This window comes from Ornithodoros turicata, chromosome 6 (genome assembly GCF_037126465.1).
Source record: "Ornithodoros turicata isolate Travis chromosome 6, ASM3712646v1, whole genome shotgun sequence".
Taxonomy (NCBI): Eukaryota; Metazoa; Arthropoda; class Arachnida; order Ixodida; family Argasidae; genus Ornithodoros; species Ornithodoros turicata.
The window spans coordinates 25,050,131-25,122,219 of NC_088206.1; the positions used below are offsets into that span (position 1 = coordinate 25,050,131).

General features: G+C 47.5%; 2 protein-coding genes across 2 annotated transcripts; one reads left to right on the top strand and one right to left on the bottom strand.

The window, feature by feature from the left end:
• Positions 1 to 33,148: 33,148 nt before the first annotated feature.
• On the top strand, positions 33,149 to 46,842 carry LOC135396457 (uncharacterized). The gene is made up of 9 exons (XM_064627434.1): positions 33,149 to 33,339; positions 33,810 to 34,011; positions 35,353 to 35,456; positions 35,545 to 35,741; positions 37,557 to 37,725; positions 41,136 to 41,408; positions 41,487 to 41,631; positions 46,235 to 46,495; positions 46,583 to 46,842. Exons 1-9 carry the CDS (start codon positions 33,217 to 33,219, stop codon positions 46,705 to 46,707), a joined length of 1,599 nt encoding a protein of 532 aa, XP_064483504.1. The 5' UTR covers positions 33,149 to 33,216; the 3' UTR covers positions 46,708 to 46,842.
• Positions 46,843 to 68,471: 21,629 nt separating this feature from the next.
• On the bottom strand, positions 68,472 to 69,530 carry LOC135398376 (uncharacterized). The gene is made up of 2 exons (XM_064629788.1): positions 69,255 to 69,530; positions 68,472 to 69,023 (listed from the first exon to the last, which is right to left on the bottom strand). Exons 1-2 carry the CDS (start codon positions 69,477 to 69,479, stop codon positions 68,472 to 68,474), a joined length of 777 nt encoding a protein of 258 aa, XP_064485858.1. The 5' UTR covers positions 69,480 to 69,530.
• Positions 69,531 to 72,089: the final 2,559 nt, after the last annotated feature.

The following is a 72,089-nucleotide window of genomic DNA, read 5'->3' on the forward strand; positions in this document are numbered from 1 at the left end:
CACAGCTGACTGATTACCTCTCTACATGTAACTGCAAATTATGTCACCTGGTTAAGTTCATATTCACGGGTTAGCACTTAACCTAGGACTTTATGGCTTTAGAGCATTTGTCAAGAATGCTCGCTGAAGTTTTGCCAAAAAGCAAGACACAGATACTAAACAGTGAAATGCAAAGTGATACAAATTAAATTCACAACGTACTTGATGAATACTTCAAGTACTTTGCCTAGTACTTTGTACTTTACTTGAAGTACATTTGGAATTGGGTACTTTGTACTATACTTGAACTACTAATGATGCCAAGTACATGGTAAGTACATGGCCAAGTATCCATCACTGCTAGTGATGCAGATTGGAATTGAAATGAGGTGCATAAGGGATGCTCTGAAAGAAAAGTGTTTGGTTTTAGTCCTCTTAATGTTTCCGAAAACGAAAACAAACTTCACAGTGAAACGAGCCATTCCAGATGTAACGATGTAATGCGATTCCAGTAATTCCAGAATGAAAGCAAAAAAATATATCTCGCTATATCATTGTACCCAACTGAGACCTGGCACTTGAATTGAATAATGTCAGTTGAAGAAGAAGAAGATGATGATGATTCAATTTAATGGCGCATAAGCAACTCAGGCTATAGAACGCCAAACCCATGGTAAAACTGACTAGTTAAAAATCAGACTATTATACTAAATATTATACTTGGTTGGTTGGTAAATTGAGGTATGAACAAAAACATGATACGATAAAAATAAGCAGTTGAAGAAAAGGAAGGCAGAAACAACTGTTGGCATTGTGCGACTGATGTCGAGTTTGCCACACCAGGTGTTGTATAATAACGTACGCCAATATGCTGTAGCATATAATGTACAAAGATACACACACTCAATATGTGGTGGATTTGTGAAACCAATATACACATAGTTACATTTCAAACTCTCTTGAAAAAGGCAGTCTAAGCCTGTCGGATTTGTCAGACTCGATACAAAGCCAAGTAAGCACAGTGTGGAATCTTCCGAAAGCAGAGGTGCAGCCACCACGACGCTTCGTCATCCCAATGCTTCAGAGCGACATAGCCTAGTAATAATCCATCAGAAGGATCACACAAAGATAACTGGGTTGAAAAAGCAGAGTGTTCTGTGGGATGCGTAAGAAAGCATACGCGTTACACAACAGCTAGGAGAATGATCGGCTGCACTTGCATGGTTTTCAGTGCGTAGACTTCGAACTGAAAAATAAATGTGCTAACCTTGTTGAAACTACTTTTCTGTCAGGACCACACGAGAGCACACTTGGTTTCTATAGATAAAGGTTTAGGTGACGGTATCATGAGGTCCCGATGCTCCTTTGAGACAGAATTTCGCTGAGGCGAGTAACTGCCGCTGCGGTTCGTTGCTTCGCAGCAGATCAAGAACAGTACACCGCAATGATAGGTGAAACATTCAGAATATGGCGAACAACTCCAACACCAACCCAATGACCCGAAAAAAGCAGGATGAGCCGGGAGTCACACAAGTTCGCAGTTCGCAAGCTCGTCGTCATACAGCATCCATACAGCTGACCGGATACGGAAGCATATGGAACGCAGAGAGTAGTAAAGAGGGGTTGAGAAACTACAGGGATAGAAACTACAGGATCCCTGCCCCTGAGCCCTGCACGTATTTTTCCCGCGCGGCGCGTGTGCGGAGGGTTATCCGCGCGATTATCGGCGGGGGGAGGGCTGCGTGCGCGTTTACCCTCTCACATTTTTCAACCTGGGCCGACTTCTTTCGACATTTTTGAGCCTTGGCCGACTTTTTTCGCAAGTTTTTCGTGTGCGCGACAGGCGGCGCTCGCGTGGAGGCGCTTACCGGTGGGCGGTGCGTGGCCGGAGGGCTGCGTGCGCGCTTAAGGGCTAAACGCATGGAGCGTTTTCCCGACGTTTTCAGGACGCGCGTGCGCTCGGCGTGTGTGTGACCTCGTAAAAACTAGTTTTTCAACGCGCGCGGAGGGCGTACGCCGGAATCTCTCGACTACAGATATTCGCGCGCGTCTAGGCGCGTTTTCCGAGAAGTAGACAGAACCATGGCCGTCGTGCGGCAGACAAGGTGGCGTATGGCGCATAAATTTTTGGAACATTATCCGTCACACTAAATTTACGTGAACATTTTGAATGGTATCTGGAATGAAGGAACGCATGAACAACAGGAAAGAAGAGCATCTGCACGTTCTAACAGATATTTGTGGTCGACGAATATAGCAACAGCGGCGGGCGTCACTCGCTCCGTCCCATGCGTTTCGGGTGGTCGCCTCGCTGGCGTTTCTTCGCCGTGTGTGCAAGGCAATGGCGTACGCGCGACGTTTTGACGCTGAGAAAACGTCCAATGCGTTTCGCCCTTTACGCTTCAACCTGGGCCGACTTCTTTCGTCATTTTTCAATCTGTAACGAATTCAATCTTAATTTTTTTCCAGCTACAACAGGTGTGCAGTAGGCTGTTTACATGCAAAGGATAGCCATACACAAAAGTACAAGTGGAAATATACTTATTGAAGTCATTAGTGTCAGAAAATTATGTTATGGCTAGTGCCGTGCAGAAGCATGTTATGAGTTCCTTCTGCTGCATTCTAATCAGAACCTATGATTCGAAAATACTCGCAAATGAAAAATATTTAGGCCCCGATGCCGCTTCCAGGTGCGTCGACTGCCTGTTACGTTTTCATAACAAGGTGGTCGATATCAGTCGTTGCCCTGCTCCCATTAAACTCACAGACGAAGAGACTCGTAAAGATGTCGCTGCAACGTACTGTGAGTATTGTGGTGTGCTGTTTAGTGTTCATTTAGTGTTCATAGCGATCGTGTGCGTCATCACGATCACAGTTGTGAAAGCAGTGTTAGCAACTTTTTGGCTACCATTTGTAACGAATGTAACATCAGTTGCAGCCATCACGGCACAATTCCAGTGCTCATCCACAACCTTCAATATGACATCAGTTCTCTACTGCATTGCTTCCATGCTTTGAAGTGGAAATGCCCGCCCAAACTCATCGCGACGAGTTCTGAGAAGATTCGGAAATTTGAATATGGCAATCTCATATTCAGGGACACCACTCAATTTCTAAATAGTTCCCTTTCTTGATTGGTAGATAGTTTGAAAGTGTCTGAAGGAATTGAAGCATTTAAGTGCCTACAGCAGGTGTATGGTAATGACTTTGCACGTTTAACCAGGAAAGGTGTGTACCCTTATTCACGGATCAAAAGCTTTGAAGTCTACAATGAAGAATGCCTGCCAGCCAAGGATGGTTTTTATGGTGATTTGAATGGTACACACATCAGCGATGATAACTATGCTTTGCTCGGGAAACATATGATCATTTTGAATGCAAATCGCTGAAAGATTACACTTTGATCTAGAATGAGTTTGATTTAGAATGTGATGTCTTGCTCCTGTTAGATGTTATGCAGCATTTTAGACAGCTTTCTATGAAGACATATGGCTTGGAAGTGCTGCACTTTGTCAGTCTACCTGGATTCAGTTGGCAGGCTGCTCTCAAGTATACAAAGGCCGAGATCGAGCTGCTTACAGATGAAGAGATGTATCGAACCATCGAGTCTTCTATTAGAGGTGGTATTTGCCAACAAGGATTGAGGTATGCTGCTGCCAATAACAAATATTGTGCAAACTTTGACCCGGAGAAACCACCTAGTTATATCTCCTATTGGGATGCAAACAGTCTGTATGCCAGTTGCCAAACATTGCCATTGCCTATTGGAAGATTCGAGTGGGTGCCTGAATCTGAATTTTGAAGTTTGGATATCATTAACCATCCTCAGGATGCAGAGTATGGCTACATTTACGTGTGCGACCTCGTCTACCCACCGGAGCTACATCAGAAGACCAGGTATTTCCCACTAGCTCCCATGAAGCAAGAGGTTGACGAGAGTTGGTTGTCAGAGTACCAGTTGGCTCTAAAAGATCAGTTGAATTACAAACCTGCAGCACAGGGTAAGTTACTTCTCACTTGTAATGATAAAACAGAGTATGTTGTACATTATCGTTTGTTGAGTCTATATTGCAAGTTAGGTATGCGGGTGAGCAAAATTTATAGCGTTGAAATTTCGTCAAAGTACGGTCTTTGGTCCGTACATTGAAATGAACATTAAGCGACGCATTGCAGCGCAAACGGACTTTGAGAGGCAGATACTGAAGTCAAGCTGTAATGCCCTTTACGGTAGGACACTCCTTTCCCCCAGGCGATTTAGATCAATTAAGATAGCATTCAGCAAAGAAGAGGCCCAAAGATATAGCTCCTCAAATGATTGCATTCGATTTGAAATTTTGTCGGAGAATTGTGTGTTGGTATGAGATGAAGAAAAGGAAGGTAAAATGTAGCTTTCCATTACAGATTGGTTTTTGTATTTTAGATTATAGTAAGTTGGTAATGTATAAATTTGTCTATTGCACTCTCTTGGAAAAGTTGAATTGTCCCATTACCATCATGTATTCGGATACCGATTTTACCATTGGTGTGTTTCATACGTCAGAGTATGAAGAGGAAATCAAAAAGATTGCAGATGATCACCTCGATCTTTCATCCTATCCCCTTGATCATCCACTCTATAGCAATAAAAATAAAGGTGCATTGTTCCACTTCAAGGATGAGTCTGGGGGTAGGATAATTGAAGAGGTGGTTGCTCTGAAAGCAAAAATGTATTCTATCCGATTGAGTGACGATAGTCAAATTGCTAGAGGAAAAGGTGTTAAGAAAAGTATTGCTCATAAGGAATTGCATCACGATGTATATAAAGATGTTTTGTTTAATAGCGTGAAGGTAAGTCATCCACAAAGGACCATATGTAGTAAGCGCCAATGCATGTATACAGTAGAAACAACTAAGCTTGCACTTATGCCCTATGATGATAAAAGATATCTCTTTAATGCTATTGAGTCATACCCATATGGAAGCTGTGAAATTGGTAAGGAGTAAGTATATTCTTTATTATGTGTCTCGTGTTTCTTCTATTACAGGTGGTGAAGGTTTTTCGGCTGGGTTTTTCTCCTTCACCTGATTGGCATCACAATTGGCACAATTCCCAGCACTATTGGCTTTACAATTGGCAACTTGGTTGGCATTACAATTGGCATTAATAAATATATTTTCACTCGTACGTATTGTGTATGACCCTTCTTTGCATGTCTCTGCATGTTATAATCGCGCGGACAACCCTCCACACACGCGCCGCGCAGGGACGCGCCGCGCAGGGAAAAATACGCGCAGGGCTCAGGGCAGGGATCCTGTAGTTTCTCATCCCTGTAGTTTCTCAACCCCTCTTTACTACTGCAGAGATTGAAAAGAAAATCGTAGGACCTATTGCAGGTGATAAATGTAGGGCATATTTTTCTTTTTGAGGCTCTATAACAAAAACATTAACATATAAATGCGATTTCACGAAGGAAATTGACAGGTATTGCGTGACCACGTGACGCGTTTAAGCCAATTATGGGAGTTGGCAGTGGCCCTCGTGTTGACGTCATCTTGATGGTGGGCTGGGGTGGATATTCTATATAAACGCATGTTTTCTCAGTTTGACGCTAGGCGTGCTGCACTCGGATGAAGTCGAATGTTTAAAATTCGTGTTTAAAGGAACCGTGGGGTTTTAATGCATGAATTTTCGCATGGAGAGTCCTTGTTGGGTGCTTTATGGATTGCAAATACGAAAGAGCTCCCACAGTTTCTGGTCAGAGTCCCTTTAAATTATGGTGAGCTAGAAAGACTGGTGTGAATATAGTCCAGAGGCCAGGAGTAGACATACGAGGGTGGTTCCATAAGTTTCCGTAGAAAATGTGCGCGAATTTGAAAATGCGATTAAGGACGCGTGGCGCCATCTGTTGGAGGGCCGGAGCACCACCCTCAACCCTCTCCATGCTTTTGTCAGTTGGAGAGCGCCACTTGAATCAGCCAGGGTGCACTCTTCAGTTAAAATGGGAAAAATCGAGTACCCCGATGTGATAAAATTCTTGACAAAAAGAGGGACTTTCGCTCAAGGAAATGAAAGCTCGACTGGCCGACGTGTACAGGGAAGCCTCCCCGTCGTACACAAAAGTAAAAGACTGGGCTAAGGAGTTTCGATTGTGGCGAGAGTCGATTGAAGATGATCCACGCGATGGTCGTCCAGTGGAAGTGGTGACACAAGAAAATTTGTCTCTTGTCGAGGAGGAAGTGCTGAGCGACAGGCGTCTGAAGGTGAAGGAAATCTCAGAAAGGCTGGGGCTTTCCAAAACAAAGGTTTTTCGCATCGTCAGCGAGGGCCTTCACATGAAAAAGGCCAGTGCGAGATAGGTGCCACGACTTCTCTCGCCAGTTCAAAAGCAACAGCGCGTCGTCTGTGCCAAAGAGTTTTTGGAGCTCTGTCAAGAGAACGAAGAAGAAATATTGAAGTCAATTGTCGCAGGGGATGAGTCTATGGTGCTCTACTATGATCCCTTTTCGAAAAAGGAGTCGATGGAATGGCGCAAACCAGGAGAAGCACCCCCAAGAAAAGCCAAGGTCACACAAGCCACAAAGAAGATCATGGCAACAATATTTTGGGATTGTCACAGGATCCTCCTTATCGACTTCAAAGAGAAGAACACCACAGTGAATGCGACTTATTATGCTTCACTCCTGCACCGACGAGACGCCATCAAGGAAAAGAGGCGCGGCAGGTTGAGTCGAGGTGTCCGGTTGCTCCAGGACAATGCCCCTGTCCACACGGCTTCTGTTGCCAAGGCTGCACTGAAGGAGTGCGGCTTCGAAGAAATCCACCACCCACCCTACAGTCCAGACTTGGCACCGAGTGACTACTTCCTGTTCTCAAACTTGAAGAGGGATCTCAGAGGACGGAGATTTCAAAACGATAGTGAGGTGCAAGAGGCAGTTTTCCAGCATTTTGCGGACAAAACTTCGGACTATTTATTCTAGGGTATAAACATGCTGTTTGAAAGGTGTCAAAAGTGGAATCGAAGTTAAGGGTGACTATGTCGAAAAGTGATACACTTGTTTCGTCTCTATGACTATTAAAAGTTGGTCGGGCCGGAAACTTATGGAACCACCCTCGTATGTTTAATAAATTCCGCGCACCGGCAAGCAACACAGTAAACAACATAAGACTTGACGTTTCGGGTCCCATACGGGTCCTATCATCAGAAGTAAACCGTCCCGTCCGCTACTGCTTATTTATGTACTAATGGAGTGTAAAAGTCTTCACTTCTGATGATGGGATCCGTATGGGACCCGAAACGTCAAGTCTTTTGTTGTTCACTGTGTTGCTTGCCGGTGCGCTGAATTTACGCTGGTGTGTTTACCGGCCTATTCAATGTATGGGGAGCGCGTGGTCACGGTTGTGGCACCCGACGACGTGCGTTTGTTTACATGGATGCGCTTCAGCGCCGTGTATGCCAAAGGGACCTGCCTATACATGAGGCTCCACCCACTTTTTGAGGTATCTAGCCAATCACAGGTCGAAATACAGTTGTCTGTTAAGAGCAGCATTCCGGGACACCCCCCTCTGAAACCCGGCTTGACCTGATAGCAGAGGACTACACAAGGAAGCTAAGTTTACAGGGTGGTGTGTGAGTACCTGAGGAGGAACAGATTTGGGCAGGGAGAGGAGGACATACCTGAGGCGAACAATTCCGTTTTCGCGCCCTGACTTGATAACAACACCGATAACACGCCCGGGAGCTTTCGCGTAAGATAAAGAATAAGACGTGATGTACAACTGTGGGAACGAGCATGAGACTTTCCAGATATCGGGAGATTGCAGGATGAAATTGGCAGGTTGAAGCCTGTGATAGCTTTCTGGACGACAAATTGACTAAATGCGAGTTCCATAAGGGTGCAGCAAGGACAACAGCTACGGTCCGCAGACGATACACAGACTACGTAATTTTATGATGATACCGTCAGTATCAAGTTGGTATCAAGAGTTATTACGAGCTAAAATAGAGGAAACTGATAATTTGGCGCCAGTGAGTGCCACTTGGGTTACGATTTGGCGAAATGTCTGAAGTATATAGATTGGGCTGCTTGGTTTAAATCCACAAGCGACCAAAGAACAAACACGAAACAACAACAGAACGACGTTTGTGTGATTTTGTCCCCTGTTTGTTCTTTGGTCGCTTGAAAATGAACGATTTGACCAAACGCTACTTCGCAGGCTGTAGCAAGGGAAACAGGTATGGGCCGCGGAGTCATAGCTATTAAGCATGGATATACAGACTACGCAATTAAATGATGACATCTTCGATATCACGTTTGTATCCAGAGTTATTACTAAATGAAATTGAAGACATGGAAAATTTGGCGTCTGCGAGTGCTGTGGCGATGCGAGTGCTGTGGCGTCTGCGAGTGGCAATGATTTGATCAAACGCCACTTCGTTGGACCAGATATTTTGGTGCAGAACTAAATACATTCAGAATCGAAGGCGTGTATATTTCCAAATTCCAGCAGTGGGTAGGAATACAGAAGGTCACCGACACACGAGGCGGCGAAGAAGTAGATAACACCCAATAAACCATAAAAAGCCCATGGACGTCCTCATCTGGTCCAGACGTCCTCGTCCAATTTAAACATCATTAGGACATCCATAGGTAGTGTCACAAGGGCTGTCAATTGCATGACATCCTGAGGATTGTATTTTGACATTCTGCTCTGGACGTAATGTGGTTCTAAGGTGGGGGTGAGTGTCACTTCAGAGGAGTTAGATATGCATGATACCAGGCACGTGCCCGATACAAGATTATTCAGTTTAAATGGACAAAAATTATTGTGTACAGCTTGCTATTTTTGCGTCTTGGGCCGCGATGGCTGCATTGGCTGCATGCCAACACGAACTCCGCGTCCTTGCCTGTTCACCATGCCACCAGCCAGCGCTGCTTGTCGCGCATGCGCAGTTTTGTGTTTTGTTCGGTTCGCTTTGGTTCTTTGGTTGTAACGGACATTTCTCATCGCCGTGAGTGGTACGCATGATCTCGAGCGTATTATTGTTCCGCGAAGTCTGCAGCTATTAGAGGGTTTGTACTATCGTTCCCAGTTTATACTGTCGTTCTAGCAACCCGTCTGAGAAAGAGCCCGTAAGGGGAAATGTTTCCGCCAACCCCCAGCAGACCAGTCAGGCTCGTTTGAAATGTCAAGTGAAGACGCGGCCCTGGATCTGAAGCCAAAATCCCTCTTCGCCATCTGGATTTTCGCCGTGTCAGGTGTGTAATCAATATAACTGTGAAATAATATGTTCGGCTGTGCCATGCATTGTCATTGTAGATTTCACTCCATTTGCAGGCAATCTGAACAACGACAGGGAGATGGAACGCAGGATGAAACCGTGAGCGACTTTGTGCAGATGGTGTGTATATGTCTTGACACCTACTGCACATATGGCTATGCTGTCATCGTGTTTTCTGAAAAGATATTTCTTGCAGATTAGGCGTGTATGGCGCAACGTGCACCCGGAAGAAAGACGCAAGCGTTGTGTTCAGTGTGGCGGAGACTCATGCACGTCATTACAAAATTTGCAAATGCTTTGAGAAATATAAGTTGGACCGGAAGTGAGAATCTATGTGCTTTTTTTTTTTTCATTGTTGTTCATCGTCCGATCATTGCGAATTTTATGCCCGTGTGAGACGAGCGATCAGGTGTGTTGATGATGAATGGGGATGCTTTCAGAGGTACGTACTCGCGTGAGTGGTGAATAAAGTGATTTCTTGCTGCTATGCACTGTTTCGCGTGGGTTTTTGCGGGTTCTCATCTCCCCCAGACATCAGCGGCCAACTTCGCAGAACCTTTCAGAAAGCATGTAGACAGCGATGGGGAGGGGCAGTGAATAGCTTGCCGTTGCTGGCCACACAGCAGCATTTTCTAGATTTCCATAACCAGCATCAATGCAACTATTGTGCCACATCAGCATCAAGGCAGCCCTCATGTTAGCATAAGCATCAGAGCGGCTCTACACTCTTAAAAATGAACTTCACCGCATAGCACACTCCTAGCCAACCATTATCTCGAATGATATCGTTATCTGCCCTGATTTGTTGAAAACGGGGGGCGTACGCCATTTCTGTGACACTTATGCTGTTCATAATTGTCACAGAAAAGGCGTACGCCCACTGTTTTCAACAAATCAGGGCAGATAACGATATCATTCGAGATAATGGTTGGCTAGGAGCGTGCTATGCGGTGAAGTTCATTTTTAAGAGTGTAGTGTTAACATCAGCCTGAACAGCTCTGTTAACATTAGTATGAGAGCAGCTCCAGAGCATCAAGACAGTGTCTCCAATCACATCAAACCTGATATCACTCGTCAATAGGGAACACACCCATAAACGTGTGTTACCAAGGCAGTGCCTCTCTGCTACTCTGGTTACATGCTATGTAGTACAATGTGGCTTAACCTTGTTCTCTACACAACCTGTATATTTTTGTCTTCATTCTGCTAAAAATGCTTATAAACCCAGCATATGTATAAGCTCCTAGCTGCTGTGGTACTATTGTAGTTTCTTATCTTATTTTGATTCATTCTAGTCGAGAGTATTTTTATGAAAAGCTGTTTTACTGTACTTAGTCAGTACACCAATAAACGTTGAAGATGAACCACATATTTGCATCGTAATATTGCTCAAAGTATATGCACCTAGCAAAACATAAAAAACGTCCCAGCAAGGTACCAGATCATGTCTCTAAAAGACATCCCAGTGACATGATATGGATGCTTGTTTTAACATCCATAGGATGTCCACCCTGACATCATCGGGAGGATTGTGGACGTCCACAGGTAGTCCACATATCCTGGTAAGGATGTCTTGCAGTCATCCCAGGGACATTTATGGTTTACTGGGCACTGAGCGAATTTTATTTTAGTGTATTTACAATACTGTTTACCCATACTTATAGGTATAGTCGCAGGTGGATTGGTCACACGGCAATTTACAACAGCACAAGAACAGACAATTACAACAGATGTTGCAGTTTCTAACTTAAAGTCCCATGTCGGATTTTGCCTTCCACAGGTAGGAAAATTTGATTGGCTGAAGTGTGGGAAAGGAAAATCAGTGACGAAACCAAAATAACATGAAAATGAGCTTTTTTCTGGGGGTTCATTTTGAAACGCGTTCGGTGGTGTGTTATCGCATCTCTGAATGACAATGCACGTCTTGCCAAGTTACGGGGGCACAAAAGTGAACTTGCACGGCAAGTCGTCGGCAGTCCGAAGATTTACACGGCAACAGACACCTACGAGCACTAGTGCTAAAGTCTGAGGAAAATGCATCATAGATGACAGTACATATCCGTTACGAAACCGTTTGAATTTCGCTGTTCATGGTAATCAACCAATTTTTCTCGAAGTGCAGCACGCATAGATAAGTCCATGATTCGCTTACACGTCTGCCTTCAAGAAATGACCCTCAGTCTCCTTCTGAAACATTGCATCACTCGCCAACTTCTTTGAGAAAATTAAAAAGTAACATTTCTGCAACCACAATGATATCCAAGGAATACGCCACCAAGAGTCACTGGTGTATTCTGCATAGCGAAGCCATTATCAGCGACTTATACTAGGCCCTTGTACAGGGATTTTAACAGTGGTGACCGCAAAATTTGGAAAAGGCTCCGGCAGAGCCCTTTAAAACGAGCGAAACCCTTTGTATCTGTTGAATGTTATGTCAACATTCTACTGTCAACAAAGAAGATGATGAGTCATTGTCTGTGATACTCGCGTGACAGACATCGCGTTCATTCTAGTTCCTTTTAACGGAATAAACACATCGTCATCCCTCTCTGTCCTGTCTCATCTTCAACAAATGGTGCCGTGACCAGGATCGTCGAAGTGATCGGATTGGAACGGAAGATTATAGTAGAGAGAGCTACGGGCGACCGTAGCTGTACATCGAGAAGCCACAACTTCTGAAGAAACGTAAAGTCATGCGTGCACAGGTAACTGCCTTACTCAACGATATCGAACGGCGCATGACAAGGGAGGAACGCGATGCGACTGATTTCAAGGAACGGATGGAACGTCTTAACAGCCTCAATGCGATACTTATGGATGTTGACAGTCAAATCGAACCTCTTCTTACTGAAGATGAATTTGAAGATGAATATACGAGGCAAATCGGATATCAAAATCGTATTGGTACTACCACATTCAAGGCAAAAGAGTTCCTGTTGGCAAAGGGAAGTGTTTCGTTGCCAGTCATAAGAACGAATAACGACAATGTACCACCTGTCGTAGCTGTCACGAATACCGATAACGACGATGTCACGCTTCCGCCACAGGCTCCAGAGAGAGCGCGGCACAATGCAGTTCGGCTTCCTAAATTAGACTTGATGAAATTTGACGGAAGAAGGCAGCAATGGCAATTGTTTTGGAGTCAGTTCGAGTCTGCCATACACGACAACGCAAATTTGTCGTCGAGCGATAAGATGAGCTACCTGATGGCAGCCCTGCAAGGGGAAGCAGCGAATGCAGTAAGACGTCTTGAGTTGACTTCTGGCACATACGACAATGCAATTGCTATTATGCGTGACCCTTTTGGAAACGAAAATCTTATTCAAGAACATCTGAAAAGTCTCGCCGACATACAACCTGTACGATCAAGCCGACATGTATATCTGCTACGAAAATTATACGACTCTGTACAAGCCCACATCAGAGGACTAGAGTGCTTACATGTCACTATGGATTCATATTGTTCCATGTTGTATCCTATTTTACTCAGAGCTCTTCCTCCAGACATGCATTGCAGTTTAATCGCACAATTGGAGACAACTCGCAACTCGCCACTCCGGAGTCACGTACGCCAACTGGCACGGCTTTCCATCGAGACGCTTTACAGCTAGTGTTAAAGTTCATTGGCAACGAAGTTAAATATAGGGAGGAAATGGATGTACGCTTTCTTGAGACTGGTTTCAGGAAAGTAAAAACGACGAGTCATCCGTTCACAAGACAACCTAATGGTCCACCAGTCACAACGCTACAAAGTACAACACAATCGGGGAAACGAGATAACTGCATATTTTGCGGTGATACAAGACATGCCACTTCAGAGTCTAAAAGCTCGAAGTCTCTCGAGGAAAAGAAGAAGCTACTCGCGGTTCAGCGCCGATGCTTCCGATGCACAAAACCAAATCACTCGGCAAAACAATGTAGGAGCCATCCAAGGTGCAGTACGTGTTCCGGCCGACACGCATCAACTATGTGCGATCCCACATACAAACCGCAAATCAAAGACAAAGTCTCCGAAACTTCAAGTCCCGTTACTCTCAAAGCAACTGTAGCCAACCCAGATCATCCGAGCACCATACTACTTCAGACTGCGACTGCTTGGTCTGGGGGCGCCAGGACCGAGCGCTACACCCGCATCATTTTCGCCGGTGGTAGTCAGAGCACCTTTATTACAAAAGCCCTGTCTGACGCAGTTGGCTGCAAACGCATTCGCACGGAGGACGTCTCCATCGGAGCTTTCGGAAATGATCCACGACGACCGCAGGTGCTTGATCTTGTTGAACTACATATCAGACAACAACATACATGCGGCTGCCAAACCGTTCGGGCTCTGGTGGTGGAGAAAATATGCACCCAAATTCTGGAAATTCCCACACAGGACATAAAGGATCACATGCGCGAGTGCGGTCTACTTCTCGCTGACTCATCCGACTCTGCTGGCAGTCCACCACTAGAAATTCTGGTTGGAGCAGATTATTATTGGGATTTCGTGACTGGAAGGTCCCAAAAATTACGCCAAGGAGTACAGGCCATTGAAACAACACTCGGATGGACGCTGCAAGGATCTTGTTACGCCATGAATATTGTGAGAACGGCTAACTGCAACAGCGTGTTACGGTGTTACAAGTGAGTCAATTTCCGAAGAGGGAGCTAAATGAAATGATGGAATGCATATGGGATCTGGACAGTATCGGCATTCGCGCGAACGAGGCAGAAAACCGAGAATGTAACCCGGTAGTGGAAGAGTTCGAAAAATCCATTGTATTTGAACATGGGAGGTACGTGGTTGCGCTGCCATGGAAGACAGAAGTGTCAATTGGTGACAACAAGCGAATCGCCGAGAAGCGTCTCTCGCAAGTCACTAAACGACTTATGAAATCACCAGAATTGATGAAGAAATGTGACGATGCGATACGAGAGTACCTCATATCGGGTGGCGCAGAGAAGGTAACGAGGACGTGACTGAAGGTATGGTACATGGACATGTCTATTCCGCACCACGCCGTGATAAGAGAAGACCGAATGACGACCAAGATAAGAATAGTGTTTGACGCTTCTTCTCATGAAGCTCATACGCATTCGCTGAATGAGAACTTGCACCCTGGCCCAGACTTAAACCCGTCCATCGTGGCTGCTGTTCTTAATTTCCGGCTACAGCCTGTGGCTCTAATAGCCGACGTTCAGAAGGCGTTTCTACAGATGGTCGTACGGGAAGAAGATAGAGGCGCATTGAGATATTTATGGTACGAAACAACCCCACAGCAAGGGCAACCGCTACCGAAACTTGAGACGTGGAGAATGTCTAGGGTAACATTTGGGACCACGCCTAGCACCTTTCTTCTGGCAGCGATCGAGCGCTAACCCATATCCGGAGACTGTGGGCCTCATAGAGAACTCTATTTACGTGGATGATGTGGTATTGGGGGCCAGGAATGTTGAAGAGGCAGCGCAGAGATACGCTGAAACACAAGACATTTTTCGTACCGCCTCCATGAAACTACAGAAATGGGGTTCAAACAGCAAGGTAATGCGCGACAGATTTCGAAAGGAAAAGGACGCAGTCTTGCTGCCCACAACTACGAAAGTTCTTGGAGTGCCATGGGACCAGGCCAACGATACCCTATCGTTACCCATACATGGCACAGGAGAAGGTGACATGTAAACTCCGGATGTTACAAAGCGACAGGCCTTGCGTAAAATTGCGCAGATATATGATCCACTGGGGTTCATTCTACCGTATACTGTCACCGGAAAACTGATACTGCAATCCATCTGGAAAAGACAGCTGGGTTGGGACACGCCACTACCAAGTGACCTCAATGAAAGGTGGCGCGACTGGTACAGCCAACTCACCCTCCTCACAGATGTACAAATTCCACGGTATAATGGCATGACAGACTCGGAGCAGGCCGTGGCAGAGTTGCATTTCTTCTCGGATTCAAGTCCTGCTGCCTACGGGACCGTGGTCTATTTACGCCTCAAGGATTACTCGACAGGATACCGTACAGAACTGCTAATGGCAATATCTAGGATTGCTCCCATCAAAGAGATGACGTTCGCTCGACCAGAGCTCCTAGGAGCACTGATGGCGTCACGCCTTTCAACGTACTTGAGGGAAAACTTTAAACTGAAGACTCTGAATTACTTCTGGACTGATTCGATGATCACGCTACATTGGATAAAGGGCGATCCAGTACGTTGGACGAAATTTGTCTGCAATAGGGTAATTGAAATTCAGCAAAGCGTTGGGAAGGAACATTAGCAATATGTGGCGAGCAATACGAACCCAGCCGACCTCTTAACCAGAGGCATAGCGCCGAGACAATTACTGAACTCTGACCTGTGGTGGAAAGGACCGTCATGGTTACAAGTTTCACGTCATACGTGGCCCTCACCGGACAGTTCATCTATAGCCGAGAGCTTAGAAGTGCACCATGTAGTGTTGCAATCGAATCAAGAGACAGCAAATCCCATAGTGGATGTGGGAAGATTCAGCAACTTCCTTCCTTCACCGCAATTTCCTTCACCGGATGACAGCATGGGTGCTACGCTTCATAGCTAACTCAAGGAGAACGAATGTGCATGTAGGGCCGCTGTCGGCGGAAGAAGTCGAGAAAGCACAAAATTATTGGATCAGGATAGTGCAGAGTTCGGCATTCACAGGCGAGATCAGCTGTTTAAAAGGGGGGAGGCCCATTCCCGAGTCATCCAAGCACCGGGATCTCAGGCCATTCGTGGACGACAGCGACATTTTGAGAGTCGGCGGACGTCTGCGCTCAAGCCAGCAGTCATTTGCAAGGCGTCACCCCATTCTCATCCCAGCACACTCCTACTACGGCGACCTCTTGATATTGGCATCGCACCGTCAGGTACGGCATTCTGGAGTACGAGATACACTCGTCCAGGTCAGGGAAAGATTTTTGATGATGAAGGCACGGCAACAAATCAAGCGAGTCATAAGGAATTGTACAACATGTAAGAAGAACGATTCTAGGCACTTGACACAAGTGGATGCTCAACTACCGGCTGAACGCATAACAATGTGTCACCCTTTTGAAGTCGTCGGCGTCGACTTCGCCGGACCTCTAACGCTGAAACGCAGAACTAAATCGTACCAAAAGGGATACATTGTCCTGTTCATGTGTGCCGTCACCAGAGCCGTACATATCGAACTCTATGAGGACATGTCAGCGAACAAGTTTCTACCGGCGTTTCGCAGATTCACAGCTCGTAGAGGAAATTGCCATACAGTTTATAGCGATAACGCAAAGGCTTTCAAGAGAGCAGCTAAAGAGCTTGGCGCGCTATGGAGTGTAATGAGAGCTCCCATCATTCAAGACTATACGGCCATCAGAGCAATCAGGTAGCGTTTTATACCAGAGCGGGCTCCGTGGTGGGGTGGATTCTATGAGCGGTTAATGCGCTCGGTAAAATCCGCAATTCGAAAGACTCTATCAAGGACAATTGTAGACTTCGCCGAGATGGAAACACTACTCACCGAAGTGGAGGCCATGATTAACTCCAGGCCGATCACGTACGTCTATAACAAACACACAGAGCCCACGCCATCCACAACGGCAGACATGATTACTGGAAAACGACTACTAGCGCAGGCTACAACGACCTCTCCCCTCCCGACAACGACAACCCCTCCCGAAGATGCATTGCAGGATGCCCTCCAGTCAACAGAGTTAATGAGGAGCACATAGAGGATGCGCCAACAACGCCTTGCATTGGTATGGGAAAGATGGCAGAGAATATCTCAGCGAGCTTCGTTCTGCACGTCACTCAAAGGGCTTAAAAGGGACCGATGTGAGTGTCGGTGACGACGTTCTCATCGAAGAACCGAACCGAACCAGGCTACAATGGAGAATGGGGGTCGTGGAGAAGGTTTTCCCGAGCTCCGATGGAAGGATCAGGGTATGTCTGTTGAGGACATCCTCTCGGACCACACTCAGAAGACCAGTGCAACATCTCTATAAGATTGAGTCTTCACAGCTACAACGGCCAAACGATTCTGCTTCTTCGCGGGCGGCAAGCTGCTGAATGTTATGTCAACATTCTACTGTCAACAAAGAAGATGATGAGTCATTGTCTGTGACACTCGCGTGACAGACATCGCGTTCATTCTAGTTCCTTTTAAGGCGGTGCATCACCACCGACGCTCTATGGGAATCCCCATACATTTTTCAACTCCCGTAGCGCCGCGAAAATTTGGTTGATCTCCGTGCAACTGTTTTTAAATGAAAGACGATGCTTAGATCTAGTGCGTGATCGAAGCAGATTTTGCGTTTTAGACTCAGAAATGTTTATATCGTCGTCGAAAGGTTTGGGAAAAGCTATATTTCGAGATTCCGCTCTCTTACAAAATAGAGCCGCCCAAAATTGAAAATCTGGCTCAATCACGCACTAGAAAAACATATCAAGAACCAATACCAACAAAGATTTCATCTATGTTAAGCCGTTGGCTCGGCACACGAGTTTTTGTCAGGTATGGTCATCCGTGGAGTACGCCGCTTCAGAATGGGCAGCGCAGTGCTGCCATCTCCCATCGAGTGTGTCGTCACAAGCAACAATTTGACCGCTGGAAATGCAATACCGCTGCACGTGGCCGGAAGACGACGAGGCCGACGTTGACCATGACGAGGGAGCACGAGCACGGGCAGCGTAGCCCAGCCCCAAATTTTGTTTGTTCAACGATGCTCATTTTCTCGGGGGATAGTAGATGAAACTTATTTGTCTTGGAATTCCCAGTCGCAGCCACGGAAATGTGGAAGGATCATGCTTGTAAAAAAAATAGTGGCGCTGGATAGGTTATACAGTGAAATCTTTTCTTTTACACTGGATGCCGGAAACCTGACAGCGCTTTTAGCACTCATCCAGTAGGATGTCAACGGGAAGGGGGGACGACTTTACAATAGTTATTTAAACCGCACTGGGAATCCCCTCGTCCCATGACGTGGTTAGGAGCGCGGATCAAGTGCGGTCCCCTAGACTCCAAGCATTTGGAATTTCGGGCGGTGGATAGAGCTGGTTGGAGCAGATTTCAGACACGTCCATACCGTTTAGTGGACAATAAGGTACAGCGGATAATTTGATGGGCAAGTGTGCAGATGTGCTTCGGCTGAGAAAAGTTATTCAGGATCGAAGTTGAATCTGAATGGAAGTTGAAATGGAATCGGAGCACTTGGGACCCAGGTTGAAGTACGGTAAATAAATGGATATAAATGTTGGATCCCTCAGATTGGGAAATGAATCTCAGCGTTACGACGTCATGAGTGAGCACTGGGATGGCGGAAGCGCCAAAAACCGGCGGCACGGCAAACCCACCGTGCCGTCTTTCTCACACCGTTACACAATGAGGGCGTCAGGGTGGACACTGATGAACGTGAGCATATGATGCCAGTAATACCTTAGTGGTACCTCAGAAAGTTATACATGTGTAGTTGCTCGCACGATGAAGCAAATATTACAACACCTGGATGACTCCGCCTCGTGTGCGCGAGACACAAACCTTGCGATTTCGTCCTAAGCAAAGCGTACAAAAGTTTTCGGCGTTTGTCTAAGCTATTCGGCAAGTCTACGACGAACACGGTCTCAGTCGCTGTTCGTGCGCCGGCCTCTGCTACATCGCTTCAGCAAAATGGGTTCTACAAGAGTTTAGGGAAGCGAAAGCGTGACAGGCGACAGCTGTTGAGGATGCACAAGGTACGGCGTTTGCACGGTGCATCCGTCACGCTGGAAGGAGGCCACTCCTCTACCTTTGCGTCGAACGACGCCGGAGCTGTCGACATTGAGGAAGGGTCATCAAGCCCGCCAGAAGACGGATCCGGTGCCACAGAAGGGAGACGGATTGTGGACCTAATGCATCTGTTCAGGAGCTTCAAGGCGCTCGGAATTCATCACCCTTTCAGTTGTACACTTGCGGACATGGAAGTGGTTTCTGAACGCAGGAAAGGACTGCTCAGTGAACTAACATTGCAGTGCAAAATGTGTGGACTGAAGGATGTGATTGACACTGACCGCCCACCAAGCGTCGACCAAGATAACATGGATGTGAACACCGCTGCAGTTCTGGAAGTCATCTCTAGTGGAACAGGATATTCAGCCCTTGCTGAGTTCTGTGCCGCTCTAAACATGCCATGTATGGCGACTGGAACATTCGCTAAATACCAAGACCAACTGGCGGACGGAATCGAACAGGTAGCATGGACGTCAATGAAGGAGGCTGCAGAGGAAGAGGCTGAGATCGCGCGAAGACAAGGCGACATTGATGAGGACGGATGTCCGCTTATCCCTGTCGTCGCCGACGGAGCTTGGGCCAAGCGATCCTACAAAACTAAATATGACTCGCTTTCTGGCGTAGTAAGTAGTGTATGCATATTACTGTCATTGTTACCACGTATGTAACGCATTGTGCTTCTTTATCTGCAATGCAATCCGTATACTGTCATCGAAATATGAACCGCAAATTGAACAAGTGTATTAGAAGCACTTCCTTATACGTCTTGTTGCACGTCCCTAGGGAGTCATCGTCGGCTTTCGCACAAAGAAGGTCCTGTACCTCAGTGTGAAGAACAAGTTCTGGATCTGCGCTCGGGCGGAAAACCTCCGCGCGTCCCCAGGGAAGCATGCTTGCTACAGAAACTGGTCTGAGAGCTCTTGCAGCATGGAAAGAGCTGCCATTGTGGAGGGCTTCCAGCGCAGTGTGCAGATGTACGGCATAAAATACAACTGCGTCATTGCCGACGGAGACTCCAGCATGCACAGTGCCTTGCTCTCTGCGTCGCCATACCCTGGGCTGTACATCGAGAAGATTGAGTGCCGCAATCATATCCTACGGAATTATATAACGAACCTCAGAAAGCTGCTTGTGAGCAAAAGCATGCAGTCCGTGCCCGTGGCGATGCGGAACATTCTCAATTGCAACCTGAGACGGTTAAGGTACGCCGTTACAGCAGCTGTGCAATACAGGTCACAGCAAACAGACCTGCCGTTTGCACAACGCGTGAAACTTCTAGAAAAGGGAACTCCAGTTCCATTTGATCTCTCGGTCTCCAACTGGTCATCCCAATTCGCAGACATTCTCAATTGCAACCTGAGACGGTTAAGGTACGCCGTTACAGCAGCTGTGCAGTACAGGTCACAGCAAACAGACCTGCCGTTTGCACAACGAACTTCTAGAAAAGGGAACTCCAGTTCCATTTGATCTCTCGGTCTCCAACTGGTCATCCCAATTCGCAGACATTCTCAATTGCAACCTGAGACGGTTAAGGTACGCCGTTACAGCAGCTGTGCAGTACAGGTCACAGCAAACAGACCTGCCGTTTGCACAACGAACTTCTAGAAAAGGGAACTCCAGTTCCATTTGATCTCTCGGTCTCCAACTGGTCATCCCAATTCGCAGACATTCTCAATTGCAACCTGAGACGGTTAAGGTACGCCGTTACAGCAGCTGTGCAGTACAGGTCACAGCAAACAGACCTGCCGTTTGCACAACGAACTTCTAGAAAAGGGAACTCCAGTTCCATTTGATCTCTCGGTCTCCAACTGGTCATCCCAATTCGCTGACAATTAGCTACTGTTGGCCCAATTGACAACTGATTCCAATGCCGAGTTGTAAAGTAAGGGATGTGTGGCTCAGTATTTTCAATACAATTAGTCAGTGCATGTGCACCTAAACTGTTAATGCGTCAATAAGCAACAGTAATTTAATTACTTTCGTCAGTATTTTATACTTTAAGATTAGTTCGTCCTCCGAAGAGCGAGATTTTTCGGTATAACTAGCTGAGAACGCGTAAATTAGCTTTCATAGCCACAGCTGGATAGCATATAAAATGATAGTGACAAAGAAAGTTCGTGGTTCTACATAGCACGAGCAAAGCTTTCGCTGTCCTCACTTCAGTTTGAAACCGAAACTTGATGCTCTCACCGTCATGTCTGACGCAGCGCATCGGCATCACGTCAGAATCTGTTTCAAGTTGAAACAACTTTCAACGGTTCAAACTTTCAACGGTTTCAACACGTTTCCGTTGGCGTGTTGGCGTCAATCGCGTCGATCGTGTAGCGCCATGAATTAAGCGTTTCGTCTGGTTTTTCAAACCGTGTAAGAACGTGGATATAATTGTACCTGTGTCGTGAGCTGCTGTGTTATGCGTAGAACTTCTCTTCGCACCCGTGCGCCACAGTTATGCATACGGGGTGAGAGCGGCCGCGTGTCGTGGCATTCCGATGGTAGGGGTCAGAGTGGCGCTCCAGTCGCACTTTAGCGCAACAGCCCTATTGTGGGGCACGTAGATGCTCTTCTGTCTCTAGTCACGTGCATGGTAATGTGGCCGTCAAATGCACGGGCCTGCTCGGTGATGGCAAAGAAAACTGCCTTCGTGAATGGCGCGACATCGTCACGGGTCACCAGCTCTCGCGCGGCGGGGCGTGGTCGCCTTTGATTCACTGTATGCTGTTCGTTTCATTAATTTCATGTTATCTGGAAAACGGCAGTCGAAATAAAAGCTCGTTTTTTTAATCATGCAGGACTAAATGTGATGTGTTGGGGTTGAAGAAGCCTGAACTTGGGCCCATAGAAGGAGATATGTACACAAAACACGGGGAGCTCAAACCAGCAATGTTTAATAACACACACAACAATAGACATATAACAACGAAGTGAGCGGAAACTGAGGGCAAAAGGGCATAGATTGAGAAGTTACCCGTCAAAAAGAACTCGTTACAAGTTAAGTTACCGTGTGCAAAATGTAACTAAGTTAATAACGAAGTTCTTCAGCCTGAAATGTAACTCGCAGTTACTGAGTTACTTAAAAAAAGAACGAGTTATTTCCAAGTTACTTCGGACACAAAATAGCATTACGCAGGTGCAGCGTGCGTGAGCAGTTGAGTTAGACCTTGCCTGCGGAGTAGCGCAACACGCTTAGATCGTTTGTCCAACAGTAGACCCCTCCCTGTTTGTAAACAAATTACGTCATAGTGTTCCATAGCGCCAAAATTTGGTAGACTTGAACTACGCTCGAAGCGAGAGGTGAACGAGGTCGCGCGCGAAAGCCACGGTCTTGAGGGGATACGATATGGTCCCTTAAAGGGATGGTCTCGTACCCCTGCCCCTCTCATAAAGTGTACCATTTGATTGTCCCTTGTTTAATATGGAGTACTGCGAATTTACGCGACAAAGCACGTCACAGTTATTAAATAACCGAATTAAATTGACAAAGGTTGCAGAGCATGCCACGGTCTGTGTTAGCAACAATAAGAACGGCTACGTCGCTCTGCGGGAAAGTCCGTGATTGAATGCAGAAATCGTCTGTTTTCGCGCGCGCTAGTGCCCCGGCGGGAGAAGACGACCTACAGAAATGACTGGGGACCGCGGCAACTCTCGTACATTTTCTTTCAGTTCTCATGCGAAAAACGCACATTCCAAGAAGTGGCCCTCAGGCTGGTTTAAAACAACTGTGTTAATCCTCAGAAAGAAGTTAAAAATCGCAGGACAACCCCACCCACAGTCACAAATCTGAAATCGCCCGTCATCGGGCGCTCCCGGTCGCATTACAGCTCCGACCAGAAATATATTACGCGCGCTTCCATTACACTCCCCGTTGCACACTGATCATGTTTCGAAATGAAGTGTCGCTGACGACGTACATGGGGAAGGGGTGCGTGTTTCATCAAAAACCGCATTAAATACTCGCAGAAAGAAAACACGTGACTTAGCTTCCACGTATCCGATTATATGCGCCACATTCTCGGAGACCCCACAGTCAATGCACGGGCTACATTCTCCGCTCGCGGAGATATACGTGTGAGCGTCCCCATTTCGGGAGCAAAGGGGAGCTTATGGGGATGACTCAATCCGAGTTCCTTCTGTTCTGCAGTTTAAAACTGCCATGACAACGGCGGCTTACCCGGAGGCCGACGTCATGCGTGACGTTGCATGAGAGTGTAGAGCAGATTTGGTCGTCTGCTATTACGACACATTGGTTGTTCTGAATGAAACCTTGACGGTTGTATGTGTACAGTACTCGTGAAGATGGTCTTGGCTAAGTTTCGGAATCGCCCAGGCTGTACGAGACCATCCCTTTAAAAGGACGCGACCCTCGGTCCTACTTTTCTTTCAAAAATCGCAGGACAACCCCACACCCGAGAGTGTTCGTGGAACACAGCCCTCTCCTTCTGATTTGTTTCGGTTTCAGTCTGTCTTCCAGTGTCATTATGACGTTTCTCTGGTAGAGGCCTATTCGAACGCTTTGCATCTTGCTCCTTGTGGGCGCGCAATGGTTCAGCTTCGTTTCAATGGCAGCGGTTCTTACTTCCTGAATAAAATACTGTCATTGATTGAATATAACGTTTTATGGCAAAAAAATGCCATGTAGGAACCGGAGAGAAAGCACGAAAATGTGCGGACGTGAGTGAAAAGAGAGTTAAAAGTAACTTGGAATTTTACTTAAGTTACTTTGGCGAAGTTACCTGAAAAAGGAACGAGTTCCCCTGAAAGTTACCACGGCGCAAAGGTACCGAGTTAAGTTATTAAAATAGGAACTTAGTTACAGTAACGAGTTACCTCGAACTCTGCAAAAAGGGGCTGAAAAAATTTGGAAATCAGTGACCAGTGTTATCACCAACAAATTCACCGAAAGAACACGAAGCTGCTAAAAGAAATGACATACTACTTACTGTGGCGCATTTCCCTGGCACATCCATCCACCACATTTTGCTCTACATTCCCACGCATTTTGTATAATGTCTGTCGTCGTGTTCGTCGTTGTGTCTTATGTTGTATCGTTCAGTTGTGTCGGCTAGTTCAGGTCGATCCTTGACAAAATCTCCACATGTTCAATACGTCTTTAGTGTTTTAAAGGGGCCGTAAACAGGCCACCAAACATTTCTGAAATAATGATAGCCCATGAAAGGACGCAGATCATAATACCCAAATAGTATATATTTTGTTCGGCTCGTGCCAGCTCATTGACCCATATAACTGCTTTCAAAGATGAGTAACCAGCGAGCCTCTCTCCACCACGCATACGTCACATGGCTACGTAGCGTTTTGCCGTCCAATCGGGGGGCCGAGCTGCGCACATGACGTTTCAAATTACCAGCCAATAAACATACTTCGTTATCAGTTGTGAGTCGGAGCGCTCAGTTTGTTTGTGTGAAACGACGTTTTCCGTTCCGTGGTTCCGAAATTCAACGTCATGACATCTTCAACATCTCCAGCTGGCGCAAGCGTCAACAGTTGAGCTGCTATCACATGACACGATCCGAATCCGGGTTCCTCCCAGTCACGACGTGACATGGCCAGCACGCTATCCACTGTACCACGCGAGCTGGTGACGCGATGCCGCGTGGCTCAAACCAAAGTACGGCAGCCCAGTTATCGGAACCATTCGAAGATGACGAAGATGTTCCATCGCGCACCTATATACCTAATGGCGAATTCGGGTGGTCATTTCGGAGCAACTTTTTTTGCCAGATCTCGAGCAGTCATGTTCGCTTGGTCAAAATGAAGCAAATCCCGCATGTTCGCGTGGCGCTTTCCGAGCGCTCGGAATTTGCTAGCTAGCACTTTTTTTGCCCGGTCTCAAAACGATCGAGCAGCAGATTGCTCAACTGTATCCAGTGTCGTCACATCCGCACTGCAACGATGGCGAGTGCCCTCATTGGCCCGCATGTTGAAATCACGTGGTTTAGCAGACGACAGAACTCGAAGACTTGCGACCACGACGCCCCTAGCGTGATCCAAGTACCTAAAACCGCTAGATTTCTAGCAATCATGTTCGGGTGGCAACGGTCACGTGATCCAGCTCGGTCGCCGACCTAGCAATTTCCGAGCGCTCGGCCGTTTTGCTACGAAATGACCACCCGAATTCGCTATTAGATTCCGGAACTGTAGTCCCGGATATTCATTCGCGCTCGTGGTGTGCTGCGTGCTACTGCCCACAGAAAACGTAGTGCGCGTATGATACCTAAATTAAACGCATTTTAACGCAGTTTGGGAGTTTGGGGCTGTAACTGTTTAGATTTTGAATAGAAAAGGATTCACGTTCATCTAATCCAATTCCACATTTGAAATAAAATCATACGTGGAACACTCGATCGTGAGGAATCGTGAGGATCGGTGAGGAAAGCGCTGCGTCAAAATTGATAGCAGAGCCTCCGGAGCCAAGACGGAAACGAGGAACGACTGCCCGTGTTGAACGATTAGCACGAAGTGCCTCGTGAACGTTACTTCACGAGTCCTTTATTTTCATCACAACAGCAAAGCAAAAGAGAACAAAGTGATGATGGGTGAAACTGTGAATTGATGTAATGAGTGCTTACAACATTCTCCCCCTCACGCTCATTCGTCAATTCACGGTGAAATGGAAAGTCCACAATGTACGGCGCAAAAGTTGTTCTTGACTCCTGATACCGGTTTCGTCAGGTAGTCGGCTACCATTTCTGTAGTGGGGATAAACGATACCTGAAAAAGTCCATCTTCTATTTCTTTCCTAGCAAACAAATATTTGAGGCCGATATGTTTGGACCTTTGGTGTTGGACGGGGTTTTCAGAGAGCTTGATTGCAGATTGATTGTCACAATATAGTGCTGTCGCATCTTCGCATAGAGAGTCAAATCCCAGCTCACATAAAAACATCCTGAACCACTTCCCCTCCTTCATGGCTTCACACAGAGCCACATACTCAGCTTCACAGGTCGATAAAGCGACTATTCTTTGTTTCGTGGATTTCCAGGAGATTGCCGCTCCCGACATTATGAATACAAATCCACTCTGAGATTTTCCACATGCCGTATCTGAGTTCCAACTAGCATCCGAATACCCGTGAAACCGGTCGTTGTTCGCTTTGTACTGTAGGCAAAAACTCTTTGCCCCTTGTAAGTATCTCAACACTCGCTTTGCCATTTTCCAATGTTGGATGGTGTAGGACGTGTTGAATTGGCTGAGGTAGTTGACCGCAAATGCTATGTCTGGTCGGGCACAAGATACATGAGGCTTCCAATGAGGCTTTGGTAGGGAACGTCCGGCCTCTCTTCCACCTTTTGTTTCTTGACGGTGTCTTCTTGGCGGGTTTCCATGGGCGTCTTAATAGGCCTGCATTCGTCCATGTGATACCGATGCAGTATCTCGTCGATGTATTTCGTCTTGCTAATACTAATTGTCTTCTCGTCCTGGTTTCGATGGACCTCGATGCCGAGGATTTTTGTAGGATCTCCCAGGTCTCTCAAACTGACTTTCTGGTTTAGAAAGCACAATGCCGTCTGCAGCACTTTGTCGCTGTTAGCGAGAAGTAATATGTCGTCCACATAGACTCCAAGTATTACTTTGTCTTGACCTTTTTCTTGTACATAGACGCACCTATCTGTTTCCAATCGTCGGTAATTTGCTGTTGTCAGTATCTTATCCAGTGTGCGATACCATGTTCGACCTGCTTGCTTGAGTCCGTATATAGACTTGCGTAGGAGGCAGACTTCCCGTTGGGCTTCTGTTGGATCCGTGCCTGGGGGTAGTTCCATGTAGACCTCCTCCTCCAGTTCACCGTGGAGATAAGCTGTTTTAACATCCAATTGGCGCATCGCCATGTTTCGTTCGTTAGCGAGTGCTAGCAATGTCCGTAGACTGGTTAATTTTATAACTGGTGAGAAAGTTTCGAAATAGTCCACGCCACGTTCTTGTGTAAATCCCTTTGCTACTAGTCTTGCCTTATACCTTTTGCTTCCGTTACTTTCGTTCTTGATACGAAAGACCCATTTGCTTTTTACCACTTTCATTCCCTCTTTTCTGGGAACCTTTTCCCATGTACACATCTCTTCATGGGATCTTAATTCTTCTTCAATGGCTTGTTGCCATTTGTCGCGGTCTGGTGAGGATAAAGCCTCTTCGAAACTCTGCGGTTCAATTGGGGTGTCGCTAGCTTGACGACAGTAGTCCGGCTTTGTTGGATCTACGGTCAATCGGTCCGGTTTTTTGCATAGTCTCTTGGACTTTCGACCTTCAATGTCGTTTTGCGAGTTCCTTATGACAGGTTCGGGTGCGGTTTGTAGTTCTTCGGGACATATTGTCAATGGAACCGTACTGGAATCTCCAACGACACTTTGTTGCAGAAGTTCTGATCCTCGTCTATCTTCCCAAAAGAAAGGTTTCCTGCTGAAGAAGACTTGGTCTTTCGAGGGGTCGTACAGCCTATACCCTTTTCGGTCATCACTGTAGCCCACAAAGATGCAGGACTTGCTTCGTGAGTCCAACTTGCGTCGAAGCTGCGAAGGTACCGATGCGTTGGCGATACAACCGAAGATTCTAAAGTAGCTCACAGACTGTTTCCGCCCGGTCCAAATTTCCTCGGGTACCATCCCATCTAGTATTCGCTTAGCGCAGCGATTTCTGACGTACACAGCAGTGTTCATTGCTTCAGCCCAAAATTTTTCTGGCAAGTTTGAGTCACGCAGTAGCGTCCGCCCAGTTTCAACAATGGTCCTATTAGCCCGTTCAGCTAAACCATTTTGTTCTGGAGAATAGGGAACGGTCCGTTCGTGTATAATGCCCTTCTTCCTGAAGAAATCTTGTAATTGCTTGCCTAGGAATTCTCCGCCGTTATCAGTCCGTACGCGTTTTGTTTTGTTCCCAGTTTGGGTTTCCGCCATACGTATGAAATGTTCTATCTCTTCAGCTGCGTCGTCCTTGTGCTTGAGAAAACGAACAAACATTTTCCGGCTGTGGTCATCGACGATAGTGAGAAAAAATCTGCTACCGCCTACCGAAGCTTCGTGAAAAGGACCGCAAATATCCATGTGTACAAGTTCCAAAGTGTTGTCTCGTCGCCCTCCTACGTTCGGGAATGAGCTGCGCGGTTGTTTTCCGTGGAGGCAATTGATGCAGGTAATGACAGCTCCAGTCAAGTTTGGGAGTCCCCTAACAGTATTTAATCGTTGCATCTCAGTCAACGTCGAGTAGTTGACGTGCCCCATACGCTTGTGCCACAAATTCTTCAGGTCTTCTCTAGATGCGCGGGCATGTTCTGGGTCTGGTGGGATGGCCTTGGCATACAGCTTGTAAATGCCGTATCTGTCTTCGGCGCTGAAAACAAGTTCCTCTTCGCAATAGACTTTGCATAGGCCGTCGCGGAAGAGAACCGTGAACCCATGTTGTGCCAGTTTAGATACGGAGATAAGATTATCAGCCATCCCTGGTACATGAAGTACGTTCCTTGCTGTCAATGAGTTAACCTTCCTTCCAATCGTGACTTCGAGTTTAACGTCGCCGACTCCCAGCGCTTCCATTACTCGTCCGTCTGCGAGTGTCACTTTTCTCTGCTCGCTCTTGTAATTCCAAAGCACGTCCAAGGATCCTGTCATGTGACTGCTTGCTCCAGAGTCGACCGTCCAACAGTCGGACTCATTATTTTCGCAGGTACCGAAAGCATATTCGCTGCGTGAGCCTTGTGTTGGGACTTCTTCACTGGTCGAGTTCGCTATCCTCGCAGTCTGGTTTGGCCTGTCCCCTCTTCTGATGACGAACGGTGATGGGTTTCCTCTCTTTAGATTGCGCTCTCGTGGTCCCGACGAACGGCATTCTCTGGCAAAATGGCCTGGTTTACCACAGTTGTAACAATGTAGTTTATCGATCACTCGTGGTCCTCTGTTCATGACTCGCGCCTTGTGCGCAGCTTCTTCAGTGGTATCCCTCCGCTGTCGTAGCTCTTCCTGTACTATGGCGTACTTCACTCTCTCGGGCGTCAAGTCGGATGCGTTACAAGCATCAAAACTCCTGGCCACGTTATAGTAAGCCTTTGGGAGCCCCTGAATCGCTAGTGAGGCCACTTCAGCGTTGTCAATCTTCTCACCTAGTACACGGAGTTGCTCTGCCAAATATTCGACGCGCTGCATATACTCAGTAGCAGTTTCCTGATTTTTCCACCTGGCGTTGTTAAGTTCCCTCTTCAACGTCAACACCCGTTCAAGGACTCGACCTCTGTTCACTTCCTCGAGCTTTTGCCAGACTCCTTTTGCTGTCGTCTGGTTTATCACGTAGCTGGTCTGGTTCATTCCGAGTGACTGGACGATGACATTCATGGCTTCTGCGTCGCTTTTGTTCCATTCTCGAATGACTTCAGACGTAGAGGTTTCTTGAGGTGACCTCGAGGAGGTTGTGGGCTGTTGAGGAGGATCATCCGTGATCACATGCCATAGCCCTTTGGTCTTCAAGTAGACCGTAACCTTGTAGCTCCAAGTCGGATAATTGTCTTTATCTAATTTCTCCAGTTGACTCACTGCCTGCGTCATCCTTTCTGATGCGTCGGGTACCGGGGTCGCTAACTGGTAGATAAGTCCCGTTACAGGGTTCCTGGGCCCATAACCATTGATAGCAGAGCCTCCGGAGCCAAGACGGAAACGAGGAACGACTGCCCGTGTTGAACGATTAGCACGAAGTGCCTCGTGAACGTTACTTCACGAGTCCTTTATTTTCATCACAACAGCAAAGCAAAAGAGAACAAAGTGATGATGGGTGAAACTGTGAATTGATGTAATGAGTGCTTACAACAAAAATGACGTAAAGTTAGAGCGCGGGGCGGAGCCAAAATGCGAAAGAGTGCAGTGAATATTTCATCCGTATGCAAGCGCCTTTTGTTTTTAAGCGTTAGTAATTGCAAGGAGTTTTCACTGCATAAGTTTCAATAATATAACACAAAGAAATGTGCACCTTTTGTACCTGTTTGCGGCCCCTTTAAATGAAATAGGTCCATTTTTTTATGTTTTCGATGCAATTGTTTCTGCCGTTGTTGGCGCTCTTGGTATAGTACTCTTACTGAAAGTCCTGTCACCCACCCTGAAAACATCGTCGTTGATATTTTAGAAACACGACTGGGAGTCGATATCTGCATTCGCATGGGAGCTGGCGTCGTGAACGTGGAAAGTATCTTCAGAAGGTTGTCAGGCACACACAGGTGTGCCCAGACTCAGGCTTTTAAATTATGGAGTTGTTAGGGTACTTCCACACCTACTAACCTGAGACAGCCCACTGTTCGCTAGCTAGGCGACCCCAATTTCTCTTCCATTTATTTATGTTTAGTTCATGTTTTAGCAGCCCTTGATCTCGGTTCAAAGATAACCACTGTAGGTGGGACTGGGTCATATACACTGTTAAAACAGAACTTCACCACATAGCACGCTCCTAGCCAACCATCATTCCGAATGATATCATTCTGTGCAATGACTTGTTGAAAATGAGAGGAGGCGCCTATCTGGGACAGATTATCTTGTCCCAGATAGGCGCCTCCCCCCTGTTTTGAACAAATCATGACACAGAATGATATCATTCGGTATGATGGTTGGTTAGGAGCGTGCTATGTGGTGAAGTTCTGTTTTAACAGTGTAGGCCCGGTTGAATTCCCGCTAGCTAACGTTAGAGAAAGTGGGTCCAGTCGTAATTTCATGATAAGGGACGCTTGATCGCGGATCAACACTTAACCAGCGTCGGTGAAACTGGCCCTTTCTCAGGCAAACGTTCGTCGCTTCGGGCATGGTTGGGCGATATGTTTTACACCGCAATGTATTTTATGCAAAATAAGATACTGCGTGACCCGTACCTGAACCACGTTCTGGTCTGTTGGATGCCAGTACGTAAGCAATGGAAGGATGTAGCCAAAGTTGAAGGTAATAACGACAAAAGACGATATGTATGGCTGCAACCCTCCTTCCGCGAATATTCACCGTGGGTAACGAGTCAACGCGCGGGCGGCGGAGAACAATATAATGACATGCAATGGAACGGCGGAGCACTACAACTTGATGGTTTCAATCCCCACCCCTGTCCTCACACACCTAAGTTTTCCTTCGCCGAGGCAAAAGCAAAAAGAACGTCGTTCGGCACGCACCACGATACATGATTGATAAGTTATCAAGAATCGTGGTGCAGGTTGAGCGCCTGTAGCTGTTATCGGTGATAACAGCGATAGGTGATCTCTTGTTGCACAGACAGCTGTGTACCAGCTAGCATGTCGAAAAATCGGTGCTCATATTCAGCAGTAATAAGTAAGGAAGGACGCTGGACTGTCGATAAGGAAGGATAAAAGTTTACACTTCTCCGCAACGTCACCTGTCTGTGATGCTACGTCCACACTACGGCACTGAACGTCGCGAAAGCCACTAACGACGGGGATGCCGGACAACTTGTCACGTCCACACAGCCATCCGCGAGAGCCGGGAAAGCCGCGAAGGCGCCGAACAACGCGACGCGAGAGTAGAGATTGCTATTTGCTTTTACGGGAGCGCTGGGAAAGTCGCGAGTCAGGACCAATCAACGCGCTCCACGAGCGAGAATGCTGAGGAGGAAGAGCAGCGGAATGGACAACAAACATGGCGGACGCATAACCTACTGGTCTACGAAATTATAATCAAGGCTCTAAGGCAGCGCGAAATGTTGTACGACAGCAAACGCAAGAGGAGCAGAGACGTAAATATGAAGACCACATCACAGCAGCTCCCGAGGGAAGACGAGGAAGTAAGTGTGTGTCGACTATGTGGAGACATGTGTAGATGCATGCCGTCTGGTGCTCGCAGCGGGCACCTCTATTCAGGTTGCTGTATAAAACGTAATAAACACGTGTTCTGCAATTGTTATCTTGATTTATCATAACGACAATATACGTATTACGCGTGAGGAACTTGAGTACAGTTCGAAGAATGAAACGGATCAGTTTTTGAAGCGGAGGACGGTGGAGTGGAGTGGAGTGGCGTAGAGGAAGACGGGGAGGTCTGCCTGTCAACACCGACGGCAAGTTTCACCCGCTGGGAAAGGGGAGGGAGAGGGGGAGGGAAAGAGAAAGGAAACAGTCAGCTGGTGGTCGGGGTGGCAAGGGTCCAAGGTTGCTGAAGTGGTCCTGGAGGTCTGGGTGGGTCAGGGGTGGCTCTCGGGATCCAGGCAAGTCCTGGGGGGTCCTACGCTGCCCTAGGCAGCGTCAGGCTGTGGAAGTCTGGAGGGTGGCGACGGCAGCTACAGGTGGGTGTCCAGGCCGGTAGAGCTCAGGAACTGCAGCAGCTCCCTCTGTGTAAGTTGGCTGTAAGCTTGCGAGCTCGCGACGCTCCGCCCATCGTCGGGGCTGCGCAGGTGGCAGTCGCACGATCAGTAACACCAGGCTCCAACAGCTCCCCATAGAGCCCATAGTTTGAGATAATTCACACAACACTGGGCACACGACCAATGAGAGTGCAACGTTGTAGAAATTATGCAATGCCAGTCGACCAATCAGGAGCCTTAACTTTGGCTGACCTTTCGACCGGTTCTGGCTACCATCGACTTCTACCGGATTTCACGCCTGCCGCAGTTACCCGATATTCAAAATAACTGAAGCTTCTTTTGGCTGAAAGAAGTATTTATTTGACACAAAGCACTGATTCAAAGATCTGATACATGGATGCACTGTGAATACAAAGTCCACTGCGTTCCTAACGCACTGTAACTAAGTTTGAACATGAAGCAAAACGAACAATGAACACATCATATGAGTATCACTCCATTCTGTAACACTCGAAAATCGGTGCAGTTGACTTTAAATGTCACCTCATTGCTCCGTTAAGAGAATAACATCCAGACACAGGCTTTATTTTCTAATGATTCTGATTCCTACATAGTTCCTTTTGATATACACTCTACTGAATACCACTTTGAATAATAACGTTAAAGTAGTTGAGGCAGACTACTGCGGACCAGTGTTGTTTTTATTGTTCACTCTATTGGTTCGTGATGGATGACAATGCCACATAATGTTTGTCATGCTTTCAAGACGTTTGCTGAATCATGCAATTCGAAATTATATATTATGTGCTCCGAGTTAATTGGGCTACAAGGACGGGAGATAACACTTTTTCTTGCAAGTTTGGCTGAAAATAACGCTATAAAGATAACCGAGGGCAACGTTCAGCATAGCATCCCAAACGGTTGCACTGCTAGCATCACATAGTACCCCTTGAACTCTGTGCGATGCGCGCTCAGGTGAAAGACGGTATCATATATTCGCCCTACCCGGGTTTTGAAATTCGAAACTGCTCTTTCTACCAGATTTTGAAGGAATGCATGACCAAGTACGCAAACAAGAAGTTAGCGGTACGTATTCTTGTCGCAACTTAAGTCATTCTGATTTTAGCGCAAGTGATCGAGTGACAAGCTTAGATTGATATGTGATACATGTTAGACGCGTTTATGCATTTGGTAATTAGGAACTCATTTCAGGGCACGACGGCATTTTGCTTTTCCCTTTTTCATATCAGTTTACTGGCGCACCTTCACAGAAAAGCAACTTTAATGCACGCATAGCTCAGGTGTAAATGTTAAAACGGTCGTGTAAGTTAAGGTTATACATAATGTTTAATGGAACATGTTGGAAGCAAGAAGTACCGTGTGAAAGGGCAACGCACTCTGGCGAGCAGCGAAATTGAGTTTCGCGAAATCTGCCACCCAATGCACTTTCGCTTGCGATCAATACGAGGGCAACGCAGTAACGAACAAAAAGTATGTGTGGATAGTCGTGTAAATTTACACGTTATATATTTAACTCTCTTGTTTAATTTTCGCAGGTTGACGGCAATATCGAAATGTGTGGGTCTGAAATCTTGAGGAGCGCTGAGCTCTGTGCTGCCTGCCTCCAACAGCATGGAATCCTGCCAGGAGATTTTATCTGCGTGCACTTTCTGACAGGCCTCAATAATCTTGTCGTCATGCTAGGAGCGCTATCGTCTGGAGCGACTGTAGTACTGTCCAGTCCAACGTTTACTACGCGTGAGTATTGCGGCATCCATAATGACCATCACTTTTTGGTCACGTGACCACTCTCACGTGACGGACAAAAGTTACAGGCAAGACCTACACTCTTAAAAATGAACTTCACCGCATAGCACGCTCCTAGCCAACCATTATCTCGAATGATATCGTTATCTGCCCTGATTTGTTGAAAACAGTGGGCGTACGCCTTTTCTGTGACAATTATGAACAGCATAAGTGTCACAGAAATGGCGTACGCCCCCCGTTTTCAACAAATCAGGGCAGATAACGATATCATTCGAGATAATGGTTGGCTAGGAGTGTGCTATGCGGTGAAGTTCATTTTTAAGAGTGTACAGGGTGGTTAGCCCTATGAAGCTATCGCTCTAATATACTTCATAATTGACATCCTTGTTCACTACAATGTACACTCTTAAAAATGAACTTCACCGCATAGCACGCTCCTAGCCAACCGTAATCTCGAATGATATCGTTATCTGTCCAGGGGGCTTAATCGCTTCATCGTCGTTACGGTCGTTACAAGCTAACGAGTGGCGGGAAATTCAAAAAGGTGGGCACGTGACACTTTGCGCGTGACATGTACCACGGCCTTCACGTATCGCACGAAGAGCTTCGTACACGTGTTTTATCACGTGCCCACCTTTTTCAATGTCCCGCCCACCTTTTTGAATTTCCCGCAACTCGTTAGCTTGTAACGACCGTAACGACGATGAAGCGATTAAGCCAGTTAAAAATGGAGGCGTACGCCTTTTTTGTGACACTTATGCTGTTCATAATTGTCGCAGAAAAGGCGTATACGCCTACCGTTTTCAACAAATCAGGGCAGATAACGATATCATTCGAGATGATGGTTGGCTAGGAGCGTGCTATGCGGTGAAGTTCATTTTTAAGAGTGTATAGGCCAGTCATCCACCCTGAGCCCCTTTTTTTCAGTCCGTGTGTGTGTGGGGGGGGGGGCGTACTCAGTGTGTAGGGTAATTAGTGGAACGATGTCGTGCAATCGCAGGGCTTTTCATTGCTCGTTTAATCGTTCGGTGCGCTGCGGGGTTGAAGCGCTTTATGTTTTGCACGGGATCACAGATTCTTTGAAAACAAGTGCACGCACCGCCTTTTGATGAGGGGTGCTTTAAACGGAATGTTCAAAGACAGTACTTCTTTGCGGTTTCAGAAGACACTCAGAGCCTCGTGATGAATGGCAACAACTTTATTTTAATGATGATATGTGGGGAGTTTCATGAACAACACCAACTACCAACAACATTTAATGGCAGTTACCCTGTAGAAATAGCACAGTACAAGAAGTTAAGAATGATGTACCGCTCTTCATAATCTTGATAGGGGAGCTGCTATATCAGCTGACCGACACGGGAGCACCGTACATCATCACGGATCGACACAACGCTCAGAAAGTGCGCGAAGCCTTGGAACGCTTTCCGATAAAGGCGAGTAGGAGAACATCAACGTGTCATAGCATTGTGTGCGATTGATTTTTCCACCACATGGACAGGATATCTGTTTTTGGCATTACAGAAGGCGTTTAGCGTGGATGATGTACCGGGGTTCACAAGCCTCAACGCCTGTGCAATGGACGGTACTTTCAAAGAACACGAGATAGCCGACTCTAGTGAAGAAGTCCTGGCAATCTTGTATTCCTCTGGATCAACCGGTCTTCCAAAGGGCATGAATATAACGCATCGCAATTTCTACTGTTCGTTGCACACGCTCAAGTATGTAGTCTCTCTCGTGTCAATAACGTGTGGGAGGCATTTGTACACTATCAAAGCCACAGCTCTTATAATACCTGGAAACCAAGATGGCAAAGAGGTCATCTCAACAAACGAGTCGTCATGATACATACGGTAGCCCTAACGTTTTGCGAAAGGTATCGCACTATCTGGAGGCGGGTCCGCACACCGTTTTCACATATCGCAGTGGAACGTTTACACGGTACAAAAACCCATGTTTACGAAGTACAAGGAGCACCTCAAGAACTCCATGATAGCACACAAGACAAACGTGCTTCACACATGAAGCCTATAGAGGACAAACAACAACAACAAAAAAAAAAAAAACACGGATTGGATTGGATACCGGGAATGCCGAGGCAGAACGGAGTGTCATTTAAGAGCTCTATCTGCGTATCAAAGCGAGTTCCTGACGTGGACGCTGAAAGAGGGCATCGCGTCCCTACACTCTTAAAAATGAACTTCACCACATAGCACGCTCCTAGCCAACCATCATCCCGAATGACAACGTTCTCGCCCCTGATTTGTTGAAAACGGGAGGAGGAGCCTATTTTGTGCCGTGCATAATGGCACAAAATAGGCTCATCCTCCCGTTTTCAACAAATCAGGGGCGAGAACGTTGTCATTCGCGATGATGGTTGGCTAGGAGCGTGCTATGTGGTCAAGTACATTTCTAAGAGGGAGGTACCCGGGTTCGAATCCCGGTGCCGACTGTGCTGTCTGGGGTTTTTCCTGGGTTTTCCTCAGACGCTTTCAGACATATGTCGGCACAGTTCCCTTAGAAGTCGGCCCAGGACGCACATTCCCCCAGGGCGTGAGTCGTGACGTTGCCCACATACGTGAGGCCGACAACGGCAAGCCCTATCACCACCACCACCACCACCACATTTCTAAGAGTGTACAAATGATTGCTTTCGATCATTTCTCTTTCTCTCTCTCTCTCCCACAGCCTTTCTTCTAGCCACGCCCTCAACGTTTTCTGTACTCAAATCAGAACTTCACCACATAACCCGCTCTGTGTTCTTTCCCCTTTCCTTTTTTCATATTTTTTTTCTTCCAATAAATCCCCCCCCCCGCTCTGTGTTATCGGCGAGCTATCGCTTTTCACTTCAAATCAAAAGCGATAAGCCAGAGAGAGAGCGCGGGGCCACGCCTTTTTGTGACAATTCACATGTTCTCTGCGAATCGCCACAAAAAGGAGTGCGCTTCCCATTTGCGACAAAATCGGGAAAGATAGCGATGTCACCGTGAGATGCGATTCGTTCTGATCATGTTATGCAGAGCAGCTCTGTTTCTGTACCATCGTGCCCTACTACTACTATACGCTCTTTCTTCACCCGTTCTTGGAACTTTTTTCTGACGCGAAAGACATTTGAGGTCCTGCAGTTTTTTTTTCATATCGATTGCATCGCTTCGCAATCAACCCAACCCAATTTTATTTCACGTATACTGGCATGGTATGGGAAGCGCAGTAAGTTGCTAAAACTCGTGCCTTGAAATACTCCCTCTTGCAGTACAAGTGATGAAGTACGGTGAGTAAGGTCCACCGTGTACAGCATGAGGGAGCATTGGAAGGCACGAATTTCAGCCTCATACCATGCCAGTACGCGAAATAAAATTTGGTCATGTTTGGCTAGGAGCGTGCTATGTGGTGAAGTTCATTTTTAAGGGTGAGCACGACAAAGCGCCTGTCGTGTCGTTTCGCAGCAGCACCTTGAACAAAGAAGTGTGCACATTTTTTTTCGTCACACACACGTTGATTATGGCTCCAAGTCAGTAACTAAATACTTATTCCAGAAACCTAAACCTTGTCGCTGAGGACGATGTTCATATGGCATGGAGTCCTATCACTCATGTCTCCGGTTTTGGTCTCACTCTCAAGAGCCTTCTGCTTGGAGCAAGATGTATCATTGAGGAGCCGAGCACACCAGTACACGATATCGTAAAATCTGCGAATCTCCACAAGGTTTGTGCCGTTTGAATGGTGTAACCCTTGTACATGAAGGAAATTAACTATTTTGAAGCTGGAAGATTGGCGAAACAGAATAACTCTTAAGAAAAATGAAGGTAGCCTGCAACATTGCAAGACGGAAATATCTCAGTCGTCGGAGAAGCAAGACAGCGGCGAAAATCGAACCCGCACATCCCGATAACGGGTTAGCGCGCTTGACAGACACAGTACAGAAAGAGTGAGAAAGAAGCATGCTCCTGGAGTCTCTAGGAATAAGCTAGCTAGGAATAAGTCCAGCGCCACCCAGTCCAAAAAAAAAAAGGAATTGGTCCAGCTGGACATTTTCCCGTTCAAATCAATTGGAATTCTAGTTGCGTTTTTGTCACCCACTGGGCTGAAACCATTTGGAACCAATTGGCCCCCTCATTACAAATGACTGACACGCTCAGGCTTACCAAATGATCCCATACTAGCTAACCAACTCAATCCAAATGGTTATACCAAATGGTCCAGGTGGACTCAGTAAGGTCTCCAATTGGGAAAAAATAGCCGTGCCGGGTCTGCCACGGATGGCTACAGCTATTGTTTCATCAGAGCATATCACACAGGAACATATGAAGGAGTTAACAACTTATTTATTGTACATTCGGACTAGTCTTGTTGACTAGAATTGCTCAGAACAAAGTGCTTTGCAATGATCATTTCCACCCCAAAACAACACAACAGGTTTTTATTAAAAAGCTATGAGCTATCTGGCATAAGGCGATGACACGTCATAAGGGGGGTTCAGATAAACATACATATCTATCGAGTTAATATCACCCACCTTAGTTCGGATTTGAGAGTTGAGGAAATTCACAACTGTCCTACACGGGCCGCTTGTCCTTTTTCGTAACTCGGCTGGCGCACGGGTGCGAAGAGGAGTTCTACGCATAACAGAGCAGCTCACACGTTCTTACACGGTTTGAAAAACCAGACGAAACGCTTAATTCATGGCGCTACACGATCGACGCGATTGACGCCAATACGCCAACGGAAACGTGTTGAAACCGTTGAAAGTTTGAACCGTTGAAAGTTGTTTCAACTGGAAACAGATTCTGACGTGATGCCGATGCGCTGCGTCAGACATGACGATGAGAGCATCAAGTTTCGGTTTCAAACTGAAGTGAGGACAGCGAAAGCTTTGCTCGTGCTATGTAGAAACACGAACTTTCTTTGTCACTATCATTTTATATTCTATCCAGCTGTGGCTATGAAAGCTAATATACGCGTTCTCAGCTAGTTTTACCGAAAAATCTCGCTCTTCGGAGGACGAACTAATCTTGAAGTATAAAATACTGACGAAACTAATTAAATTACTGTTGCTTATGGACGCATTAACAGTTTAGGTACACATGCACTGACTAATTGTATTGAAAATACTGAGCCACACATCCCTTACTTTACAACTCTGCATTGGAATCAGTTGTCAATTGGGCCAACAGTAGCTAATTGTTGGAGACCGAGAGATCAAATGGAACTGGAGTTCCCTATCAGAACGACCAATTGGATCAATAATGTCCAAATGAGTGTTCAGTTGGAGTGCATGAAACAAAATGGACCTTCCAATTGGTGCTCAACTACCAACTGAACAGTCCAATTGGATTGGACTGATTGGACTGAACGATCCAACAGGTTTTGATATGGGACCTGTTGGCTCCCATTCGTACCAATTAGAAATTCCAACTGGACCAATTCTTTTTTTTTTTTTCAGCTGGGTATCGTAATATGGACTAGCGTCACAGCGGATGGTCCAGTTTGACCACATATAGCTTTACTCGCGGGCAGCTATCTGTTCGGGCAAACATGCGTCCCCTGTTGACTTCGTGCGAAACAGAAGCGACATCTGTCAAAAAAAGAAAACAGACGACCACGGAAGGCGTTCCGATTGCCAGCGGCAGCTGTTAGATACTTTTGCTGACACTGACGAGAATTTTGACATTGTTACCAGGGATGTGCAGTAGCTAACTACTTCTAGTTAAACTACTGCATGTTAGTTAAAGAGTAATTAGAAACTACTTGCAAAAATGGTAGTTACAACTACTAGTTAAACTTTTTGTAGATAACTACAGTAGTTAGGTTACAGCGGGCTACAACTACTTCGCAGTTTTTTACTTAGCCTTCCGTGTGCTTCACGGCCTTCTTTCTTTGTGCTTATTAGCGACAACTCTGACAATTTTTTCGTGTTGCGCATCACAGTCATGCACAAAATATCAGCATCAGGCAGCAAAAGCTCATTCAGGGAGAGAATTGTATAACGCACTGCAATGCTAAACACAGGTGCACAGAGACGCTTGCTTTGCCTGGCGCAGGAACGCGAAGCGCGTTGGGCGAGAAGGCGTTTCGACGGGGAGTCAGGACAGTATCCGATGTGTTGCAACAGGACCATCGGCTGTCGGAGCATTGGTCGAACAGGTTGAGTTTTGTACCCTTGTCACAAGGGCGACGCTTAATCGCCGTTACCCGACCACACCGCGGTTATCGTGAACCACGGTTGGTCGTGGTCACACTGCAGTTTGTGACATGTTTGCAGTGACCACGTGCTTGTGGCATAAGCGCCGGGTATATTTTGATTAGTCTGTATATTATGGAACGAAAAGGGCATAATGGTAATTAAAAAGCTTAAAGCTTAATAATCATTAAATGCACGGTACGCACATGATTATTTGCGGGAAATGCCATTACAGGCGCATTGACGTCGGGAAATCGGTATCGTGATATGGACTAGCGTCACAGTCCATCCTGAACAACCAGTCCAGTGTCCAGCCTGAACAACCTGAGAAACTGAGATAGCGCACGCGCAAAACACAAGCCGAGCTTTCCTCATTGCGCAGATCCACCACGCTATCCCTTACGTACGCAAAGGCGACAGTGTACGTTATACTAAAACTCACTAATCAGGGCACATAACGATCGACACACGCAGCGCATTCAGAAAGCTTATGCCCCCTCCGTCGTCCGATTAGAGGCCATGACTGTATCACTGCATGACATATCACTACATCAGTATTGTATGGAAGGGCGCGTGCCGTGCTATGATTGTTCCGAGTGTGGGAGCTCACTGTCTTCTCGCTCCCCATGTACCCAAGCGCTATTTCTACGCCTAAGCGTTCATAGGTATAGCGACGCTCACAAAATATCAGAGTAGTTACAAATGTAGTTAAACAACTATGTCCTAGTAGTTGCAAAGTAGTTTTCAGTAGTGCGGCTGGGATGTAGTTACACTAGTAGTCAAACTACAATTTGATGCAGTAGTTAGTAGTTATAGTTACACTACTAAAAAGTAGTTACAGCACATCTCTCTTCCGTGTGTTTTATATTTCTTCTAAAGACGTTAATCGATAAGATACTGTTGTTCTGGATGTTTCAACACTGTTCTATCACAGGTGACTTTTTGGGCGGGATTTCCTGTAAAACTTCAAGTTCTTATGAACGAAATGGAAAAACAAAGGCTACGTCTAGATCCAATCAAGAAACTTGCCATTGGAGGCACATCAGTTCCAGATGCTCTAGGACATAGGCTAGTGAAAGTGTTCCACCCTACGACACTCATCAACGCCTACGGACAGTCGGAGACAATGGGCCTCCTGACTTCAACACCCGTTGGCGAGGTCACTTACAGCAATGTGGGCGTGCCAATTGCGAACAACCAAGTTAAGGTAACAATCGACGCAGTCTCTGCGTGCTTCACAGAATATTACAAAAGAAGGATTGGTTAAGGATTCACTGTCGTTCAGATCATAGATCCCGAAACCGGAATGATGCTAGGATGCGGTGAAAGAGGAGAAATATGCGCCAGAACACCAGCCATGATGAAAGGCTACTTCAGACGACCAGAAGCCACTGAAGCTGCTATGACTCCCGATGGTTGGCTAAGGACAGGTAGTCCAAGTCGTTCTTATCGCTGAGTGACTCAAAAAAGCCAACATGTGTGCATCAAGTATTCCGTGACTAAGTCTTAAAGGGACTATGAAACGATTTTTTTCTTCGTTTCGTTCGAAAGAAGACATTTTTCTGAGTCTAGAACCGAAATTTTACTTTCGTCGCGCGAGCGGATTTCTCGGGAGCGAATTTAAACGGAGCGGCGAAGGGAGGACAGCTGGCGCCACGCCGTGGCGAGCTGCCGAGCGGAGACACAACGGGTAACTTGACGCGACCACGGCCGGCTCAGCAACACGTCATCGTGACGTGTTGCCGAGCCGAGGAATCCCGCCAGGAGCATGCGCCGTAGGATCCGGCGTATGCGTTCATCGGGAGTGGAAATCTCCATGACAGCAGCTTTCGCGCGATCGGCAGATTTCGGCAGTGGCGGCAGCCACAGCGCGAGCTCGCGGCATTACTTGCCATTGTGCAACACCGGTGACGTAACGGGGAACCGAAGTGCGGTCCGTACAGTACACCATCGGCAGGGAAATATGCGCGGGAGAGGAGGAACGCGGAAGAGACATTTCCAGCGCGCGCTCCTCGCAGAGTGGAGCGATTTCGTCCGGGAAAATTTGTGGCATATTAGTTTCTTTGCGGGAAGAACAGTTTCCATCGAAAAAATGTATGGGGGTTCGGGAAATTTCATAGTCCCTTTAATAAATATCTATGTAACTCTGTAATGATCACCATTTACGAAGAAACGTCAAAGAAACTTTACAGACAGCGTGTTACAGTCGCTGCAGTCCCTTTATTCGAAACTAGATGCTCGTTCGCCATGCATTAGATAAATAAGAACCCGCCCTCTTAGTGTGACACTGAATCTGAACGAGAATAATTTTGAGAACTGTGAGAAGCATAAGGAGGAGGAGTGCCATTGGGAGCAACCCGAGAGGTCTGCCTGCCTGATTAGGCAGGCATGTTTCTCGGGAAGGGAAAGGTGGTGGAGAGGAAAGGGTGAAGTGGAAGACCGAGCGGAATCCGCTCGGGGGGAGGATAGCTGCGTCCATGGGCCGACTTCAGGGGAACTGTGCCGGCATACGCCTATTACACATCTGAGGGAAACCCAGGAAAAACCCCAGACGGCACAGCCGGCCCGCGGATTCGAACCGCGGACCTCCCAGTCTCCAAGCGCACGCGTTACCGCTGCGCCACCGGAGCTGGTAAGGTACATGGTACAGACTGAGTTGGCCAGCGTTAGCCAGGCCTATCTTTTTTCCTGTGAGAGGGTCCTTCATGGTGTAGGTATTTCTGCCCTGCCCGCCAATTATACAAAATGGTCCTTGGGGTCGAGCAGCCAGCTTGGCTGAAACAGTACGGGAATACCACCGGCTCGATTCTTCCGGTGACAGTGGTGAACGGGTCATGAAGAGATGTGGCAGTGTTGGCGTCGTTCATCTCATCTGTCTGTTGGGCAGCGGCCGGTACCGAAGTGTCCATGGTGTTATCAGTAACATTCATATCTTGCGGATTGTCGGCATTGTTGGCAGGGCTTGCGGGGACCTGTTGACCTGTAGGAAGCGTCACGCAGACATCGGCCCTCGCGTCCAGATTACGGCGGGAGGTCCATGAAACGTTATATTCCTCCTTTAAAAAAAAACAAAAAAAAAACAGATTAGTTGCAGATTAGAGAATGTCATGCTTGCGGTTGAGTCCTGGAATATAGGGTGCATCTGACGACGCACGTGCGCCACCTTTTCCGCACCGGGGACTGGCTCCACAATCCTGTTATAGAATTCCGCTATGACATGAATAAATTGCTTCAGGTTCTCGGCTGGGTGCTGAGTCCTTTCTTCCAATTCTGCCTTAAGCCTGTAGACTTGACCAACGAATGTGAATTCCTGTGTAAATTCACTCACAAATGTTGTCCAGTTGTCAATGCCGCCGAGGAACCCCCACCACTTCTTGGCAGAGCCCTCCAGTGACGCAGGTAGCATTTGGATTCGTCGGTCGTTCGTAATACCCCTAATGTCGCAATATTCGCCGTACCGCTCCAGGAACTCTTGTGGGGACTGCGGACCTTCATATCCCGAGACTGGGGATCCCTTGATGATTAGCGATGATCCCGTATGCTCTGGCCTCTCCATGTTGTTAGGGTTAGACACCTCTACCCCGTTAGGCCTCGCCGTGCCGTCCTCCGGGTTTGGTGTGTTTGTACCTGCCATCTCAACGGTTGCGGTGAGCAGAACCTCTCGGACTGGGGCGGCCAATCGCTCTCTGTCAAGAGCAGTTCCTGCAGTCGTCGCCAGTGATCTCTGGACCAGCTCCGGCGGGATGACGGCTTCGGGAAGTGTTGCTGCACCTTGCCCTTCCACTTCGGCCATGTCCGCGGTTTCAATTCGACAAGCCCCCGCTTGTCACGACGTACTCTTTATTTACACTATCGTCCCGAAGTCGCGCGCATTTAGTAATCCACAACACCACAACACCGCAGCCGCGCACATCCCGGTATCCGTTCAGTCCATCGTCCACCGTTCATCGTTCCGTCCTCACGTGCTTGCACCGCCACCCCTTCCCCTGTCGCCACTTTCTTCCTCTCTCCCCTTTGCCGTTTCCCTTTCCCTACCGAAGTCCCGCGCCTCCTTCTCTCTGCTGGGGTCGCTGAGGTCGTCGTCTTCGTCGTCTCTCTCTCGTGCCCCTCCTCACAATACTCCAGCGGAAGATGCGGAAAACGTCAGAGCTTTTCACTGTCACGAGAGCGCGAGCGCTCAACGTCGTGTCTTCACGTGCACTGTTAACGTGAGAAATATTCTGCGACACAGCCACAAGACCTTCCGTAGCAGACGACTGGAAAAGACGCTGACGCTGTCATCTGTTAAAGGGCGAAACGCATTGGACGTTTTCTCAGCGTCAAAACGTCGCGCGTACGCCATGGCCTTACACACGCGGCGAAGAAACGCCAGCGAGGCCACCACCCGAAACGCATGGGACGCGTACGGAGCGAGTGACGCACGCCACTGTTGCTATATTCGTCGACCACAAATATCTGTTAGAACGTGCAGATGCTCTTCTTTCCTGTGGTTCCTGCGTTCCTTCATTCCAGATACCATTAAAATGTTCACGTAAATTTAGTGTGATGGATAATGTACCAAAAATTTATGCGAGCTGCTCATACGCCACCTTGTCTGCCGCACGACGGCCATGGTTCTGTCTAGTTCTCGGAAAACGCGCCCAGACGCGCGTGAATATCTGTAGTCCACAGATTCCGGCGTACGCCCTCCGCGCGCGTTGAGAAACTTGTTTTGACGAGGTCACACGCACGCCGAGCGCGCGCGCGTCCTGAAAACGTCGGAAAAACGCTACGCATGAAGCGTTTTTCCTACGTTCCGACGTTCCGACGACAGAACCATGACCGTCGTGCGGCAGACAAGGTGGCGTATGAGCAGCTCGCATAAATTTTTGGGGCATTATCCATCACACTAAATTTACGTGAACATTTTAATGGTATCCAGAATGAAGGAACGCAGGAACCACAGGAAAGACACGTTCCAACAGATATTTTTAGTCGACGAATATAGCAACAGTGGCGCGCGTCACTCGCTCCGTACGCGTTCCATGCGTTTCGGGTGGTCGCCTCGCTGGCGTTTCTTGGCCGCGTGTGCAAGGCCATGGCGTACGCGGGACGTTTTGACGCTGAGAAAACGTCCAATGCGTTTCGCCCTTTAAGTGTCACCTGCTAAGTGCGCAGTACGCCACTCCCGATGTTTCGGCACCGTGTGAATGCTCAACATAACACGGGGCGGAACTATGCTAACATAGCGGAACTTCAGCTCTGTGAGCAGTTTTTTGCGTTTTCTTCCACTAGAATCTTCCGTGAGGATATCCATCGTGTGAATACACGGTAAGGAGCAATAAGGGAGTAACATTTAGCGTTGCTCGAAACCCTACTTCATTTATGAATCAGTCTACCAGGAGTGCACAACACATGAGTGCACATGATGCACAATATTTTCGCTTTCCGTTTTCGTCTCACTGTACTAACCAAATTGACAAACACGTCCTGAAAAAGTAGCCATGAGCGGTGCGGAGTGACATTAGAGGCCCGGCCCGATCTCCTGGCGCGACTAAATTAGGTCCGTGTGACGTGAGGAGCGGCTGTTGGGTCCTATTTATCATTGAAAACTCGCCTGTACTGACATGGCGCGGCGCTACTTCCCAGGAACACACCAGCACCACTCCGGGATCTTCGAATGAGTTGAGGTGTTCCTGGAGGGCGTGCACAGACCTCGCGCACTACAGATAAGTAAGATCCCAATTTTTGCGCATGAGATGACATGTTATCTCTTGCGCAGTATGCGGCACACACAAACGAAGAATTTATAGAGATGCCCCTCACCGCTCCTTTAATTGGTATTCATATTCTGCACGTCCGCCACGGCTCGAAGAGCAGCAGTGAAATCAATTTATCATCTCTTACATTGTAACCTTTCGCGACACCAGCGCTGCGTATCTGCTGTGGACAACTGTCTGATACCACAGGCATGTTTCCCCACGACGGACAGTACTGGGAACGCGCGCTTCCTATGAGAGCTACAACGAGCGACTTGCATGCTTTGCTTTGCAGGGGATGCCGGTTACTACGATCAGGATGGTAGATTGCATGTTGCTGACAGGCTGAAGGAAATGATCAAATGCCTGGACATGCAATGTGCCCCTGCAGAACTGGAGGAGATCTTGTTGAGCCACGAAGCCATCGCGGAAGCATGCGTCGTAGGTGTCCCGCACTCCGATTATGGCGAAGCTCCAAGGGCTTTTGTTGTCCTAAAGCACCCACATAAACAGGAAGAGGTGTCAATAGTGCAGCAGCTCCAAGACCTGGTTGCCAGTAAGCACGTATTCATGTTTATTTATTTTTCTCTGTAATGAAGGTATGATGCAATACATTCTCCGTAACGACATTGTGGGATTTCAGAGCAAACGGCTGTATACAAGCATCTGTATGGTGGCGTGTTCGTTTTGGAAACCTTGCCTAAAACTGGAAACGGGAAGATAGACAGGAAGCAACTGAGAATGACGTGCAAAGCTGCTGCAGATTAGGCGCAACATCGGGCCGGAGCACATCGGGGACTGCGTCTTCACTAGTCTAATTCTATTGATTGATTGGTTGAAAAATAAAAACATGAAAGGAGTGTCCCGCCAAGGTCGGGACAGCCTATTATCTTCAGTCACTTATCTCCTTGATCCCCTTGTCCTTTCCTTGATCTCCTTTCGCATATCCTTTCTCTTTCTCTACAAGGAGCAAGGAAACACAGGAGCGGCACAGGAGTTAAGCCCAAAACGCATGGGACGTTTTGCCTGCATCATAACGTCGCGCGCACGCCATTACCATGCACGCGCGGCGAAGAAACGCCTGAGAGACGACCACCTGAAATGCATGGGACGCGTACAAAGCGAGTGACGCGAGCCAATGTCGCTATACTGGTCGACCACAAATGCCTGTTAGAAATTGCTGATGCTCTTACTTTCTACAGTTTCTGCGCTCATTCATTCCAAATATAATTGAAATATAGAAGTAAATTTAGTGTGGTTGATAGTGTCCTAAACATTTATGCGATGAACTCATACGCAACCTTGTCTACCGCACGGCGGCTATCGTTCCGTCCACACCTCGCGCCCGGTCAGGATCCTGCCAGGTGAGCACATGAAGAAGCATTATTGTTGTTTCGAGAAGCGCTGTACGTGCATATACACGCGTTTGCGGTTATTCTCATTTACGCATACTTCAAGCGGTTAGCTTTGGATATGATGCGATGCCTAGAGCGAAAAACAAAAAACTGTCAAGCAACTACATGAGATAGTTTGCTGGTGCATAAATGATATTGTGTGATTTTCAGCGCTGTTGCTGAGTGAACATCTGTCCGCATTGGTCAACATCGACTGAGCTGGTACACACTCAAAATAGTAAGCACGTGCCTTGCTGCTTCTGATATTGGACGTGCGAATTTGAACAGTGTGCACCACTGCACCTCATGTAGAGGCACGAGTTTGTCGCATGATTTCTTCTTCCCATATTTGGATGGATTCTGGAGCTATGTGGTTTGTCTGGTGGGCACTTGGGCATGGTTTTTGGGCTTGCTTTCTTGCTTGCTTCTGATTGCATTTCGAGGTTGTGCATTTGAACATGGTGTTGCAGTGAGCTCTGGGGCTTGATGCTTCACAGTTTCATGCATGCTTGGGATACCGGCCAGTTCTTGTATAATATCCTGCATACGTTTTTGTGTAACATCTACTTAAAATGGGAGCCATTTTAGAGGTACTTACATGTCTGGAATTTTGTGACGTGAAGCTGCAGAGCTGTTCTGTTTCCTTGGCACACCGAGTTGCTCTGTGCACAACACTTTGCATAGACTGCACTTTTGCACACAGGAAGGCTCAAGTGGGATGCAGTCCCGACACTTAAGTGCTCTTCATATAATGCTTGTAAGCATGGGGCCAACAAAAACATCGAACTGAGCAATATTTTCTGTGTTCTTGTCATTATATGAGCATGACCTCAAAAGGAGTAAAACAGATGCATGTATTGTTGTGCAGACATATGTTGCCACCATCTAGCATAAAATAGAAACACTGGTGAGGACAGCAGACACTATGCCGCCATATCTTTACCCAGCAGGCGCGTCCGTGATGAAGCTGCAGGTACAGAAGGTGATCACTGGGTCAACTCGTGTACCCCTTCAAGATCATCACCATCACCTGATAGTAGAGGTTCACTGACATGAGAAAATGGCATAAGCTGAAGTTAAAAGTGCACCACCTTGCATTGAACAACAGGAAATGGGACAGAGGTCTCACCGCCCAGCAGATTCCTGAGCGTCATGACGTACGAGTCCTCCCTTCAGGACCACTGCTATGCGAGCAGGGTTTGTGCACCTGCAGTTGACGATGTTCTACAGGTGCCATCAGGACCACCACCCCAAGCTGCAGATATGCCCGCCCATTGAGTTGCTTTCTTGTCACAATTACTGCAATCCGTAACCTTTCTTTTCTCATCATTCCTGGGCACGGGTGAACACTGCCTCCTTTAGTAGCATGTGACACAATACAAGACAGCACTTCAACACGCGAGGAGCAAGCTGCAGGAGCTGTGGCGAAAAGTGAAAGCCTTCAGGCTTGCAACAGAAAACTCCACAGAGATCTACGGCGACGTCAGCAACCAAGAAAAATCCGTGAACTGGTGCAGAGTCTGAAAGAACTTGCTACATTTGTTAACGCCTGTGAATAAGCTTTTGAGTGCAATGTTGACAGATTCCTTACCGCCCAAGGGGTCAGATCTAAGCTATCGGAAAATCTTAGATACCTTAGATATAGTCAAATCAAACACCGGTCAACTTTGGGTTCTCCGTCAGTGTGTGCTGACTTATTCAATCTTTTTCGTCGATGCGTTTGTTTGGGTATGCGATGACATAAAAATACAGAGCTGAAGTACAGTGCATCTGAGGGCAATAGGGCAACTGGCAAGGCTGAAGTTGTAATTGTTGGACTACTGTTTGTACATATTTGTTTATATCCTCTTTCACAATTTTACTCTGTGCACATGAAGATACATAAAGGCTTCTGGGGAGCTTAGAAAATTGTTCTTATTACGGACTGCATTACTGAGTAATATGTGTAGTGTGGCTTGGTGCATTTGTGAATTGTGCATCTTGTGCTTTGGATTGTGTTATCTTGAATGTCTCACGTTGAGTGTCATTTGCATATACCTTGTAGAAGGGGTCGTGCACACTTGCTGCCTTTTGCCCTCCCTCAGCCTCTGAGACTGCAACCTTGAATTACTCAACACTTTTTAAAAAGGTGAAGCAATCCGCACAGCATTAAGTAACCCTTCATGCCCTTTCCAATGTGGGAAATTTAGGGCAATTAGTCCACTGTTGTCACTGCGGAGGGAATCTCTGGGTTCCTGCTCCTCTCAACAGTGGGAAATTTAGGGCACTTAGTGCACTGTTGCCACTGCGGAGGGAATCTCTGGGTTCCTGCTCCTCTCAACAGTGAGAAATTTAGGGTAATTAGTCCACTGTTGTCACTGTGGAGGGAATCTCTGGGTTCCCGCTCCTCTCAACAGTGGGAAATCTAGGGCAAATTAGTCCACCGTTGTCACTGCGGAGGGAATCTCTGGGTTCCTGCTCCTCTCAACAGAGGGAAATTTAGGGCAATTAGTCCACTGTTGTCACTGCGGAGGGAATCTCTGGGTTCCTCCTCCTCTCAACAGTTGGAAATCTAGGGCAAATTAGTCCACCGTTGTCACTGCGGAGGGAATCTCTAGGTTCCTGCTCCTCTCAACAGTGGGAAATTTAGGGCAATTTGTAAGAAAGCAGTAAGCCTGGGAGGCAGCAACAGTGCGTGTGCACGGGACGGGTTTATTCCGAAAGTGGGGCAGGTGCGCCAGAATGGGTGCGCACGCAACGAGCTTAGCATGTCGACTTCTTCTAACACCCCCCCTCGCGCGGTGACCCTTGCGCGGTGACAGCGTTGGAGATGTTCCGGTGACTGAGACAGAGTTCTACCAGGGTCCGGTGCGGATGTTCAGATGGCAGATGGAGTTGCTCCCGCAGCTGATGGGGATGGTCCCGTTCAACCACGGCGCCCGAGTCGGAGCAACAAAGCAGTACCCCCGGACCGTCTTTCTTATGTAGCCTGCGCGGCACCCGCGCCCGATCCAGTTAGCTGGAAGGACATGCAGAAGTTGCCAGCTGCTGACAAGGACAAATGGATAAAGGCTGCTGTCGATGAGATCGATTCGCTTCACCAGCTCAACACCTGGGTTCTTGCACAGTTACCGGAGGGCAAGCAGCCCTTCGGCTGCAAGTGGATTTTTAAAACTAAACGCGACAAAGATGGCAACGTTGAGCGTTACAAGGCAAGACTGGTCGCTCAGGGGTTCTCCCAGCGGTTTGGAGAGGACTATGATGCCACGTTTGCTCCAGTCGCGAAGCTCACCACACTGCGGATTCTTTTAACAGTGGCAGCTGCCGAGAACCTGAGAGTTCGTCATTTCGACGTAAAAACCGCATTTTTGAATGGCGAAATCGAAGAAGACATTTATATGCAGCAACCGGAAGGGTTCATCGCTTCAGGGGAGGAACATCTCGTGTGTAAGCTTCAGAAGTCGTTGTGTGGACTTAAACAGGCTGCCAGGGCATGGAACATCAAAGCTAATCAAGTACTACTTGGAGCGGGCTTCACACGGAGCCAAGCAGACCCCTGTTTGTACACCCAAGTAGTGAACGGATCCCGGCTATACGTACTTGTATACGTGGACGACATGTTAATTTGCCATCGAGACAATCCTACCATAACAGGAATTTGGCATCAGTTGAATAGGCACTTAGAGCTGAAGGACCTTGGACATGTCTGCCACAACCTTGGTATCGAGATAGAGAGACCACGTCACGACTGTTTCCTGGTACATCAGAAGAACAAAATAGATGCATTGCTGGAGAAATATAACCTCAGTACTGCTAAGATCAGCTTCACACCAATGGATCCAGACTATCTGAAGTTTACGGGTGAGGAAGACCTACTGCCCAGCAACGATCTGTATCGGAAAGCAGTCGGAGACCTGCTGTATCTGAGCACGACGACACGGCCTGATATCGCCTGCGCAACTGGCATACTTTGTCGTCGAGTGAGCAGTCCGCGTCAGCGAGATGGGGGGCCGTGAAGAAGCTGTTCAGGTACCTGATGCATACTCGGGACTTTGAGCTGACCCTTACAGGTCGACAAAGCTTGGATTTCACAGGATATGTCGACGCAGACTGGGCCCATAACCTGTGAGAAAGCAGTAAGCCTGGGAGGCAGCAACAGTGCGTGTGCACGGGACGGGTTTATTCCGAAAGTGGGGCAGCTGCGCCAGAATGGGTGCGCACGCAACGAGGTTAGCATGTCGACTTCTTCTAACACAATTAGTCCACTGTTGTCACTGCGGAGGGAATCTCTGGGTTCCTGCTCCTCTCAACAGTGGGAAATTTAGGGCAATTAGACCACTGTTGTCACTGCGGAGGGAATCTCTGGGTTCCTGCTCCTCTCAACAGTGGGAAATTTAGGGCAATTAGTCCACTGTTGTCACTGCGGAGGGAATCTCTGGGTTCCTGCTCCTCTCAACAGTGGGAAATCTAGGGCAAATTAGTTAGCGAAATGTTAGTGGCAGACTGGCATAGTAAGGACGTAGAGGATTACAGTAAGGACATGGAGACATTCAATGAGGACGTGGGGACTTACGATAAGGACATGCCGACTTACAATGAGGACATGAAGACTTACTGCCTTAGGAAAGGTCTTACAGCTACATGCCTCACAGCGGCATGACTTACTGCCGCACTTCTCACAGCTACATGCCTTACTGTGTGTGCCTTACCAGCTGCATGCCATACCGCTATGCTACTGCGCTCTTGCGACTGCAGAGGGAATCTCTGGATTCCTGCTCCTCTCAACAGTGGAAAATTTAGGGCAATTAGTCCACTGTTGTCACTGCGGAGGGAATCTCTGGGTTCCTGCTCCTCTCAACAGTGGGAAATTTAGGGCAATTAGTCCACTGTTGTCACTGCGGAGGGAATCTCTGGGTTCCTGCTCCTCTCAACAGTGGGAAATTTAGGGCAATTAGTCCACTGTTGTCACTGCGGAGGGAATCTCTGGGTTCCTGCTCCTCTCAACAGTGGGAAATTTAGGGCAATTAGTCCACTGTTGTCACTGCGGAGGGAATCTCTGGGTTTCTGCTCCTCTCAACAGTGGGAAATTTAGGGCAATTAGTCCACTGTTGTCACTGCGGAGGGAATCTCTGGGTTTCTGCTCCTCTCAACAGTGGGAAATCTAGGGCAAATTAGTTAGCGAAATGTTAGTGGCAGACTGGCATAGCAAGGATGTAGAGAATTACAGTAAGGACATGGAGACTTACAATGAGGACGTGGCGACTTACGATAAGGACATGCCGACTTACAATGAGGACATGGAGACTTATTGCCTTAGGAAAGGTCTTACAGCTACATATCTCACAGCGGCATGACTTACTGCCACACTTCTCACAGCTACATGCCTTACTGTGTGTGCCTTACCAGCTGCATGCCATACCGCTATGCTACTGCGCTCTTGCGACTGCGGAGGAAATCTCTGGATTCCTGCTCCTCTCAACAGTGGGAAATTTAGGGCAATTAGTCCAATGTTGTCACTGCGGAGGGAATCTCTGGGTTCCTGCTCCTCTCAACAGTGGGAAATTTATGGCAATTAGTCCACTGTTGTCACTGCGGAGGGAATCTCTGGGTTCCTGCCCCTCTCATCAGTGAGAAATTTAGGGCAATTAGTCCACTGTTGTCACTGCGGAGGGAATCTCTGGGTTCCTGCTCCTCTCAATAGTGGGAAATTTAGGGCAAATTAGTCCACTGTTGTCACTGCGGAGGGAATCTCTGGGTTCCTGCTCCTCTCAACAGTGGGAAATTTAGGGCAATTAGTCCACTGTTGTCACTGCGGAGGGAATCTCTGGGTTCCTGCTCCTCTCAACAGTGCGAAATTTAGGGCAATTAGTCCACTGTTGTCACTGCGGAGGGAATCTCTGGGTTCCTGCTCCTCTCAACAGTGGGAAATTTAGGGCAATTAGTATACTGTTGTCACTGCGCAGGGAATCTCTGGGTTCCTGCTCCTCTCAACAGTGGGAAATTTAGGGCAATTAGTCCACTGTTGTCACTGCGGAGGGATCTCTGGGTTCCTGCTCCTCTCAACAGTGGGAAATTTAGGGCAATTAGTCCACTGTTGTCACTGCGGAGGGAATCTGGGTTCCTGCTCCTCTCAACAGTGGAAAATTTAGGGCAATTAGTCCACTGTTGTCACTGAGGAGGGAGTCTCTGGGTTCCTGCTCCTCTCAACAGTGGGAAATTTAGGGCAATTAGTCCGCTGTTGTCACTGCGGAAGGAATCTCTGGGTTCCTGCTCCTCTCCGCAGTGGGAAATTTAGGGTAATTAGTCCACTGTTGTCACTGCGGAGGGAATCTCTGGGTTCCTGCTCCTCTCAACAGTGGGAAATTTAGGGCAATTAGTCTACTGTTGTCACTGCGCAGGGAATCTCTCGGTTCCTGCTCCTGTCAACAGTGGGAAATTTAGGGCAATTAGTCCAGTGTTGTCACTGCGGAGGGAATCTCTGGGTTCCTGCTCCTCTCAATAGTGGGAAATTTGGGGCAAATAAGTCCACTGTTGTCACTGCGGAGGGAATCTCTGGGTTCCTGCTCCTCTCAACAGTGGGAAATTTAGGGCAATTAGTCCACTGTTGTCACAGCGGAGGGAATCTCTGGGTTCCTGCTCCTCTCAACAGTGGGAAATTTCGGGCAATTAGTCCACTGTTGTCACTGCGGAGGGATCTCTGGGTTCCTGCTCCTCTCAACAGTGGGAAATTTAGGGCAATTAGTCCACTGTTGTCACTGCGGAGGGAATCTGGGTTCCTGCTCCTCTCAACAGTGGAAAATTTAGGGCAATTAGTCCACTGTTGTCACTGCGGAGGGAGTCTCTGGGTTCCTGCTCCTCTCAACAGTGGGAAATTTAGGGTAATTAGTCCACTGTTGTCACTGCGGAGGGAATCTCTGGGTTCCTGCTCCTCTCAACAGTGGGAAATTTAGGGCAATTAGTGCACTGTTGTCACTGCGGAGGGAATCTCTGGGTTCCTGCTCCTCTTAACAGTGGGAAATCTAGGGCAAATTAGTCCACTGTTGTCACTGCGGAGGGAATCTCTGGGTTCCTGCTCCTCTCAACAGTGAGAAATTTAGGGCAATTAGTCCACTGTTGTCACTGCGGAGGGAATCTCTGGGTTCCTGCTCCTCTCAACAGTGGGAAATTTAGGGCAATTAGTCCACTGTTGTCACTGCGGAGGGATTCTCTGGGTTCCTGCTCCTCTCAACAGTGGGGAATTTAGGCAATTAGTCCACTGTTGTCACTGCGGAAGGAATCTCTCGGTTCCTGCTCCTCTCAACAGTGGGAAATTTAGGGCAATTAGTCCACTGTTGTCACTGCGGAGGGAATCTCTGGGTTCCTGCTCCTCTCAATAGTGGGAAATTTTTTTATTGCAATTAGTCCACTGTTGTCACTGCGGAGGGAATCTCTGGGTTCCTGTTCCTCTCAAATGTGGGAAATTTATTGCAGTTAGTCCACTGTTGTCACTGCGGAGGGGTCTCTGGGTTCCTGCTCCTCTCAACAGTGGGAAATTTAGGGCAATTAGTCCACTGTTGTCACTGCGGAGGGAATCTCTGGGTTCCTGCTCCTCCCTACAGTGGGAAATTTAGTGCAATTAGTCCACTGTTGTCACTGCGGAGGGAATCTCTGGGTTCCTGCTCCTCTCAACAGTGGGAAATTTAGGGCGATTACTCCACTGTTGTCACTGCGGAGGGAATCTCTGGGTTCCTGCTCCTCTCAACAGTAGGAAATTTAGGGCAATTAGTCCATTGTTGTCACTGCCTAGGGAATCTCTGGGTTCTTGCTCCTCTCAACAGTGGGAAATTTAGGGCAATTAGTCCACTGTTGTCACTGCGGAGGGAATCTCTGGGTTCCTACTCCTCTCAACAGTGGGAAAGATTAGGGCAATTAATGCACTGTTGTCACTGCGGAGGGAATCTTTGGGTTCCTGCTCCTCTCAACAGTGGGAAATTTAGGGCAATGAGTCCACTGATGTCTCTGCGGAGGGAATCTCTGGGTTCCTGCTCCTCTCAACAGTGAGAAATTTGGGTCAGTTAGTCCACTGCTGTCACTGTGGAGGGAATCTCTGGGTTCCTGCTCCTCTCAACGGTGGGTAATCTAAGGCAAATTAGTCCACCGTTGTCACTGCGGAGGGAATCTCTGGGTTCCTGCTCCTCTCAACAGTGGGAAATTTTTTGCAATTAGTCCACTGTTGTCACTGCGGAGGGAATCTCTGGGTTCCTGCTCCTCTCAACAGTGGGAAATCTAGGGCAAATTAATCCACTGTTGTCACTGCAGAGGGAATCTCTGGGTTCTTGCTCCTCTCAACAGTGGGAAATTTAGGGCAATTAGTCCACTGTTGTCACTGCGGAGGGAATCTCTGGGTTCCTGCTCCTTTCAACAGTGGGAAATTTAGGGCAATTAGTCCACTGTTGTCACTGCGGAGGGAATCTCTGGGTTCCTGCTCCTCTCAACAGTGGGAAATTTAGGGCAATTAGTCCACTGTTGTCACTGCGGAGGGAATCTCTGGGTTCCTGCTCCGCTCAACAGTGGGAAATTTAGGGCAATTAGTCCACTGTTGTCACTGCGGAGGGAATCTCTGGCTTCCTGCTCCTCTCAAATGTGGGAAATTTAGGGCAATTAGTCCACTGTTGTCACTGTGAAGGGAATCTCTGGGTTCCTGCTCCTCTCAACAGTAGGAAATCTAAGGCAAATTAGTTAGGGAGATGTTAGTGGCAGACTGGCATAGTAAGGACGTAGAGGTTTACAGTAAGGACATGGAGACTTACACTGAGGACGTGGGGGCTTACGATAAGGACATGCCGACTTACAATGAGGACATGGAGACTTACTGCCTTAAGAAAGGTCTTACAGCTACATGCCTCACAGCGGCATGCCTTACTGCCACACGTCTCACAGCTGCATGCCTTACTGTATATGCCTTACCAGCTCCATGCCATACCGCTATGCTACTGGAATCTTGCCTTTGCGGAGGGAATCTCTGGGTTCCTGCTCCTCTCAACAGTGGGAAATTTAGGGCAATTAGTCCACTGTTGTCACTGCGGAGGGAATCTCTGGGTTCCTGCTGCTCTCAACAGTGGAAAATTTAGGGCAATTAGTCCACTGTTGTCGCTGCGGAGGGAATCTCCGGGTTTCTGCTCCTCTCAACAGTGGAAAATTTAGGGCAATTAGTCCACTGTTGTCACTGCGGAGGGAGTCTCTGGGCTCCTGCTCCTCTCAACAGTGGGAAATTTAGGGCAATTAGTCCACTGTTGTCACTGCGGAAGGAATCTCTGGGTTCCTGCTCCTCTCAACAGTGGGAAATTTAGGGTAATTAGTCCACTGTTGTCACTGCGGAGGGAATCTCTGGGTTCCTGCTCCTCTCAACAGTGGGAAATTTAGGGCAATTAGTGCACTGTTGTCACTGCGGAGGGAATCTCTGGGTTCCTGCTCCTCTCAACAGTGGGAAATCTAGGGCAAATTAGTCCACTGTTGTCACTGCGGAGGGAATCTCTGGGTTCCTGCTCCTCTCAACAGTGAGAAATTTAGGGCAATTAGTCCACTGTTGTCACTGCGGAGGGAATCTCTGGGTTCCTGCTCCTCTCAATAGTGGGAAATTTTTTTATTGCAATTAGTCCACTGTTGTCACTGCGGAGGGAATCTCTGGGTTCCTGCTCCTCTCAAATGTGGGAAATTTAGGGCAGTTAGTCCACTGTTGTCACTGCGGAGGGGTCTCTGGGTTCCTGCTCCTCCCAACAGTGGGAAATTTAGGGCAATTAGTCCGCTGTTGTCACCGCGGAGGGAATCTCTGGGTTCCTGCTCCTCTCAACAGTGAGAAATTTGGGTCAGTTAGTCCACTGTTGTCACTGTGGAGGGAATCTCTGGGTTCCTGCTCCTCTCAACAGTGGGAAATCTAAGGCAAATTAGTCCACCGTTGTCACTGCGGAGGGAATCTCTGGGTTCCTGCTCCTCTCAACAGTGGAAAATTTTTTGCAATTAGTCCACTGTTGTCACTGCGGGGGGAATCTCTGGGTTCCTGCTCCTCTCAACAGTGGGAAATCTAGGGAAAATTAGTCCACTGTTGTCACTGCGGAGGGAATCTCTGGGTTCCTGCTCCTCTCAACAGTGGGAAATTTAGGGCGATTACTCCACTGTTGTCACTGCGGAGGGAATCTCTGGGTTCCTGCTCCTCTCAACAGTAGGAAATTTAGGGCAATTAGTCCATTGTTGTCACTGCCTAGGGAATCTCTGGGTTCTTGCTCCTCTCAACAGTGGGAAATTTAGGGCAATTAGTCCACTGTTATCACTGCGGAGGGAATCTCTGGGTTCCTACTCCTCTCAACAGTGGGAAAGATTAGGGCAATTAATGCACTGTTGTCACTGCGGAGGGAATCTTTGGGTTCCTGCTCCTCTCAACAGTGGGAAATTTACGGCAATGAGTCCACTGTTGTCACCGCGGAGGGAATCTCTGGGTTCCTGCTCCTCTCAACAGTGAGAAATTTGGGTCAGTTAGTCCACTGTTGTCACTGTGGAGGGAATCTCTGGGTTCCTGCTCCTCTCAACAGTGGGAAATCTAAGGCAAATTAGTCCACTGTTGTCACTGTGGAGGGAATCTCTGGGTTCCTGCTCCTCTCAACAGTGGGAAATTTAGGGCGATTACTCCACTGTTGTCACTGCGGAGGGAATCTCTGGGTTCCTGCTCCTCTCAACAGTGGGAAATTTAGGGCGATTACTCCACTGTTGTCACTGTGGAGGGAATCTCTGGGTTCCTGCTCCTCTCAACAGTGGGAAATTTAGGGTAATTAGTCCACTGTTGTCACTGCGGAGGGAGTCTCTGGGTTCCTGCTCCTCTCAACAGTGGGAAATTTAGGGCAATTAGTCCACTGTTGTCACTGCGGAAGGAATCTCTGGGTTCCTGCTCCTCTCAACAGTGGGAAATTTAGGGTAATTAGTCCACTGTTGTCACTGCGGAGGGAATCTCTGGGTTCCTGCTCCTCTCAACAGTGGAAAATTTAGGGCAATTAGTGCACTGTTGTCACTGCGGAGGGAATCTCTGGGTTCCTGCTCCTCTCAACAGTGGGAAATTTAGGGCAATTAGTCCACTGTTGTCACTGCGGAGGGATTCTCTGGGTTCCTGCTCCTCTCAACAGTGGGGAATTTAGGGCAATTTGTCCACTGTTGTCACTGCGGAAGGAATCTCTCGGTTCCTGCTCCTGTCAACAGTGGGAAATTTAGGGCAATTAGTCCACTGTTGTCACTGCGGAGGGAATCTCTGGGTTCCTGCTCCTCTCAATAGTGGGAAATTTTTTTATTGCAATTAGTCCACTGTTGTCACTGCGGAGGGAATCTCTGGGTTCCTGCTCCTCTCAAATGTGGGAAATTTAGGGCAGTTAGTCCACTGTTGTCACTGCGGAGGGGTCTCTGGGTTCCTGCTCCTCCCAACAGTGGGAAATTTAGGGCAATTAGTCCGCTGTTGTCACCGCGGAGGGAATCTCTGGGTTCCTGCTCCTCTCAACAGTGAGAAATTTGGGTCAGTTAGTCCACTGTTGTCACTGTGGAGGGAATCTCTGGGTTCCTGCTCCTCTCAACAGTGGGAAATCTAAGGCAAATTAGTCCACCGTTGTCACTGCGGAGGGAATCTCTGGGTTCCTGCTCCTCTCAACAGTGGGAAATTTTTTGCAATTAGTCCACTGTTGTCACTGCGGAGGGAATCTCTGGGTTCCTGCTCCTCTCAACAGTGGGAAATCTAGGGCAAATTAGTCCACTGTTGTCACTGCGGAGGGAATCTCTGGGTTCCTGCTCCTCTCAACAGTGGGAAATTTAGGGCGATTACTCCACTGTTGTCACTGCGGAGGGAATCTCTGGGTTCCTGCTCCTCTCAACAGTAGGAAATTTAGGGCAATTAGTCCATTGTTGTCACTGCCTAGGGAATCTCTGGGTTCTTGCTCCTCTCAACAGTGGGAAATTTAGGGCAATTAGTCCACTGTTATCACTGCGGAGGGAATCTCTGGGTTCCTACTCCTCTCAACAGTGGGAAAGATTAGGGCAATTAATGCACTGTTGTCACTGCGGAGGGAATCTTTGGGTTCCTGCTCCTCTCAACAGTGGGAAATTTAGGGCAATGAGTCCACTGTTGTCACTGCGGAGGGAATCTCTGGGTTCCTGCTCCTCTCAACAGTGAGAAATTTGGGTCAGTTAGTCCACTGTTGTCACTGTGGAGGGAATCTCTGGGTTCCTGCTCCTCTCAACAGTGGGAAATCTAAGGCAAATTAGTCCACCGTTGTCACTGCGGAGGGAATCTCTGGGTTCCTGCTCCTCTCAACAGTGGGAAATTTAGGGCAATTAGTGCACTGTTGTCACTGCGGAGGGAATCTCTGGGTTCCTGCTCCTCTCAACAGTGGGAAATCTAGGGCAAATTAGTCCACTGTTGTCACTGCAGAGGGAATCTCTGGGTTCTTGCTCCTCTCAACAGTGGGAAATTTAGGGCAATTAGTCCACTGTTGTCACTGCGGAGGGAATCTCTGGGTTCCTGCTCCTTTCAACAGTGGGAAATTTAGGTCAATTAGTGCACTGTTGTCACTGCGGAGGGAATCTCTGGGTTCCTGCTCCTCTCAACAGTGGGAAATTTAGGGCAATTAGTCCACTGTTGTCACTGCGGAGGGAATCTCTGGGTTCCTGCTCCGCTCAACAGTGGGAAATTTAGGGCAATTAGTCCACTGTTGTCACTGCGGAGGAAATCTCTGGCTTCCTGCTCCTCTCTTAATGTGGGAAATTTAGGGCAATTAGTCCACTGTTGTCACTGTGAAGGGAATCTCTGGATTCCTGCTCCTCTCAACAGTGGGAAATCTAGGGCAAATTAGTTAGGGAGATGTTAGTGGCAGACTGGCATAGTAAGGACGTAGAGGTTTACAGTAAGGACATGGAGACTTACACTGAGGACGTGGGGACTTACGATAAGGACATGCCGACTTACAATGAGGACATGGAGACTTACTGCCTTAAGAAAGGTCTTACAGCTACATGCCTCACAGCGGCATGCCTTACTGCCACACGTCTCACAGCTGCATGCCTTACTGTATATGCCTTACCAGCTGCATGCCATACCGCTATGCTACTGGGATCTTGCCTTTGCGGAGGGAATCTCTGGGTTCCTACTCCTCTCAACAGTGAGAAATTTGGGTCAGTTAGTCCACTGTTGTCACTGTGGAGGGAATCTCTGGGTTCCTGCTCCACTCAACAGTGGGAAATCTAAGGCAAATTAGTCCACCGTTGTCACTTCGGAGGGAATCTCTGGGTTCCTGCTCCTCTCAACAGTGGGAAATTTTTTGCAATCAGTCCACTGTTGTCACTGTGGAGGGAATCTCTGAGTTCCTGCTCGTCTCAACAGTGGGAAATCTAGGGCAAATTAGTCCACTGTTGTCACTGCAGAGGGAATCTCTGGGTTCTTGCTCCTCTCAACAGTGGGAAATTTAGGGCAATTAGTCCACTGTTGTCACTGCGGAGGGAATCTCTGGGTTCCTGCTCCTTTCAACAGTGGGAAATTTAGGGCAATTAGTGCACTGTTGTCACTGCGGAGGGAATCTCTGGGTTCCTGCTCCTCTCAACAGTGGGAAATTTAGGGCAATTAGTCCACTGTTGTCACTGCGGAGGGAATCTCTGGGTTCCTGCTCCGCTCAACAGTGGGAAATTTAGGGCAATTAGTCCACTGTTGTCACTGCGGAGGGAATCTCTGGCTTCCTGCTCCTCTCTTAATGTGGGAAATTTAGGGCAATTAGTCCACTGTTGTCACTGTGAAGGGAATCTCTGGGTTCCTGCTCCTCTCAACAGTGGGAAATCTAGGGCAAATTAGTTAGGGAGATGTTAGTGGCAGACTGGCATAGTAAGGACGTAGAGGTTTACAGTAAGGACATGGAGACTTACACTGAGGACGTGGGGACTTACGATAAGGACATGCCGACTTACAATGAGGACATGGAGACTTACTGCCTTAAGAAAGGTCTTACAGCTACATGCCTCACAGCGGCATGCCTTACTGCCACACGTCTCACAGCTGCATGCCTTACTGTATATGCCTTACCAGCTGCATGCCATACCGCTATGCTACTGGGATCTTGCCTTTGCGGAGGGAATCTCTGGGTTCCTGCTCCTCTCAACAGTGAGAAATTTGGGTGAGTTAGTCCACTGTTGTCACTGTGGAGGGAATCTCTGGGTTCCTGCTCCTCTCAACAGTGGGAAATCTAAGGCAAATTAGTCCACCGTTGTCACTGCGGAGGGAATCTCTGGGTTCCTGCTCCTCTCAACAGTGGGAAATTTTTTGCAATTAGTCCACTGTTGTCACTGCGGAGGGAACCTCTGAGTTCCTGCTCCTCTCAACAGTGGGAAATTTAGGGCAATTAGTCCACTGTTGTCACTGCGGAGGGAATCTCTGGGTTCCTGCTCCGCTCAACAGTGGGAAATTTAGGGCAATTAGTCCACTGTTGTCACTGCGGAGGGAATCTCTGGCTTCCTACTCCTCTCTTAATGTGGGAAATTTAGGGCAATTAGTCCACTGTTGTCACTGTGAAGGGAATCTCTGGGTTCCTGCTCCTCTCAACAGTGGGAAATCTAGGGCAAATTAGTTAGGGAGATGTTAGTGGCAGACTGGCATAGTAAGGACGTAGAGGTTTACAGTAAGGACATAGAGACTTACACTGAGGACGTGGGGACTTACGATAAGGACATACCGACTTACAATGAGGACATGGAGACTTACTGCCTTAAGAAAGGTCTTACAGCTACATGCCTCACAGCGGCATGCCTTACTGCCACACGTCTCACAGCTGCATGCCTTACTGTATATGCCTTACCAGCTGCATGCCATACCGCTATGCTACTGGGATCTTGCCTTTGCGGAGGGAATCTCTGGGTTCCTGCTTCTCTCAACAGTGGGAAATCTAGGGCAAATTAGTTAGGGAGATGTTAGTGGCAGACTGGCATAGTAAGGACGTAGAGGTTTACAGTAAGGACATGGAGACTTACACTGAGGACGTGGGGACTTACGATAAGGACATGCCGACTTACAATGAGGACATGGAGACTTACTGCCTTAAGAAAGGTCTTACAGCTACATGCCTCACAGCTGCCTTACTGCCACACGTCTCACAGCTGCATGCCTTACTGTATATGCCTTACCAGCTGCATGCCATACCGCTATGCTACTGGGATCTTGCCTTTTCGGAGGAAATCTCTGGGTTCCTGCTCCTCTCAACAGTGGGAAATTTAGGGCAATTAGTCCACTGTTGTCACTGGGGAGGGAATCTCTGGGTTCCTGCTCCTCTCAACAGTGGAAAATTTAGGGCAATTAGTCCACTGTTGTCGCTGCGGAGGGAATCTCCAGGTTTCTGCTCCTCTCAACAGTGGGAAATTTAGGGCAATTAGTCCACTGTTGTCACTGCGGAGGGAATCTCTGGGTTGCTGCTCCTCTCAACAGTGGGAAATTTAGGGCAATTATTCCACTGTTGTCACTGCGGAGGGAATCTCTGGGTTCCTGCTCCTCTCAACAGTGGAAAATTTAGGGCAATTAGTGCACTGTTGTCACTGAGGAGGGAATCTCTGGGTTCCTGCTCCTCTCAACAGTGGGATATCAAGGGCAGATTAGTCCACTGTTAGCACTGCGGAGGGAATCTCTGAGTTCCTGCTCCTCTCAACAATGGGAAATTTAGGGCAATTAGTCCACTGTTGTCACTGCGGAGGGCATATCTGGGTTCCTGCTCCTCTCAACAGTGGGAAATCTAGGGCAATTAGTCCACTGTTGTCACTGCGGAGGGCATATCTGGGTTCCTGCTCCTCTCAACAGTGGGAAATCTAGGGCAAATTAGTTAGGGAGATGTTGGTGGCAGACTGGCATAGTAAGGACGTAGAGGATTACAGTAAGGACATGGAGACTTACTCTGATAAGGTGGGGACTTACGATAAGGACATGCGGACTTACAATGAGGACATGGAGACTTACTGCCTTAACAAAGGTCTTACAGCTACATGCCTCACAGCGGCATGCCTTACTGCCACACGTCTCACAGCTACATACATTACTGTATATACCTTACCAGCTGCATGTCATACCGCTATGCTACTGCGCTCTTGCGTCTGCGGAGGGAATCTCCGGGTTCCTGCTCCTCTCAACAGCAGAAAATCTAGGTCAAATTAGTCCACTGTTGTCACTGCGGAGGGAATCTCTGGGTTCCTGCTCCTCTCAACAGTGGGTAATTTAGGGCAATTAGTCCACTGTTGTCACTGCGGAGGGAACCTCTGGGTTCCTGCTCCTCTCAACAGTGGGAAATCTAGGGCAAATTAGTCCACTGTTGTCACTGCAGAGGGAATCTCTGGGTTCTTGCTCCTCTCAACAGTGGGAAATTTAGGGCAATTAGTCCACTGTTGTCACTGCGGAGGGAATCTCTGGGTTCCTGCTCCTTTCAACAGTGGGAAATTTAGGGCAATTAGTGCACTGTTGTCACTGCGGAGGGAATCTCTGGGTTCCTGCTCCTCTCAACAGTGAGAAATTTAGGGCAATTAGTCCACTGTTGTCACTGTGGAGGGAATCTCTGGGTTCCTGCTTGTCTCAACAGTGGGAAATCTTGGGCAAATTAGTTAGGGAGATGTTTGTGGCAGACTGGCATAGTAAGGACGTAGAGGATTGCAGTAAGGACATGGAGACTTACACTGAGGACGGGTGGACTTACGATAAGGACATGCCGACTTAAATGAGGACATGGAGACTTACTGCCTTAAGAAATGTCTTACAGCTACATGCCTCACAGCGGCATGCCTTACTGCCACACGTCTCACAGCTACATGCCTTACTGTTATGCCTTACCAGCTGCATGCCATACCGCTATGCTACTGCGCTCTTGCGACTGCGGAGGGAATCTCTGGGTTTCTGCTCCTCTCAACAGTGGGAAATCTAGGGCAAATTAGTCCACTGTTGTCACTGCGGAGGGAATCTCTGGGTTCCTGCTCCTCTCAAATGTGGGAAATTTAGGGCAATTAGACAACTGTTGTCACTGCGGAGGGAATCTCTGGGTTCCTGCTCCTCTCAACAGTGGGAAATTTAGGGGAATTAGTCCACTGTTGTCAGTGCGGAGGGAATCTCTGGGTTCTTGCTCCTCTCAACAGTGGGAAAGCTAGGGCAAATTAGTCCACTGTTGTCACTGCGGAGGGAATCTCTGGGTTCCTGCTCATCTCAACAGTGGGAAATTTAAGGCAATTAGTCTACTGTTGTTACTGCGGAGGGAATCTCTGGGTTCTTGCTCCTCTCAACAGTGAGAAATTTAGGGCAATTAGTCCACTGTTGTCACTGTGGAGGGAACCTCTGGGTTCCTGCTCCTTTCAACAGTGGGAAGTTTAGGGCAACTAGTCCACTGTTGTCACTGTGGAGGGAATCTCTGGGTTCCTGCTCCTCTCAACAGTGGGAAATTTAGGGCAATTAGTCCACTGTTGTCACTGCGGAGGGAATCTCTGGGTTCCTGCTCCTATTAACAGGGGGAAATTTAGGGCAATTAGTCCACTGTGGTCACTGCGGAGGGAATCTCTGGGTTCCTGCTCCTCTTAACAGTGGGAAATCTAGGGCAAATTAGTTTGGGAGATGTTAGTGGCAGACTGGCATAGTAAGGACGTAGAGGATTACAGTAAGGACATAGAGACTTACAATGAGGACGTGGGGACTTACGATAAGGACATGCCGACTTACAATGAGGACATGGAGACTTACTGCCTTAAGAAAGGTCTTACAGCTACAAATGACGACATGGAGACTTACTGTTTAAGAAAGGTCTTACAGCTACGTGCCTCACAGCGGCATGCCTTACTGCCACACGTCTCACAGCTACATGCCTTACTGTTATGCCTTACCAGCTGCATGCCATACCGCTATGCTACTGCGCTCTTGCGACTGCGGAGGGAATCTCTGGGTTTCTGCTCCTCTCAACAGTGGGAAATCTAGGGCAAATTAGTCCACTGTTGTCACTGCGGAGGGAATCTCTGGGTTCCTGCTCCTCTCAAATGTGGGAAATTTAGGGCAATTAGACAACTGTTGTCACTGCGGAGGGAATCTCTGGGTTCCTGCTCCTCTCAACAGTGGGAAATTTAGGGGAATTAGTCCACTGTTGTCAGTGCGGAGGGAATCTCTGGGTTCTTGCTCCTCTCAACAGTGGGAAAGCTAGGGCAAATTAGTCCACTGTTGTCACTGCGGAGGGAATCTCTGGGTTCCTGCTCATCTCAACAGTGGGAAATTTAAGGCAATTAGTCTACTGTTGTTACTGCGGAGGGAATCTCTGGGTTCTTGCTCCTCTCAACAGTGAGAAATTTAGGGCAATTAGTCCACTGTTGTCACTGTGGAGGGAACCTCTGGGTTCCTGCTCCTTTCAACAGTGGGAAGTTTAGGGCAACTAGTCCACTGTTGTCACTGTGGAGGGAATCTCTGGGTTCCTGCTCCTCTCAACAGTGGGAAATTTAGGGCAATTAGTCCACTGTTGTCACTGCGGAGGGAATCTCTGGGTTCCTGCTCCTCTTAACAGGGGGAAATTTAGGGCAATTAGTCCACTGTGGTCACTGCGGAGGGAATCTCTGGGTTCCTGCTCCTCTTAACAGTGGGAAATCTAGGGCAAATTAGTTTGGGAGATGTTAGTGGCAGACTGGCATAGTAAGGACGTAGAGGATTACAGTAAGGACATAGAGACTTACAATGAGGACGTGGGGACTTACGATAAGGACATGCCGACTTACAATGAGGACATGGAGACTTACTGCCTTAAGAAAGGTCTTACAGCTACAAATGACGACATGGAGACTTACTGCCTTAAGAAAGGTCTTACAGCTACGTGCCTCACAGCGGCATGCCTTACTGCCACACGTCTTACAGCTACATGCCTTACTGTTATGCCTTACCAGCTGCATGCCATACCGCTATGCTACTGCGCTCTTGCGACTGCGGAGGGAATCTCTGGGTTTCTGCTCCTCTCAACAGTGGGAAATCTAGGGCAAATTAGTCCACTGTTGTCACTGCGGAGGGAATCTCTGGGTTCCTGCTCCTCTCAAATGTGGGAAATTTAGGGCAATTAGACAACTGTTGTCACTGCGGAGGGAATCTCTGGGTTCCTGCTCCTCTCAACAGTGGGAAATTTAGGGGAATTAGTCCACTGTTGTCAGTGCGGAGGGAATCTCTGGGTTCTTGCTCCTCTCAACAGTGGGAAAGCTAGGGCAAATTAGTCCACTGTTGTCACTGCGGAGGGAATCTCTGGGTTCCTGCTCATCTCAACAGTGGGAAATTTAAGGCAATTAGTCTACTGTTGTTGCTGCGGAGGGAATCTCTGGGTTCCTGCTCCTCTCAACAGTGAGAAATTTAGGGCAATTAGTCCACTGTTGTCACTGTGGAGGGAATCTCTGGGTTCCTGCTTGTCTCAACAGTGGGAAATCTTGGGCAAATTAGTTAGGGAGATGTTTGTGGCAGACTGGCATAGTAAGGACTACAGTCACTATATAAGCTTCGCTTACAGTATCGACACTGAGCTACGCAGCCGAGTGCGGCGGCCATCTTGGGGCCTGCCTCTCCCTTCCTCCACGGCGAACTTCGTTTCGGTTTGGTCCGTCGGTGGTGATACTTTCTCGCGGGTGTTTTTAGGAAGCTCCTCACCCATGTGGGCTGCCCTACAACGTGTGCATAGTTTTTTTCTGAATTCTTGAATGAGGAAACGGAATTTTTCATTCCATCTGAAAATGCGCATTGGGAAACGTACGTCGATGATCGAAAACAGGAAATCACTGTAGTCACTATGCGTGGCGAAAATGAAATTTGTGGAAATATTACGGGACTCAGTGACGCTGTTATCAGGGGCGTTGTCTATCTTTGTATAACAGTTTGTCGATTCGGCACATGACACGAAAACGTTACGATAAACGGAGCTCTTATATCATAGCGCAACATCACAACGCCAGTGACTTCACATTAACAAACGTGTTTTGGGCTATATTTTATATGTGACGTTATGTCCCAATCTCAATTCATGTACTCAGGTGCCTTACCTTGTTCTTACAGGTACTATTCATGGTTAATCTGCAGCTTTCTTAACTGTTTTTTTCTCTCTCTTGAGAACTGACCACTTGCAGTGGTCACACAGCATTTCTGAAAGGCCAATGAGACCAACAGATCATTTGATGCATCAAAAATTACATATGACTCATTTCACTACACTGATTTCAGTTAGCACTTCAGAGTGCTGTGTGGCTACTTAATTCTAAACTGCGGAAACTTTATTTTCGAAACTTCGGTTAATGTGTATGTCTGAGGCGTTTCATAAGGGTTTTCATAACACACAGCACGGCCTCTGTATAAGGCAAGGGGGGTGGCCCTGAAAAGGGCCTTTTTTCATCTGCGGAATCTTGAAGTTGTGGAAACTTGCGGTTGTGCCTCTTCCGGAGTGGTGGCCTGTTGATTACTTTATGCGCTCTGCGAGCACTCTCATAGCCACACTCTTACTGCCACATTTTGACGAGGCAGCCCGTGGTGCACTATTTATTTTCCTGAGTGCTATGCGCATCCGTAGGCTCAGGAACTTGTCCACTAGCTTCTTAGCAATTCCGTGGCAGGAGGGATACTCGTCAGAAGGAGCGGACTGCAGAACAATTTCAGCAAGTGCTGGTAGCGACACATCCAAGATCTTGTCTTCGTGCTGCCGGAAGACCTTTTCTGTGTGCTGCAGCAAGCTCAGAACTTTCTTGGCAGGCCGGCAGAGTGGGTTCTTTTCAGTAGTGCCGCAATACGACTTGAATTGTAACAATTCGTCATCTTTGTCGACGAGATCATCTCCCAAAAAGGACTTGCATGTTGCACAGAGCTTGTGTAACTTGGAAACACTTTTGGTGGCATAGCCTGCTACATAGCATAGTGACTGTGCCTCAGTGCTGTCGAGTGACATGCTCTCATCCCATGTAGCATCCAGCAGCTCAGCTTCCGCACTTGTAGCATCGTCTTGTGTGCCGTGGCTGTCCTCTTGCGAAAGCCCTCTTGTCAGCTCCACAAATTCCAACAGGTCGGAGCGGTCACTGATCTGGTAGCTTCCTTTACGGCTTGGGCGAAAATACTGCGACAACATGATGAGTCGCGATGTCAGCTTGAATTCGAGTGCCCTAGGCACCGGGTTTTTTGCACGAGACACATGAAAATAAGTTCTCCAGTGCGTCCTGGCTCAGTCTGCCCAACATAACAAACTTGAACTTCTGCTTCTTCAAGAGAAACTCCTGCAGCTGCACTGCGCTCACAGATGAGACCATGATGCCCGCCTGGACAGGCTTAAAACATTCATTCTGAACTTCTTTTTTGATCGTCACCGTCGACATTAAGCGTGCAAATCCGTCAAGGAAGCCCACGGCATCTTGGTGCTTGTTCTCCTTGAAGTGGCTCAGACCTGTCGAAACTGACCTCGATGACATGAGGCAGAACCACTTGTCCACCTGTTCAAGAAACCAGGCTGTGGTGAGGGATTGCTTCTCAAGCTTCCCAAGCTGTACCAGAACCCTGATGGCAGCAGCGACAGCATGGTTGAGAACTGCCACAGCAGACGACACATTCATCTTTTCATAGTGGCTCGGATCTAGATATCTCAGCTTAAGGTGGGGCACAAGTTTCAAGTCATGGTCAGCATCGATTTCTGCGACTTTCCTGATGTGGCGCACTGACACCTGTTAAGATGAATGAGTGAATCAAAGGTGTGATACAACTATATAGCAATATATTATTACATGACAATTACAACCACAGTTATTTGGATTTAATCCACCTAGATTTTATCCACTGGATTTTTTTTGCATTTTGTTCACCTAGAATTTTTCAGATGTTTTTGTTTTTTATTCACCAGTGAATAAAAATTTAATTATATCAACACTAATGAAATGCTACGTTGTATATCCTACCTCATCACATGGGAGATTCTGTGCTTTGACAACATCCGGGGGGAGACGAATGGATTGACCTCTCACAAGATGGCCACGGAGATTCTTGAGAATGTGTGGAGGATCAGCAAGGAAGTACAACCTCCGCTCCACGTTGCATGGGTGGCTGCAAGAAACACTTGCTCCAGAAGCCCTAGTAGCCCCGATCCCACAAAGTTTCCATAGGGCTTTGTTGCTGGGACCCATGTCAGATATGACAGCATCAACCTGAGCTCCAACAGCCTCACACTTCTTGATGACTTCGAAGATGAAATCCTTCAGGAAGGATCCATCAACAGAGTCTCCTGTAAAATATCCGAAAGTATTGTGATATGCTTTTACTTTTCGAAAGCTGTACCATGAGAACAGCATTGATTGAAGGCAGACCTGAAAAGTGGTACGCCATCACTTGTTTCCACCTGGATGACAGGCCAGCCAGCATGACGACAAGTCCGTGTGTCGCCAAGCACGGGTCTTTAGCAGTGTGTCTCGAGAGTGGTGCAGTTGCCTGTCCTATTATGGCCTTCTGCGTGGGGTCGAAATCTAAGCCGGGTGTCAACTGCATTTCGTCAACCAGGATGGCGCAGTGTCGTTCCTCTGGGCGCATTTGCTCCAGCTTTACTCTGAGTGCTGGCAGCAGCTCCTCGAGAATACCTAGTAACATGTAACACGTTGTATTAATCACCGCTGATCACACAAAAATGTGTTGCTCTTATCAACATGGCCGTGCCTTCACTGTGCACGTGGACAAGCTTAACAACTTTACCTGGTCCAAATTTCACATTTTCGATCTTTCTTTGCAAGGTCCTTTCTGACGGTAGTGGCAAAAGTCTATCCTTCACAAATTCATAGCCCCCCCTGCCGCACGCCAGTCGTGTCTTCAATGCTTTGAGGATGGTTGCATCATCCCACCTAAATAAAGGAAGGCTCCATGAAAATAATGAACCCTGCAGCTACGAAACAGTTAGTCTGCAGCAGTTTTACTGGACTTGTCGTGGACTGTTCCAGCAAAAAGAAAGAGGGACTAAGTCCTACCTATTAGCACGTGCATCACTGTTCTCCATACTTCGGAGCTGGTCAGGTGCCAGGCATGTTCGTGGGTCTTCTAAAAAAATGCGTCTTTGTCATGCACTGCGTCCTTTACAGAAACTATCATTTGCAAAAAACAGCACTCACTTTCAAGAGCCCCTAGCTTCTGCTCCAATTGCCGGACTCTTTTCTGTGAAACATTCAGTCGGCGTTTTAGATCAGCAATCAGGAACTCGTGCTCACAAGGTTTGCCACCACAGTACAGGCGCTCCTGAGACGGTGGAATATCACTGGCGTTGCCGCAACCTGGTAGCATTTCTTCTAAAGAAAATAAGCTATGTGAGTGTGTTGCAAGGCTTCTTGGGACTCTTTCCTGATATTCTATATCATTTTGTTTGCTATAATTCACATCCACATCTACAAGATTTGATTCTTACCGCTGTCAACAAGTACAGAGCTGGACGGCATTTCCAGGGAACTGTCAGCTTCATGCTGTTCAACTTCAAAAACAATATGAACCATTCATGAGACGACAAGAAATCAAAATAGCTTGCTATTGAGAATTAGGCTTACAATGAACTGATGAGAATGACGAAATGTCAACATCCCCCTGAACTTCATTTTCGAACTGTGGATATGCTGTGGAGAAATATGAGTCTCAAAATTCATGAAAATTAAGTAAGGAACTATCACAGGCATAATCCCCACTGCCAAATTGCGTCATTGACTACTGCGTAATCTAACATAAAAGGTACATTCATGTCATCTTGTCAAGTGTTTTCTCTTTTTTCAATCCTATATTCACCTGTTCTACCTACCAGGGATGGGCATAAATACATTTTTTGAGTATTTAAATATGAATACAAAATATGTTATCGAAAGGGGTATTTAAATATTCTTCATAACATACTCTACAATATGAATACTTAAATACCGTAACTTCTACCATAAATACTGTGACGAGGATGTCATCTGGAATTACAGAAATAACGATGATCATAAAAACAAACAAATCAGCAAGGGACAATAGCATTTATATGTTATCCAGTTCAAACACTGCGTCCCAAACTCTCCCTTCTTCCCGTAAGGGGAAATGCACGGCAACTTTAAGACATGAGTCAGTATATTCGGTATTTAGATATATTTATAAAGTATTTACAAGAATAAGTACCAGAAATTGGTATTTAAATATCATTATAAATATATTTTTCGAGTCTGTATTTAAATACAAAATATAAATGCATGTATTTATATTTTAAATAGTATTTTAATTAAAATGTATTTAAATACTACCCATCCCTGCTACCTACTATGATTCAGGTCAAGCCAGTTCAGAGAGGATAAACTACTTAATCTGTAGCCTTTAGTTCCCTTACCAAAAAGTGGCACTGGTGTGTTGACCAGGTTGACCAAAATGCACTCCTGTGCAACATAAGGTTCAAATTCAACAGTTCCATTTTCCAGTGGAGTTTCTGTGTGGAGGAATAAAGCAATTTCACCAAATGGCTATCTTTTCGTGTTATGAGAGCTCTGTGAGGAACAAACTCAACTTGTTTCTCACACCTCAACATCTCTAATACATACCACTTGTACAGACTGTGACATCCTGCATTTCAGCGGGCTCACCGATTACCACATGACCTAATGAAAAACATATTTCATGTGTGGTATTCCACTGCAATCTCTTAGCCATCTATAGATAAAAAGTAAGATGATGATGTACCAGGATTTGACAATGACGGATCTATCACCATTAATTCGTGCACAGCGGAGGGCTCGACATCTGCA

What these genes read in the sequence shown, in the direction of transcription:
- LOC135396457 (XM_064627434.1), top strand. Translation starts at nt 33,217, where the DNA reads ATGCGCGCTCAGGTGAAAGACGGTATCATATATTCGCCCTACCCGGGT. An exon ending in TGTTCGTTGCACACGCTCAA is followed by an intron (nt 35,742 to 37,556) that starts GTATGTAGTCTC and finishes TACTTATTCCAG; the next exon opens with AAACCTAAACCTTGTCGCTG. An exon ending in CGATGGTTGGCTAAGGACAG is followed by an intron (nt 41,632 to 46,234) that starts GTAGTCCAAGTC and finishes TTTGCTTTGCAG; the next exon opens with GGGATGCCGGTTACTACGAT.
- LOC135398376 (XM_064629788.1), bottom strand. Translation starts at nt 69,479, where the DNA reads ATGGGTCCCAGCAACAAAGCCCTATGGAAACTTTGTGGGATCGGGGCT. An exon ending in AGAATCTCCCATGTGATGAG is followed by an intron (nt 69,024 to 69,254) that starts GTAGGATATACA and finishes TCATCTTAACAG; the next exon opens with GTGTCAGTGCGCCACATCAG.